The sequence below is a fragment of the Akebia trifoliata genome, chromosome 10, assembly GCF_017979445.1.
Source record: "Akebia trifoliata isolate Shusen 1 chromosome 10, ASM1797944v1, whole genome shotgun sequence".
NCBI lineage: Eukaryota > Viridiplantae > Streptophyta > Magnoliopsida > Ranunculales > Lardizabalaceae > Akebia > Akebia trifoliata.
The window spans coordinates 5,919,797-5,991,885 of NC_141384.1; the positions used below are offsets into that span (position 1 = coordinate 5,919,797).

General features: G+C 36.3%; 3 protein-coding genes across 10 annotated transcripts; 2 read left to right on the plus strand and 1 right to left on the minus strand.

The window, feature by feature from the left end:
- The first annotated feature begins 765 nt into the window (after positions 1–765).
- Positions 766–24,232, plus strand: LOC147392959 (transcription factor tau subunit sfc1-like). 2 transcript variants are annotated; one of them, XR_015182291.1, is made up of 16 exons: positions 766–1,480; positions 2,303–2,482; positions 5,046–5,412; positions 5,570–5,701; positions 6,279–6,369; positions 6,748–6,814; positions 7,513–7,555; positions 10,650–10,821; positions 10,937–11,035; positions 14,819–14,887; positions 16,975–17,113; positions 21,300–21,498; positions 21,642–21,811; positions 21,935–21,974; positions 23,154–23,389; positions 24,009–24,232. XR_015182291.1 is itself a non-coding variant. In XM_086456548.1 (16 exons), exons 2-15 carry the CDS (start codon positions 2,348–2,350, stop codon positions 23,327–23,329), a joined length of 1,899 nt encoding a protein of 632 aa, XP_086312674.1. In that variant the 5' UTR covers positions 767–1,480; positions 2,303–2,347; the 3' UTR covers positions 23,330–23,365; positions 24,009–24,232. The 2 variants fall into 2 exon arrangements, 1 of the variants encoding a protein (XP_086312674.1); XM_086456548.1 differs by having other exon boundaries at positions 767–1,480; positions 23,154–23,365.
- Positions 24,233–25,581: 1,349 nt separating this feature from the next.
- On the minus strand, positions 25,582–38,072 carry LOC147392960 (uncharacterized). Of its 7 annotated transcripts, none has more exons than XM_086456501.1 (10): positions 37,619–38,072; positions 30,515–30,746; positions 30,375–30,439; positions 30,262–30,291; positions 30,044–30,108; positions 29,297–29,383; positions 29,087–29,217; positions 28,098–28,203; positions 26,771–27,024; positions 25,582–26,073 (listed from the first exon to the last, which is right to left on the minus strand). In XM_086456501.1, the coding sequence occupies exons 1-10, from the start codon at positions 37,891–37,893 to the stop codon at positions 25,915–25,917; spliced, it is 1,404 nt and encodes a 467-aa protein (XP_086312627.1). In that variant the 5' UTR covers positions 37,894–38,072; the 3' UTR covers positions 25,582–25,914. The 7 variants fall into 7 exon arrangements, with proteins under 7 accessions (XP_086312627.1, XP_086312626.1, XP_086312629.1 ...); XM_086456500.1 differs by having other exon boundaries at positions 26,771–27,027; positions 37,619–38,066; XM_086456503.1 differs by having other exon boundaries at positions 25,582–26,104; positions 26,771–27,027; positions 37,619–38,066.
- Positions 38,073–41,126: 3,054 nt separating this feature from the next.
- On the plus strand, positions 41,127–43,090 carry LOC147392961 (ribosomal RNA processing-like protein). The gene has a single exon (XM_086456361.1). The coding sequence runs from the start codon at positions 41,252–41,254 to the stop codon at positions 42,920–42,922; it is 1,671 nt and encodes a 556-aa protein (XP_086312487.1). The 5' UTR covers positions 41,127–41,251; the 3' UTR covers positions 42,923–43,090.
- Positions 43,091–72,089: the final 28,999 nt, after the last annotated feature.

Sequence of the window (72,089 nt, forward strand, 5' to 3'; positions counted from 1 at the left end):
CCTAAACAAAAGAATCTAAGAAAAAAAAAATGAGAGTTTAGGTTGGCACCCCAACTTTTACTTATTCTCAATCATTCACGTATTTTCTTTATTTATTACTAAGGTTTGTCTCTAATTACAATTTCAACAAAATAAAATATTATAGCAATCATTCAAACAATTTTCATAGTTTTTTACAATTAAAAAAAAAAAAAAAGATTCATATAAAATCTTAAACCTAAAACAAAAGAATCTAAGAAAAAAATAAATTGAGATAATAAAAACACGAGTCTTATTAACGTGTGATATTAGTAAAAGTTGTCGAGACAGTAGAGTCTCTTTAAAAATAAAATTATTATTAGTCTTAAAGGTGCTTTGATAATGTCCATTAAACAAATAGTTGAGATGGGTGAATAGTCCCAAAGATTTTCAAAAAATTGTAGATCTAAACTAATTCTTAAAAAACAAGAACTCATCTTTGGAAAATTTTAATCTCTCCACTTATCTCAATCACCCTTTAATGGAGATTTTGGACTTGATAATTAATCAAAATTTTTTTTGATACCCAATTTGATCCGATAAATATCCAAATCGTCGTGTTAGATCCTTCTCAATCCAACGGTTGTGATGTCAAGTAAAAAAATTCATCAATCAAACATTTACTAATTGCACACCAATTCATATATAAATACTAAAGAATTGCTACAATTGGTGTAGCGCTAACAAAAGTTGGTCTGTTAAAAGTAACTCTCTTTTTTACTTTGTTTCTACCACATGGTTCAAATTCTCTAAAACAAAAATCCCCCAAAACTTGTCCTCCACCGTATTTGATCTCCATCACCGCCACCACCAACATCGACCAAACTGTCTCTGACCATGTGGCTGTGGCTGTGGTGTACAATGGAGTCCAGTCTCCTCTTCCAACTTCAAATTCTCTAAAACAAAAAGCCCCCAAAACCAGTCCTCCACCATGTTTGATCTCCATCACCGTCACCACCAACATCGATCAAAACGTCTCTAACCAGGTGGCCGTGGCTTTGGCGTACAATGGAGTCCAGTCTCCTCTTCCAACTTCAAATTCTCTAAAACGAAAAGCCCCCAAAACCAGTCCTCCACCATGTTTGATCTCCATCACCGCCACCACCAACATCGACCAAACCGTCTCTAAGAGAGAGAGAGAGAGAGAAAGAGAGATGGTTTTTTCTACTTATTTTTACGAAACCGTGTGATTTGCCGAGCCTCGTTGAAGTATTGGTAGTCGAGACAATCGGCTGCTTTTTCTGATTGAATCGGCAACTTAAAAGAATTTTATTCGACCCCATATCAAATTTCCGATTTTTAGAGGTGCCCCGAAAATTGGAGGGCCTTAGAGTTTCTTGGCGTGTAAATAAAATTTCCCAATTTCTTGGCGCCAAAAATTCTTACTTTTGATTTTCCAAACACAGTACTGAACTTTCCAGTTTCATTCCCCTCTTGGAAACCCTGTAATCTAACTGATCGGGTAAGGTTTTTTTAATTTCTTTTACCTTCTCTGTACCTTTTGTTTTTCTTCATACATGATTTTGTTCTTTTAGTTAGGGTTGTACTAATCTTCAAGCAAATTCACAGTAATATCCGTAAATTATTTGAACTTCATTGATTGATTTTCATAGAATTTCAATTAAGCTGATAAATGTTGAGATATATATATATTTTTTTTCCATTAAGCTTCGAATTTCTGTTTATTTTTCTTTCTTAAGTTGCAATAGAAAAAGAAAAAAAAAAAAAAAAAAACTCCCAAAGGGTATTGAGCTTGGAATTCTACTAAAAATCCGTTTTTGTTTTTGTTATTTATTTAATTTTTGTATTTGATCTCAGCTTTGAACTCTTTTCTTTAAAAAAAAAAAAAAGGAAAAAAACTTGTCTTATAATCTAAAAAAATTGTTGGTATGAAATTGTGCTCTCTCAAGGTTCGAACTAACATCTGTCAAATTCACCTTTTTAATGCTTTTATCGTAAGTATCAGACATGTTTTAGTTTTTTTAATCAATTTTTATTTTGCTTCCAAGAAATTCTATTTTCTCCATAATCAAATTCAAAATCTGGTCCAATTTTTTTGAATCAAAACCATGTCACACACCAATGCACATACACAAACCAAAACCATAGTCTGCACGGATATATCCCTTAGGTTTCTTGGTATTCTTCTTATGTTTGACTATAATTTTGACTTGTTTTTTTAGTGTTGAAACCTACTATATAAACTCCTGCCATACCTTATGTTTGTTGTATATGAAATTGCTCATAGTGGATGGGCCTTGACACTTACTTACCATTGTAACAGTTATTGTAGACGATATAATTTTCAAAAGAGTTAACAACAGAAACAATGGGAGTCATAAAAGATGGGTCTATCTCAGGGGTTTTACCAGAAAAGGAGGGTTTTGCGGTGCACTATCCAGGCTATCCTTCCTCCACTTCTCGCGCTGTTGAGACTCTTGGAGGAATTGAGGGAATCATCAAGGTATTCTTTATCAATAAGTTTGCCAATTAATTGATCAATCCAAGTTAATGTACTCCAAATCTCTCTCTATTGCACAATATGTATATGATACGGTTAAGGATTTGGTGATGATGGTTGAGTTTTAAAAAGGGTTAATTGTGAGGATGATCCCTATCCTCACAAAAAAATCATTCTTGACTTATTTACGATTGAATATCTTATAGGCATAATTCATGAAATATTGATGCGCTTATTTACAAATTGAGTGAACATGTTGTTGGTAGGCAATTTTTGTACCTTGGATACACCAGTTAATGGTTTTGAATATACTTTAATAACTTATCGAAAAAGAGGGAAAACATACAAATCATTAAAATATATAGCTCAAATAATAAATCCTCGAAGGACTGGGAAGGAAACTAAATGGAAACCAAGTCCTCTTCTCAAACATAATTGTTTTTAATTTGAATGTTCTTAGCAGGATGGATAACAAAGTTAGTGATTAAAAACATATAGATGAGGCTATTGAGATGAAGAGTGGTGTTAGGAGCTTACTCTTAATGTGCCTTCTTTAATGGGAAAAAAGGAAGTTCTGGACCCCACTTAAGCAAGAGAAAATCTTGTTGTGCATGAGCACATAATTTAATGAAGCAACAACATATGCTATTTTATTCCTTGAAAAGTATAATATATAGGCTGCTATCAATCCTACTTGCAGAAATAGAATCTAAACAGGAATAGGAAACTAACTGTCAAAATCTAATTAGGACTCTCTAAAACCAACTTCTACTAAACCAGGAATAGGAGAACTGTTAGGTCCAACCACTCGGTAACCACACGATTATGTTGCTTAACAACCTATAGATTAAGCAATTGCTTTGGTTTGGGCTGCAACAATTCTTCGTTTGAGAGAGGTGGTAATTCCCGAAATGGTTGAACAAACTTCCTAATCACACCCCCAATTAGTCTCCAAACCCATTCCCCACTATTCCCTTTACTGGAACACTGTTGCAACATGCCCTTGCTATAACCACACATCGCTATATTCATCCCTAGCCCTGTTAAACTCGCTGCCCATTAACTTTAACCCTCCATTATCCCAACCAAACATAATTGAACCACTTAAACATTCCCCATTAGATCAATTAGTATTTTTTTGGTTCATCCATACTTATGCTTAAGTTGATCCTTACATGCATTAACATAATTTGGATAGACCATTGAAACTCATCACTTGGATTAGAAATTGGGATCCTTAGTTAGCGGAAGTTAAAACTTTCATTGGCATCCCTTCATCTATACACTTGAGAGATAACTTGCTGTAGGACTGTGACTGTCTAGGAACCAAGCTAAATATTTAGTAGTTTCTTATTTGAACTGTGGATACATGAATGTTAGATTTATATTTTTATTGTTTTATTTGTTCAGTGTCTATCGTAGATTCATCATTTTAGGTTAGGCTTTACCATCCTGCATATCACGTTGGTTCATTGTAGGATCCCTCCTTGGTGGCTTCTTGTTCACTAGTCAAGGTCTTTGACATGCTCTGATATCAAATAATGCAAACTGTAGCTTGCTTTCAACAAAATAAATGTAAGAACAATTGTTAGACTATGCAGTAGGAAAGGGAAGAAACCTAACCTTTTCCTCAATGGAAACCTGAAAAAATGGTTTGGAATGTCAACTCTCTTTTTTTTCTTCATCAAAAAACAACAACAATAGTCGTCTTTTTTTTTTTTCTTTCTGGAATTTAAAAAACAGCCCCTCATCTAAACTCAGAGTCCTAACATGAAAGACTTAAAGTTTCTAGAAAATGGGATCTCGAAGAGGTATATATGGCCTGCTTTAGTTTCTTTTAGTTGGGGCCTGCATTGTTGTTTATAAGGACAACATTTAGTTTTACATCTGTTTTTTCCTTGCTTTTCCCTTCGGTTATTCTCCTGGTAGGTCTCCTTAATCTCAATTGTCTCCTTTCTTTTGTGGTTCTATGCTGCTAAACTTATTAAAAAATCAATTAAAATCTCATGAACGTGAAAGAAACTAATTTTTTTTCCTTAGCAGCAACAAGGGTAATCCCCCGCTCCCTCTGTTCTCCTTTTGCATACGAGAATTTATTTCTGTTTTACATGGGTAGGACTTAAGTCACGTATTCCAAATTAGGTGCTTTGACTTTATTACTTTAGTTCCTTGTCCCAGCTTCTCCTTTGTTTAGTGTAACCTCATATGTGATAGTTACACACTATTATGGTTCATGAGTTTATATTGGTGTGCATATCATTCTCACTAAGTGTTATTCTGTCTTAATTAGTTTGGTCACTTGCATATTTAATGTCCTCATTGTAGAAATGTTGTTCACTAAAGCCACTGCTGTCCACTGGTTATCAGCCTCCTTTTCTCTCCCAATCTTCATGTCTAATTAACAAGTGAATTATTAACTGAACGAATCTGACGTTATAAGTCGTTTCTACTTGTAATTTATACTTTTTTATAGGCTTAAATATAGTAGATTCTCAAGTAGTTCTCATTATCAATGAAAAGAAAACATTTTTAGCTTCTCTTATGTATTCCTCGGTGTTATGTGCAGGCACGGAGCTCACAGTCAAACTCTTTGGAACTTCATTTCCGTCCTGAAGATCCCTACTCACATCCTGCATTTGGGGAGCTTCGTCCCTGTAGTAGTCTTCTGCTTAGAATATCCAAAAAGAAAAGTAGTGATGATCAAGATGCTCTGGTTTCAGAAAGTATGTCAACGTTTTCATCAACAAAGACCAACTTAGAGCCAGTAAGTTGCTCTCCTGAATCTGCGCAACATGGGCAACAAAGTAGCGGCCCTGTGACTGCCATATCAGCTGTTAAAAAAAGCAATGAGGTGCAGATACAAGAGGAAGCAGTGTCGACACACCTATCAGCTGAAATTGTAGCTCGAGTGTCTGAGGCCTATAACTTTAATGGTAAGTGTGGACATGTTTTTATACCCATGTATAAAAAAAAAAGGGTGGACATGTTTGTAAACTATCTGAAAACTATTTTTCTCTTTAGTATCATTAGCTTTTCTAACAATTCTCCTTGTTACAAGGTAAGATTTGAGTTGGTATTCTCTTTCTGCAGGAATGGTAGATTACCAACATGTTCTTTCTGTTCATGCGGATGTTGCTAGAAGGAAGAGATGTCGGGAAGATGTGCAACCAGACATAGTCAACAAGTCAGGGTTCAGGAATGAGTCGGCAAGCGGAGAATTTGGTAAAATTGGAAAAAGATAAGGAACAGATTGAGCTAGGGTCAGGGCTATATAAGTATTCCTGCTAAGTAATATACTCATATTATATCACTAAATATCATATTAAATTATAATAATTAATCATCAAACCCATATTGATATCATCCATGCATCCACAAAAAGTAACCTCAACTCAACACATTCAAGGTTCATTTTGTTTAAAATATAAAAAGATTACAATCGTGAGTTCAAGTTAGGATTCATCAACGACGGGTCAAAACCGTCAAATTCAATGTCATTCTCATTATCTGATGCTTCACCAGTAAAATGGTCACCATCTTCTTCATCAAGGTTCTCTCCTAGGGTCATCTTTCATTTTTTTTCCCGACTTAATCATGAAGTTCGTAAAGTCGAGATTAAATTGGCGAAGGAAAAAATCATGATTTAATCATGACTTTTTCAATGAGTTGCATAATTTGGTGACTATGCAACCACACCTTGGTGAAGCCTTTTTCTTCATGTTTTCATTTTTGCTAATTCTAATTGGAATTGGATCCTCTTGTTACTCAAAATTTATATATTTTTATTATTATTTTACAGAGAAGGGTGGTCTTATGGATGTATATCGGGAAGAATTGATGATTTTGGTACCCCCACTTTTCTCACCCAAGGACATGCCAGAGAAATTAGTGTAAGAGTGTTCTACCTTTTTTTCTTCATATTAAAATAATGGCTACTTGAATATCTGCTTTTCACAAGTTAGAAATATACTGAGGTTCTTATAACAATGCTTGTAGCTTTGATATTTTGGGTCTATCACTAATATTTATTTCGTTTATATGTTCTAGATAGAGAGAGATCAATCTATGAAGAATGCGTTATCTGGCCCTTTATGATTAATGAGCTTCTCTTGAATAACACAATAAAATTTCTGACTTTCGGCAATTCATTTGTTTATAAATATCATTAGTGAAGTTTTATATCAAGTTAGACCCATGGCTCATACGGTTTCTTCTTTGATATTCAAATTATTCTAAATGTTTTGGGTTTATCTGCATCGTAATTTCAGGTTGAAACCATTGACCACGTTGAGTTCAAAAAAGAAACAGGAGGCAATTGTGCAGCAACGTTGGGAGGTATGCTATGAGACCTTGCTGTATAATTTTAAGGGTCTTGTTAATTTAGGGCACACGTTTAGGTTGCATTAAATAAACCTTGGAAATAAGCATTTGAGGGTATTTTTTGTAAGGAAATTCAATTTCCAAGGTGTATTTAATGCACCTAAATGTGTGCCCTTAGGGCACATGTTAACAAAACCCTAATTTTAATGATACAACTCTATTGTTTTTTCGGGGACAATGTATATGTGCAAGTGTAAATAAAGATGTCCATAGGTGAAGCTATCAGTTGTTCAAAGTCGTCCTTTTCAAATGCATTTTCTGATAAGGCGTGGTAGAGGGTGATAACTGAAAATATTTTCATTCTATGGTATATAAGACCCACTACATAAACATGGCAACATGGCTTATATGTGGCCAATTGGTGGGCTTATGCGGTCTGGTCTTCTGGTTTTAGGGTGTAGGGCAATAAATCTCCCTTATATGTCTCATCATCTGAAGATTTAGGGCAGCTGTAGTACCCCTCAATAGCTATGTGAAATTGGCGGTAGCAACCTCATAATGCTTGTAGCACCAATCATTATTCTAATTTAGTACCAAGTGCTTCCTTATTTTGTATATTTTTAAACGAATTATTATATTAGTAAACTTTGTCTGCATATATTAAAAGGTCACAGTGCGGGAACTAACACATTTCTTGTTCTTTTATTTTGCAGATGGATATTGCTCCGTGCCTTGCAATTGATTGTAACATTGAAGATATCCAACTTGTTTCATGATATTTTATGATAAACTACTTTTCGTTCTGCTCCTGCACTTATTTTTGATCTTAAAGAAAAAAGAAATGATTATGAAAGTGAACAACACCTGGGTCTCTACCTTGGAACATGTGTGCTGTGTTGCATTAACTGCTGATTTTGGCATGCTAATTCAGTGCACATATGAATCACTTAGTAATGCATTTATTGCTTAACATAAGGATAAAAAAATTAATTAATTTTTTTTTTTTGTGGATAGAGACCCCTTTAAACACTATGGATCTGTTTATGAAGATCATGGACAAAACACACAAGACCATAGACTACAAGAAATATTCATGCTTCCTGTAATACAAGCCCTACCACTACCATGCTTGACACACTGTTGTTGTATCAACAGTATAGACTGATGATCTCAGTAGGGCCTCTTTGATGTGACCTGATGAGGTGTGAGAACCCCTCTACTTCGATACCTAGTTGCAATCATTCTTGGAAAAATAATATAGTAGCAAGAAGGTAGAAGCAATGGGGCTGTAAACTGAGAACTCATACCCTTTCAACCTTAAATTCCAATTATGTAGGTCACATAAGATGCCCTGTACTCTAGTGTAACCAAGGTCTAAAATGTCCATCTTCAGGTATGTCTCTGTAAGTTGAAAATTGTGACAGTACTATTAATGCAGGACAGGAGGGAAGAAGATGTAATACTCGGGTAGGGAATCTGGTTTGGGTTAAGGATTTGGGCTAGGGTAGGGTTACCGTCAAGGTTTAGGGTATACCCAAAAGGGTTTAGGTTACGGGGTTTAATTAAGATGTTTTGCAATTAGAGTTAGGGGTTTAGGTTTATAGGGAAAGAAAATGATTAAGGGCTGAGGCTTGTAGATTAAGGATTATGTTAAGAGTTCAAGACAATCAAGAAGTCAAAGAATCAGGAATTAAATATTTCTTGAAAATCAAAAAAACATAATGAAGATTTTTTTTATAGCAAAGAAGATGAAACCATTGAATCACACCAAGGCGTTTCTTGGAATCACACCAAGAAACTCCATAGAAAGAATTCACCTAAAACAATATTTTAAAAATTATCTTTATTTATAAAAAAATTCTATGAACAAATCCTAATAAAATCTATATATAAAGAAAATCTATCTAAGAGTTTTTATAAATTTCTAACTCCTAAAATAGAAACCAACTAAAAAGTTAGTTGGTTTAGGGTTTAGGTGCTTTGATATGACAAATTATGCTTTACTGTCTAAATGGCTGTGGAGGTTTGGTGAGGAGGAAGGTAGCTTGTGGAGGGAAGTAGTGGCAAATAAATTTGGGTTGGGAAATAAAAGAACCTAAAGAGGCATATGAGTGTGGGGTTTGGAAAAGCATCTTACATCATTTACCTTCTTTCCGTAAGAAGGTAAAGTTTAAGGTGGGGAAGGGTAATAGGGTTTGCTTTTGGGAAGATAGATGGCGTGGAGACACTCTGTTGAAGGAAGCATTTTTGGATCTTTTTGCAATGTCGGACAAGAAGGGGATGACCATTGACTCATTCTTGGTAGGTGATGGCTTGGAAAGAGCATGGGATTTTGGTTTTAGGAGAGACTTTAATGACTGGGAATTCAATAGTGTGGTACATCTTCTAGAGGTAGTTGATTCGGGTGTTACTTTTTTGGGGGAAGAGGATTGTAGGTTATGGGATGGTATGAGAGAAGGGGTGGTTTTACCGTGTGCTCATTGTATATGGCTGCATTACCAACACCAACCTCCCTATTCCCCGCTTTCATGATTTGGGGCACAAAGGTTCTTTCCAAAATTTTGATCTTTGCGTGGCAAGCATCCTTGGGCAGGTTAACCACTATGGCTGCATTATCGACACCAACCTCTCTATTCCCCGTTTACCATTTCGATCAACTTATTAAAAGAAGTTTTCAAATGCCTAATTGTTGTGCCTTGTGCACGAGAAACCAAGAGTCGGTAGACCACCTATGAAGCATTGTGAGATAGCAAATTGTTTGTGGGCTCATTACATTAGCCTCTTTGGCTTGGAAGGTTGTTTTCCACGAACAATTAGGGAGCTATTCATGTTGTGGCTATTTTGGGGCTTTTCTTTTTGGCGTTCAAAGCTTGTCCTATTGCCCTTTGCCGTTTGTTGGGGTCTATGGAAGGAAAGGAATCATCGAATTTTCGAAGGAAAAGAATTATCTTTCGAAGATCTCAATGTTAATGTGTTGGGGTTACTCTTTTTTGGGGGAAAGGCTTTTAAAGAATTTAAGGGAATCTTTTTTGAAGATTTTTTATTCGATGGGAGCTTGTTTGTAACTTGGGAGATTAGTTATCTCTGTGTGGTTTTCTTTTGTTTCTTCTTTTCTTGATTAGTTTAGGTTTTTTTTTTTTTTTTTTGGGACTTCTCGCCCCCTTTTCTAATGAAAGTTTAACTTATCAAAAACAAAAAAACTTACTAAACTAAACTAGGACTTTTTATTCCATTGTACCAACTTTCCTAACTTAAAACATTCCCAAAATAGGAATTTTCCAAAAATAGTAGAAAAAAATCTAATTCAAAAAAAGACTCCTATTAATTTAAAATACCTAACAATGAACTTCTAAAACAAATAGGTCTCAAAACAAAAGTATAAAATAGGCCCATAACTAAAATAAAATAAAACACTAAAACTAAAATATGGTCCAAATAGGGTAGGCCCATAATCTCTGATGTCTCCATCAATTTCATAAGATGCCCTCAGCTCTAGTGTAACCAAGGTCTAAGATTTCCATCTTGAGATATGCTTGGTGAGTTGAAGAACTGAGATAGCATAATACAAGCTGAGACAACAAAAAGGCAAAGTGGGAAAGACTGAGATAAAGCCAAAACTTTTTGACCTAGGGTCTCTTCTTGACCAGGTAAAAAAATAGACATCCTAGAGAATTCAATGACCCTAATGTTTAGAAGTGAACTTGAAGAAATAATTAGTAATATCTAATCATTCTTTTCATACTAATGGCACACGATATATCATGTATAAGGCAATAAAAGACATAGAACCCATGCTTTGTTTCCTCTTTCTCCCCATTTTTGACCTCCTTGTGGCACTTAAGATTCCTACAGATTCCTAGTAAAGTCAATTGGGAGGATTATGTGCCCCGAGGCTCAGATAGCTGGAATTGGCAGATGGTTGTAGCTAAATTGTTTGATGAGCGTCCTATATGGACCAAGCATTCATTGATTGAACGCTTGCATGATGAAAGTCTACATTTTGGTGTCCATCTTCTTAAGAGGTCTTGTCCCAGGACATGGTTTTTTGTTATATTGATGAACCTAATCTGACATCATTTTGTTTATGATATTTGCAAGGATCCGGCATTCATGTGATGTCTTTCATGTTTCTCACAGGCTTCTATTTAGAACTGCTTACTACTTTTCAACTGGACCATTCCGCCTATTCTGGATAAGAAAGGGATATGATCCACGTAAAGATCCTGAATCCCGCATGTAAGAGTTCAATAAGGAAATTGGTAAAATTTATATTGTATTTAATAAGTTTTCTTCCACATTTTTTATTCCTTGTGGTACAATTCCACTGCCTTCTAGCTGTTTCTCTTGTATCACAATCATGGATTGTATACATTTCTATTTACAAGCAAACTTTCTAACCCATTTTTTGTAGACTTTTATTGGTAGATTAGTAAGGAAGGTATGAACAGAACATAAGGCAGCCCACTTCATGAAAATCAATATTAATTGTAAACTAGAAACACATACACAAAGCTTAGGATCTGGTGGGTTTCTTGAATGGACAAAAATCATTTGTGGCTCTCTCTAGATTGCTCAAAATAAAGGCTAGCTATATGCTTATCACATACAAGTCAAGCCATAGTGCGCTAGTAGATATAAGTAGACTTAATCAAGTCAAGTCATTATGCTCACTTGCTCTAATGCCTAAAGATGGAGAAGTTTAATGGAGATTGACTCTTGATAGAGTTGGAGCTGCTAGTAGAATCAATGTTGTCAGGTGGATAATATTGGGAATGATTATTAAGGTTGGCCCATTGAAGCTGCACAATTGCATTGATATTTTTTAGGGGTCGTGGAACTAATAGATTCTAAGTTCAAGTGGAGAATATGTCAAGTAATGAGTGTGGTTATCATTCTTGACCATGAGGTTTTATTTGGCAAACCCTAAAAAACAGGGATTTGTGGATTGAATCATTGAGTTGTTCTAAATTATTTAAATATTGTAATATTTTTGTATGATTGCACAAGCTTATTTTGTTATGGTCATATACCAAATATCTTTTTTTTTTTAATAAGCATCATATACCATATATCTAGTGATGAGACAATATGTAAATGTTATTTTTTCATGGATCATGATATTGGGTATTCAAGTCTGGCACTGGCATGGGATGTCAATATTGATCAATCCCGGCAACAAGATTCATGACTTAGAATTATATTTTAAATAATTGAGAACAAAGTATTTAATTTTATTTAGCATTATGGATAATAATGGGTTACAAGATGAGATAACTTATGATACTTAGTGTTTTAAAAGGCTTACGCCTCAAGGCGAGGCTTAGCCACCATGTCTCAAGCCTTTTTAGGTGGAGGCTTAAGCCTCGATATTGACTTGAAAAACTTGAATTTGAACCTCCAATTTTGTAATTTTTTATTTTGCTTTTCTTACTTTGTTTTATTTATCTTCCCTTCCTTGTGTTTTTTATTTACTAGAACTTATTTAAGTTGGAGTGTTTTAAGGTTGAGAAACAAAAGATTTAGAGATAAATCTCAAAAAAATTCTCTTAAACCCTATTTTCTCCTTACACAAGGATTTCTTCATTGTGCTTTCAATATTCATTTGAGTTTGATTCTCTCACTTATGAGTTTCTCACGAAGGTTTACGTCAAATAGAATCATCAAACCAAAACTTTACTTGATATTTAAGATATTGGGTTATTATATACATTTTCTTTAAGTTTTTGCAACAACGAAAAAATATCTCTTTTTTCTCTTGTTTTGTGTTTTGTTCTTCCTATTATTACCGGTGGATGCTAGTAATGGCTAGAAGAAGTGATAAACAAGTAGGTTGAGGTGGAGGTCATAAAAGAGACCACACTTGAAAGCATGGGTTGAAGTTGATGGATGAGGTTCTGGAAAAGTCGTATATTTATGTAGAATATGTGTATTGTTCTAATGTAGTAAAGATTGATGAAGAGACTGAAAGACCATCTTGCGTGAACCAGAACAAACGTTGCTCCATGCTCACATACATCCGAAGATATTACAAATAAGATGAAAGCTTTTATCTATTGAAGAGACAAGAAAAATAAGAAAATTAGCCAAAACCATTTTAAAAGTTTGGAAAATAAATGAGCATATTATGGTGATCCCATAAAAATGTTGCTTCATTATAGTTTTTATTTTATTTTATTATTTCTTATGATTTTTTATATATTTTTAGGATTTTATTTTTATAAAATTGTCGAGGCTTATGCCTCACTACGCTGCATCAAACGAGCCTTAGGACATGGACACACATTAGTTGGTGTTTGACATGGGTACAAAGTTGTTTGAAAAAAACGCCTTTGAGATGCCGATGCGTTTGTACTTATGTATTATAATATTATTATTTATATTTTACTTATCACTATTTTAAATAAAAAAAGGAAATAAATGTACAAAAAGCAAAAGAAAACATTCTATATAATGTAGCTTTACAAGAGTAGATTTCTAATATCAAATCATGTCATGTTTGAAAATTATTTTATGGAGGATGGATTACACCAATTTTCTTTTGTGAATCATTTTCATAGAAAATCAGTACATTAAAGAGTGACACTACCTTGCATGTTATGGTTTGTGTTGGGGTGTGTATGTGTTAATAAGTATCAAACATGACAAAAATCTTGTGTGTCATATCCTTGTTACATAGCCCATAAATCCCTTAGAAACTTGATGTTTACCACCAACGACGTACACAAAAGGGATATAATTATTCTATCAACCTTCTTACCTTTTAATATGTTTTCCCTTTCTTTGTTTAATTACTCTTAATATTGAGAAAATTGGGCGGTCTTTTCCCTTTCCAGATTGAGTGGATGGGGGCCTTAGCTAACGTACGTTCAAGGGTCTGCCAGTCAACTATGTTCTCACCTAATGAGGTGTTCAGCATCACGAGTTCATTAGTTGATTATCAATAAAAAAGAATTGCAAAATACTAAGCAATGCTATTACTTATGCTACATGTGCCTCTCATGTGAATTCCCCTAGTATATGTTGAGTGTATATTTTCCTCCACTTGGGTGTGTCATACCCCAGTTAAGCCCTATGACCCTCTTATATTTTCCTCCACTCTCAAGTGTGTCATACCCCAATTAAGCATCGTGACCCTCTTATATTCATAGTTCTCCCCCTCTCCAACAGATCAGTCTTTTGGAATAGTTGGTTGGTTAACATGGTATCGGAGCACTAGGTTTGGATAGGTGACGGGTTCGATTCTTTACACTCTTATGGGTGAGGGGGAGTGTTGAGTGTATATTTTCCTTCATTCTCAGGTGTGTCATAATCCCGGCAACCCCCTCTTATATTCATAGTTCTCCCCTCTCCAACAGATCGATCTTTTGGAGTAGTTGGTTGGTTAACAATATATTTAATATTACATTTGCTACGAAGTAAATTTCAATTGGAAATGGTAGAGCTTGTGCAAAAATGGCAGAATTCATTATCTATTATAAATGCTCATTCAAATAGAAACGATAATTGCTAAACCAATGAGGAAGACAATAATCTTAAATAAGGACTAGAGACCGTGGAGCATCAAAATCTAACAAGTACTTCATCCTTTGGGTAGTGTCCATTCAATATGAATGTGATGGCGGTTTTGTCCTATTTAAAGTTAGTGAAATGTGCTTGGCCCACACATTAGATTTGTGATGTCTGAACAATCTTGATTCTAATTCCTGTAGGACTACTGATTTCATGGACTGAACAATGTTCCCATACACTTCAATTGTTTAGGTCAACTCTTCAAATTGGAAGCTTGCATGCCTAGAATTGGATCTCTTGCGGATTTTATTCAAATTAGCATTTTTGGATGATGTGTATATATGTTTTTTCTAAGCTTCTTAATCGTTGTATTGTCCTTTTCACGATGTTTTTTGTTTCTTTTTTTATTCAATATCTTTTTGTGCTCTAAATATCTATACCATTTTAGAATGCTTTAGAACTCCTTTACTTCAATGGCTGCGTATCATATTAGATGTTGACCTCCAACAGATACCAAAGTGTTGATTTTCGGGTACCACCTTCATTACGAAACATTGAGGATGTGAACACAACCGATAAGTGAGTTTCCACTACAGTTACATTTTTGGTCTATTATTTTCTTTACATCTTTTATCTTGTCATCATCACATTGATATTTGATCACTGGGTGTGAAGGTTTTAACTTTCGATTCTGGTTAGCTTGGAAATGGAAATGTTTTGATCAATGTGCAAGTGCTGTAGAATTTCAAAAATAATGGAATTATATAGTTTATAGAAAACCTCTAAAATATGCTTTAAATTTAGGAAATGATGAAACATGCACAAATCATAATATTACAACCAACAATCGTTTGTCTTACTTATATAAAATGAAAACCACCCCTTTTAACTGAGAAAGCAAGATGAATAGCATTTAGTATGTGTTGACACAATTATTTGAGGCTTGGAATCTCATAGGAAGACACATATTTAAGTCAAAAGCAGCTGACTTATAATCTCATGCACTTACAACTACTTGAATCCTGTGTTTTTCGTGCTTGTAAATAACATATCGAAGTATTATTATTATTATTATTATAAATTATATCCAATTTTAAATATAAAAGGAGTGGAAAATATGTTTCGTGGAAATAGAAATATTTGAGATATGTTTCCTTTCAGTCACTGTAGAAATGGGAATATTTTTGTACATTTCTTGGAAACATCCCATTGGTTGTTCCATTCAACAGGTGATATCTCCAGAGGAGATATTTCACTTGTATACACCAAATAATTGCCCTCAAAGTTAAAATCTTGTATTGTTCTATTGTTTCATTTTTTGAAAAAAAAAAATGGAATTTGATTCCAATGGAGATATTTCACATTTTTAGTGGTTTACACCATAAATTACCCTTAAAGGTAAAATCTCATACTATTCTTTTGTTTCATTTTTTTAAAATCGAAATGGAACCAAAACATTTCAAAACATTCACACTTTAAATCATTAAATTTTTATTTTAAAATAAATGAATATTGAATATTGAAAATTATTTTTAAGTGTTTAAAATGATAGCTTGAATTAAAATCAACGTGCATTAGAAATTCTGTAAAACATTCTGAAACAAACATTGAAATCTAAAAAAATTGCATTTGATGTATATACACTGTTGTAAATGTCTTTATTATTTGATTCAGTGAATTTTAGTAGTTTCAAATTTTGTTTAATGATTAGTTTAAGATCGAAACACTGATATGTTTCTGTATGTTTAGAGAGACATTCTAAAACATTACGACACATTTGAATTTCAATTAAAAAGTTTTTTCTTTCTAAATGTGCAAATATGTTTTGGTTTGTTTCGTGAAACATTGTAAAATATCGAAGTATTGCTATACATTCAAAACTTTGCAATGTTTGGTTCCAATATGTCAAAAACCAGAAGGTTCTTCCGAAACATTCTCAAAAGGTAATGAAACTTTGAACCATGGTAACCCTTGTACTAAACCAAACCTTGGAGATTCTTACGTTTGTTCTTTCAGTCCCCTGTGAAAATGGAAATATTTCTATATTCTGTGCAAATATATTGAGATTTAATACTACTATAATCCATCTAGACATTTCAACACCATTATGCATTATCCTTAATATTGGGTTGGACAACATAAACCCTATGTTTCCATTCAACACTATCTTGAGCCATATTACTATTCAAGTTATGTGTTTTTATTCTTTTCTTCCTACCTTCATGGACATCATTTATGTCCTTCTACCCCTTTTAGAATCTTTGACTTGCTCCAAAGCAGTCTTCAATGGTGTTAGAATTAGTCTTTCCTTGTTTGTGATGAAAGGAAAGTTTATTGAAATGGTTTGGTCATGTAATCCAAGCACCTGTGTGCACGCGCGCACATGCACACGCACCCCACACCACCATGGTTTAAAGTTTCGTATTGTCTCAGAATGTTTCGGGTGGGACTAGAACGAAACATCAACCTTGACATGTTGAATGTTTCAATCGAGAAAATCTTGGATTTTCTCTTGATCAAAATGTTAACTTGAAACAAGATCTTAGTCCTTGGTTTATACTGTTAGTAGATTGTGGTTTTAGATTTGATGGATCACATTACTTGTTTTGACTAATGTCTTAAGATTCTAACCATCTAATTTTTTTAATCATTAACTTCTTGCACAGGTTTAAGCATAAATGGAAAGATCTTTGTACTTTTCAAGTTTTTCCTTGGAAGTGTCAAACTTCCTTTCAACTTTCCGAACTTGTTGACGATTACATTCAGCAAGAGATTAGGAAACCTCCAAAACAAATGACTTGCTCCGTAAGTTCTTAATTATTCTTTTAAAAACCTAACGACCAATTTGTCGTAATTTCTAGAAATTTTGTAGGTTAATGGATGTTGCACATCATGATTGATTGATTATTAAGAATATCATATTTTGGAGCTTCTTTTTCTTTCCCTTTTGGTATGTATCTTACCTTAGAATATAGATAGGATCTTTTCCAAGATTATACACTTTCACACGTCTCATATATACTTTCGATTTTTTCAATTTCAATAGTATTTAGACTTTTTTTTTTTTTCTATCCAACTTTTAATCTTATTTGTTATCTTTTGTATCAGGGTAGTGTTGTTTGCCATTAAATTTTGTTAACAAGGTTGGTGCATAATTTAATGTTTCACATCTTAATTTGTGACATGGTGTAAGTAAAATCTTGGCCATTTTTAGATTTGAATTTAGAATCTTGATTCGAAGCATCTCATAAATATTTATATGTAAATATAAGATAGAGGATGTCAAAGAACAAGGTGGTGAAACCTAAAAAGAGAAAAGACACTTTTTGCAAACAAAGTGATAAAAGAAGAAATTTGGGACTTAAGAGGCAGATACCACAATGATGTCAGATGAAGTAACTAAAGGCATTAAGGGAGTAACAGAAGAGTTCTTTGGGGAGTCTATGCGTAAAAATCATTCATAAGGAAACTTGGTGGTGGAATATTGATATCCAAGAGATCATTAGACGAAAAAAAATTCATTACAAGTTGTGGCAAAGAATTAGATTTGTAATACAACTTTGGAAAAAAAGAAGCAAAAAAGAATAGTGTGTGAAGCTAAGCCTAGGGATATGATGATTTATACGCCAGGTTGGATACTAAAGAATGTAAGAAAGATGACTACAAGTTGGCACCAATTAGGTAAAGGAAAACTAGATATTTAAATAATGTTATGTGATTGGTTTATTTTCAAAAATTATTCAATGAGGCTAACAAAGAGACTTGGAGCTAGCAAGAGATGTAAGGAAGATTTAGGAGCACATGTACTTCCATAAAATTAAGGTTGTATGTCACAGCCTCGTCGGTGCGCCATTGGTTGGACGTGTAAAGGGCTACGAAAACCAAGGAGCCGCCATGTGGCAAGGTGGAATGGAAGGGAGTGTGCTTAGTTCCACATTGGACGGGAAAACGTTCAAATCTTGGTCTAAAACGACAAATTAGACTCTGCATAGTACAACGTGTTATAAAGTCGTGCAGGCTTCGGCCCAAAGTGGAAAATATTGTATTATTGTGGGTCTGGGGCATTACAAATGATATTAGAGCCGAGGACAACTCTTATTTGGTGGGAAGATTGTCACAGCCTTGCCGGTGCGCTACTAACTGAACATGTAAAGGGCTACAAAGACCAAGGGTCCGAGTGGAGCCGTCATGTGGCAATGTGGAATGGAAGGAAGTGCGATTAGTCCCACATCAGATAGGAGAATGTTCAGATCCTGATCTATAAGGACAAACCAAGCCTTATATAGTACAATGCGTTTTAAAGCAGTGCAGGCTTCGACCTAAAGCGGATAATATTGTATTATTGTGCGCCTGGGGCGTTACATTGTAGGAGTGAATTTTTTTTTTAACAATGATGAAAATAGATGGTTATTAAGACTTGATGGTATTATAGTATAGAAATGCATAGGAAATTTTATATTTTCCTAGCTAATTAAGCTATTAAATAATATTTTGAAGACTAGAAAAGATGTCGGATGAATGGAAGAAAAACATCATAGATATTCAGAGTTGTACCAACTATCGAGATATTAAGCTTATTGAGTCACATTATAAAACTATTGGAGGAAGTGATTGAACAAATGTTAAGACAAAAACAAATATATTAATGGGCCAATTTGATTTTGTGTCGGTTAGTTGAAAAAGCTTCGAAACAATCTTTCTTCTCATACAATTGATAGAGAAGTATAGAAAAAAGAGGAAGAATTTTCAAATGATTCTTGTAGACTTAGAGAAAACATACAATAAAGTACCTAGAGACTAATTTTGTGGGTATGGGGAAAGAAGGGATTCTAGATTGATACGTTGACATAATTGAGGACATGAATGCAAAGGTTGTGACTAGTCTCAAGACAAATTAAAAGTAGATGAATGAGTTCCCATTTACAATTGGTCTAATCAAAGATCAAATTTTATTCCTTGGTTTTTCACCTTAGTTATAGATGAAATAATTGTTTATGTTGAAGAGCATGTTCTTTATTGTTACTTGCAGATAATGGTGTTGTTTTAGTTGATGAGACTAGAGAGAAAGTCAATACAAGAGCTAGAATTATAGAAAGATGGACTCCAATTGCTTTGGAATAAGTAGAGCCAGATCTAAACATGTGGTCTGTAAATTTAGCATTGATACCCAGGACGAGGAATGTCCTATCAAATTGATGGCCTAGAAATACCCAACAATGATTACTTTCTTTGGTCAAATTGGTATCAAATTATGATAGTCAAATTGGTATCAAATTACGATAGTCAAATTGGTATCAAATAGTCCTCATTACATACAGTGCAAATTAGTGCATTAGCAATTTAGCCCTAACTAACATTAGGTTTTTTTAGAGACATCCATTTGAGAAGTCCTTGGTGTTCCTTACATTTCCAATGCCACAGGTATATGATTGATGTTGTAGTTTCTTTTCTACTTGTTATTTTCTATTTGTATCCAATTTCTAATTTCAACTTTGTGGACGTTAATTAATTGATTTTTTATAATTTTATGAAATATTTCCCCTACTCTCTTTGCTATGCCTGCCAAAAAATGATGCATCTCTCTGCTTTTCTATTGCGTATGGGTCAAGATGTGTCTTGGTTTGGGACTTCGGTTTTAGAAGAAACTTTAACGACCAGGAGATTCCAATGCTTTCATCCCTTTTTAGCATTTTACCTTCTATTAGTTCACTTAATTAGCTGGGCCTTTTAGTGTGAAATCTTTCTACAATCTTCTTGGTACTGTTGAGGAGATTTGTGTTTCTGTTGCCTCGGTTTGGCTTTCAGCTATCTTGTCAAAAGTTGTGTTTTTGGTTAGCAGCCTTGGACAAGCTTCTCACGATTGATCACCTTACATCGAGGGGTGTGATCATTGTGAAGTTTTGCTCCTTCTGCAAATCTAATTGTGAGTTTGTCAATCATCTATTTCTCCATTGTGGGGTTGGTCATCAGGTTTGGTCTTTCTTTCTTTGTTTGTTCAATTTCTATTGGTGTGCTCCTTGTTTGATCCATCGCTTGCTCGATAGCTGGAGATCCACAAAAAGGAGAGGATTCATTGAAATTTTATCCCCCGGCTATTTGTTGGGGTTTGTGGAAAGAAAGGAATGGGTGAACTTCCAAGGGAAGGAGCATTCTACACAGGAGATCATATTTAGCATCGTGGGTTTTTTATTTTATTGGTGCAAGTAGTTTCGTGAGTTTAGGGGTTATCGTTTTGAGGATTTCTTGTTTTGATGGGAGCTTGTTAGGAGAGGGTGATGGTCTTGGTGTGGGTTGATGCTTGATGTTTGTTATTGTATTGGTTTCTTCTTTCTCTTGTTTTTGGTTTTTGTTTTCCTTTGTTGTTCTCTTTGAAGACTTCTTGTCCTCCAATAAAATTTTGGTTATAAAAAAAAAAAAAAAATTTGTGCTTATAACTCTCTCTTGCAAAATTTCCATCGAAGTTATAATTCATTTCATGAATTTTTTTGTTAGCAATGTATCTCTACAAAAATTTTACTTTGCAGTACATCAATCATATTATTTCCTTGGAGTTATTAATATATTTTGGAAAATTAGGAAATTTGAATTTATCACCATGTACCACTTTAAACCATATTTTTTCTTCAAAAATTAATTCTTACTCGCATTTAGGATAAAAATAGAATAATTGTTAAATATTCTAATTAATTGAAGGTATTTGTATTTTATTTATTAAAATTCTACAAGTCAATAAAGATGCATGGACTTGATTAATACTTTGTACTATGTACTCCACATAAATGTCCAAACAAAATGAGATTATAGATTGCAAAGGCTGCTCAAAGTCTAGACATATAACAACATGAGAAGGTTTGTCGGGAAGGTCAAAATGTTTCTTGACAGAGAAATTTAATTTCATGGTGAATATAAAAGCTTTTCATGTCAGAAGATATATGGTTGAAATCATTAGGATCGCTTATTATTGTTTACATAATGTTGTTTGGTCATGTAGTGTTCGACAGGATGGTTTTCTTCAGATGTGTTGGATATCTTGAGACTACGTGTTGCAGTGAGATTCCTATCAATATATCCAAAAGAAGGTGCAAAAGACTTATTGAAATCTGCATCGGATCGGTTTGAGAAGTTGAGGAGAGCACATGCTCTTAAAAGGGATTTGAGACCTGAAGAAGAAAATCAATATGTTAACAAAGGTCAAACAGCAACAAGAACACCTTTATCTTATGCAAAGAAAATTTTGATTGTTGCTATTATTTTTGCTGGTCTTTCCCATATGTATTTTCTAGTCTATTTACCACCAATCACATCTATCTTACATATTTCTTTTCATTTGTAGACTCAAGTAGTTGTGCTACAAGAGTATCACCAATTAAACATAATGGTACAGAAATGGTGTCTGATGATGGTAAATACGAATCGGATGAGGATGACAACGATGGTTATGATGAAATTGGGGAAGTTGAAAATGAGGAAGAGGATTTGGATGAATATGATTCACCACATTTGGTAATTAAACCTCTGCTATATTTGTAAATTTAAGTTTTTTTAAAACTTGTGTAAGTTGCTTTTGGCAGTTTATTATTTCTGATGCTTTTTGTTGGACTTTATTTTCTGTTCTCTTGTTTGTAGGATGGCGATGGTGGGAATTTCTCCTTGCAACCTTGTTCCTGTATCCTTGCAACATACTAAACCCTTTTTTTCCCCTTTTATCTTAGCTAAACTCTATTGTCAAAAAAATTAGGTAATCAATGATTCAATTATCTTTTTCAATTTTACTTATCAAAAAAAAAAAACTTATCTTTTCAATTTTCATTAATTTATTTTTTGGAAAAATCTAATTGAACATAACAGTGTAGTGATCACTGTGATAATCCTTTTTGCATGTTGGACAACTTTCATGGGATCGAGGCATGCAATCGTAGCCTACATTCTTAAAGGATATGGGATACCCTAAGTTATCCAAAACAAATAAAAAAATCATTCTGTGATAATAGTATTGAATTTGAGACATCCATGAAATATATCAAAATATTTCCATTTCAACTGGGCTAGACACAGACTTAGATGACCCAATTGTTATCATTCAATATTAGATGTAGGCGTTGTTGGACTCCTAATGCGAGTTCATGCTTCGGGCTGAGCGTCTCTTTACAAGAAAATGAAGTAGCCAAATATACTTCATCAAGGAGGAGACCCATCGTATGTGTCAAGGGGGTGCGTACGAGAATAAAGTGTTATTCTTTGGTTGTGATTATGTTCCCTATACGGGGAACTGATTTAATGACTGGAGGGTTATGGATCCCCTCCTTTGAGTGTGAATGGCTGCAACACCTTAGGCTCAGCTCAGCCCCATTAATTTAGGGACCTCTCTAGTCTTCTCATCTTCATTAATAATCCATGGGCCGTTTTGATATTTGTGTTTAAGTCGGGATTCGTTGAGGAAAGTTTCTCCTATTAATCAAGTATCACTATATATTTTGATAAGGTGCTTATAAAACTGGGATTATCTACAAGTGTTCCATATTTCTTCCCTTTCTTCTTCTTTAAATGGAATACTTTATGTGACTTGTGAGCCTTTAGTTATCTTGCTTTTGTTCGGTTTGTTTTTTCTTTTCTTTGTTGCTGTTGTTGTTCTGTGAGTGGTGGCCTCCTTGTCTACTCCTTTTGTTCCTACAATTAATTGTATAATGAGTTCTCGTCATCTTAACCAGGCAAGATTACTAGTTAAAATACTTTAACCTTGTAGTTTCTCTAAATGCAGCCCGATTCTAATTGAATTTATTTTCCCTCGTTGAATATCAATTACCTTCATCTCAGAAGAAGCATATTTCCTATATATTTTGCATAGATCCCATTGGAAAAAACATCTCTACGAACTACTTGCAGGAGCTCTTCGGTAGTTTTCCATCCACTGAAGCGGGTAACAGTAACATGCAATATGCCGACAGCAGTGATGATGAATATCAGATATTTGAGCAAGATAGCGGCGACAATGATAACTACTCTGATGATGACGATAGATAGCATCATTTTATTTTGTCGTTGAAGCACGGTGGAGAGGTGGGTCCCAATTCCCTTATTTTGGTATGTGCCTACTTGAATCATTTATCGACATATATTTATAGGCAATTAATGGCTGAGACTTTAGATTTTCGCCATTTCAATCTGTATGTATATGCAATCTTACAGGGCTAGGAATAAGAAAGTGTAATGATTTTCTGGCACCCCCACTGACACACTCCCATCACAGAACCGTAGATCATTTGCCTCGGGATATGTATAACCATAAATCTTTTTCTTGTGCATCCGGAGGCAAATGATCTACGGTTATGTGATGGGGGCATAGGGGTGTGTGTGTCAAAGGGGGGCGTCATATTATCACAACTCAAGGAAAAGTCACAGCAGCTGTTCAAGTACTGATTGATGGAAAAAAAAAACTTTGAAGTGGGCAGCCCGATTCAAAATTTTGGTAGAACCCTCTTCTTTGGACTACACGTGGTGTATCTGAGGTATCCCAAATATCGATGAAAAAGTAGGGGGGTGAATTAAATACCAGAAGCCACGTGTCATGTTGCGAACAGAGTTCTACCGAAATTTTGAAGTGGGCACCCCGCTTCAAAGTTGGACTCTTGATTGATGCATTAAATAATAAATTTATATATATGCATCAAAACTAACTTCAAGCAATCTGACACTCTTGCAGAAGTTGCTGGGAGAATATCTTCAGCGTTCTTTGAAGGAAAAATGATGTACAGTTATTCTCTAATGTTAGCACAGAAATTTGGTATTTCCTCATTTGTTAAATTAAAAGTTTCATGAACAGGGGTGCAGAGTTATTTGTCTAAGGCTGTAGAGTTATGTCTTGCACTCCCACAAAACTATAATTCAAGAAAATTTTCAATTATGTATTTATTATTTTGGACCAAATCATTATGCTGTTCTTAACCCTTATTTTATGCATGTGTTGACCAGTTGTCCAGTAAGATCAGTAAATAATAAAAACCAAGTTTGGATTAGGCAATTCTTTTTACAGTTAGGTTAATTTGGATAGATGGAGAGAGGTAACTTTGAATTTGGGAGGGTTTCGAAAAAAAAAAAAAAACTTTAAATGACTCCCTTGTTGATTTAATCCGTTGGTCCCTTATTTGATGTTTTTTTTTTTTTTTTCTGAATTTATTAGAAGAAGAAAAAAACTGTCCAATCTTGTGTCACTGATTCGATTCCTTGTTTGGGGGGCTTTATCTTAGAAAAGCCATGTTAACCTGACTTTGAATTTGGGGATCATACAAATGATGATTCGTTGTTTCTTCCAAACAATCATAATCCGCAACCTCCCTAAAAATTCTATAAATTACAAAGTTCTCAGATATCATCAGCAACTTACATGCTATATGCATTTTTGAAAGAGATCGTTTCCCATATCATTAGTCAAGGAAGGGAAGGGGTGGTCAGCTTCCCACCCTCCCATCCTGCAAGTAATCTCCCTCTTTTCCTACCAAGTCAACTTATTGTTATATCCTAAGCGCATATAGACATCTAATGGAACGTTGGCATCAAAGATGAAACTAAAATTATTGGATTAATCTAACCTTGAAAGTCATGTAATCTTCATGTAATACTACTGTTTTATTTGGAAAAGTTATATGTACAGTTGTTGATGTTGAATTAAGTTGTTAAAATTGAAAGAAAGTAATTGTTGCTGAAGCAACTTGCTGAATTGAGTATACTGTTTGGTAACATGTTGTTTAATTGTACTATCAAAATATTAAACTATTTGATAACGTGCTGTCTAGAATTTGTTGAATGAAATTAAAAATAATATTTTTAGAAAAGATTATTTATCTGATATAAAGGCCATCGATAAAGTTATAATTTTACCATTGATAAAGTTATAATTTTATTAAAGAACTATTAATGGCACCCAAACTTTTACATATTAAACCCCAATTTAAAATATAGAAAACAAGTGAATGGTTGGAAATAAGCAAAAGTTGTAGTGCCAATACTTGCTATTATTGAAGAAGAAGAAGATTAAAACACTCCATTTAAACATTATAAAAGTTTGGTTTAAGCTATTACCTCAGCATTATAAACTACGAATAAGCGAGAGACAATGGATAAAAATCCTTTAAAACATCAAGAGGATATCAAAAAGATTTGTTGCCATGTGGTTTTTGCGGAGCCAGGTTGAAGTGTTGGTAGTCGAGAGATTCGACTGATTTTTTTTAACCAATCGGCAAGTAAAAAGAGTTATTAATGATACCAAACACTGAAGATCCAAAAAAGGAACGTGTTCCGCATGAATTTAGCCTTCACACAGCTTTTCCAAACGTAGTATACATAAGCACAAAGTGGGAATTCCCTACTTCGAGTTTGAATTATGAATTTGATAAAATCTGCCCCACGTTTAGTGTCGCCAGGGACGCCTCATTTACAAATTTTCTCCACTAAAATCCAGTGACTCATCTTCCCGTCAATCCCAAAGACTTGATTCCTTGAGCTGGTCCATCTGATGCTTTCACTACACCCTCATAAGAAACAAACTGAATGACTTTAACATGATCATGGTCTTCACAAGAAACCAAAGCAATACCGTCTCGAGGTCCATTTTAAAGTTCGACATAGGTTGTATAAATTAAGAAATTGGAGCGACCATTTGTTATGTTAAAGCTTCTCCCGTCTGCCAACAATAGGGACTTGTAAATCTTTCCGTTGGCCCTTATTATAGAGTGCAAGCTTGAGCTTGGCTGCATTTGTCGATGGCCCAACTACTATTTCAACAAAGTGCATGATAAATGGCTTAACACAACAAAGAATTTAAAAAATAAATATAAATAAACTATGGTCCAGAAAATAAATATAAATAAACTATGGTCCAGAAGAAAATGATGTAGATGATACTGTTTGAGAGCTGCTATTGGCACCCAATTTTTACTTATTACACCCCAATTGAAAAAAAGAAAAAAAAATCAGTGAAAGATCGAGAATAAGTAAAATTGGGGTGCCAATAGAAACTCTCTTTTTTTTGTGTGCTAGATTTCTATTTTTTGGGGTTTAAGATTTTTTATGAGCCTACTCATAAGTGTAAACAATTACTGAAATTATTTGAACAAGTGTTATAATGTTGAGCTAAAACCTTTGGAATATTTGAATAGTGTGCTTTAATCTTTAATTGGGTTGTGATAACTAATTTAAAACTTTGAGGTGTAATAAGTAAAAGTCAGGGTGCCAATAGCAAGTTTCATCGTATCCTCCCACCTTGATTTGAGAAGTTTAATCTTTAATGTAGTACTAGAGAACATGCCTTAATCTCAGTTTCGTTGCACATTGTGAATATTATTACTCTTCAACAATAAAGAATATTCCATGTTGTAGACATAATTCACATGAACCATGAAAAATAAATCATAATGTTTCACAAGGGAATACATGGAAAGAGTGTTCATTGTCAAGAGTTGCACGGACCTTGTTGTGGTCTCTCCCGCTGTTGTTGTAATGAAACTCATTTATCCATGTATCCAAAGAGGGATCGGACATAGTCTGATGGCTTGGAATTGTTCTCTTCCATATGAGATTAGCGTATTCTGGGTGATCAATAAAAGGATTTCTGTTGTGTTGGTAAAGCTGACATATTCTGTTGTTTCTCAACTGCTCTGCTCTTGATGGTGGATCAAGTTCATTCCATTTCAACAATGTTGAAAGTAGTCCCATCTCCCTGTCTTCTACAGAAATTATGTTTTTAAGTTCACCATCAATTCGTATATATATATATTTTTTTTGAGAAATAAACAAAGTTTCATTAAAGAAAAGATGGAGGTAGTGGTGACCTACCAAAAGCACAAACAAGGGAACCAAAAGCAACAACCACCAGAAACAAAGCAAACCATCTTAAACAAACCGAATCCCATCTGAAGAATAGATCCTCAAAGAAAATCCTCACAACAAATCCACAATAACCAAAATAATTTCTTGAATAGAATGCTCCTTCCCTTCAAAAATCTGGCAATTCCTCAGCTTTTTTATAGGCTTTGAAAAAGTTTATATCTTTACTATTATAATGAGAGAAAGCAGAGTAGAAGTGGTTTGACACCAAAATTTGTATTTTAAAAATGCCCCACCTTAACATTTAAATTTAATATAACCAAGGTCATTTTAGTCAATAACCTAGAAAATTGCAATGCCACATCCCTAAAATCACGTTGGTTAGTTTTAAAATTACAAAAAATAACATTTTTACAATAGAATCTTCAAAACCATCCTTTCATTAAAATTTTACTTATAAACAAACCCTTCAGAGTCATGTGCATTTGCACATGCCACCTTCTAGTAATCAGTAATGGAAGAAACAATTGTAGAACACTGAAACAAGTTCGTACATTGCTCAAAGACCGAGGTCAATGTAAAATAATTTATAATTGCGTTCTTCCACTTTAGAGACTAGAGAAATATTTATATGACATAAAATTTCCCAAAAGACAGACAGGAGAGGAGCACACAATCTAAAATACCTTCTCTTATATAATTGTCTAATTCATGTTTAGTTTTCTACCATTTATAATTGAGTTCTTCCACTTTAGAGACTAGAGAAATATTTATATGACATAAAATTTCCCAAAAGACAGACAGGAGAGCACAAAATCTAAAATACCTTCTCTTATATAATTGTCTAATTCATGTCTCTCTTATATAATTGTCTAATTCATGTTTAGTTTTCTACCATCTTTCTTGTCAAAATAGGATCTTTGATACAAAGGAATGAAAACTCATTCTACTAAAACTTCTAAGAACTCACCAGTGCTTGGTGAATCAGAAAGGTGAAGGTTGGGGCTCCCATCCGGCTGATTAAAGCCATAGCATACAGCCATGTACATTAATGCCCTTGCGACATCCCCCCTAACCTGTAAAGTCACATAACATGAAACTTTAAGTATAAAATAAAAATGCATAAAAAGAAATAAGGGCCCAAAGAGGGAATAAGAACGCACAAAACAGAATGCACTGAAAAAATCTGATAAAGAAAATCACATTTTTGCAAGGTCGGCACCATGTTTTGGGTCCATTTTGTAGATGGCACAAATTATGAAGTACACGTTGGGCACTGTCCAAACCAATGGAAACCCAACATACAGTTGTAATATATTGAGGAAAAAGACCCAACTGTGTATTGTGGTCCATCCAAACAGCCCCTACATGTTTTTGGAATGCTAGCTAGGAAGAAAAAAAAAAAACAAAACAAAACAAGAAAGGGACCATAAAAGCGAATCTCAACTTAGTCTGGCATTATTAAGTCAAACCCAAAGACGCCAAAGTATAGACCCCAAATTTCAGTTGATATTAGGCTAAAATACATAATACCTTCAGATAATTGGATGCTCTTATTAATAGACCTCATAACTGTTAACCAACCAACTACTCCGAAAGACTGATCTGTCGGAGAGGGGGAGAACTATGAATATAAGAGGGTCATGGAGGCTTAACTGGGGTATGACACCCGAGAGTGGAGGAAAATATACACTCAACACTCCCCCTCACCCATAAGGGTGGAAAGAACCAAACCCGTGACTCTGACACCATGTTAAGGATCAATTGCTCCAAAAGACTGATCTGTTGGAGAGGGGGAGAACTATGAATATAAGAAGGTCGCAGGCCTTAACTGGGGTATGACACCCGAGAGTGGAGAAAAATATACACTCAACAATAACAAGGTGTAGCATCGATCAACTTCTGGTAATAGAAAATTTTGTTCACTTTAAGATGATGTATAATATTAAAAGAATTGACCTGCAGAGGTGGTGCCCATTTCTGCTTGTCTGTTTCTGTGTCAAAAGCTGCTTCCTTATTTGCAGGCTTGAGACAGTCAGTTGAATTAGCAAGGCATTCTCCAAAGTACTTATTTCCCCTAGATGAATTTACTGCAAGAATTATCATCTATGTTCATTAAAAAAGAATTAAAAAAAAAAAAGAATAAAAAATTAAGTAGACACATCTTACCATTTTTATCAGCGGGGTGAATATTGTGTAAATCAGTAAGGGATGGACCAGCTTTTAGTCCATAAGAACGAGGCCATAGATGTTCTCCTGCAAATACATCAAATTGGTTATCTATACTCCTGTCTTGCAACAAATTGGCAACAAGTTTAACTCTTTTTATTTATATAAATGAATATTTGAAAAAGATGGAACAATAGTACATAATATCTACTAACTGCATGCAACCTCATGAACGATATTTCCAGTAGCATGCATAATACATAATGTAAACAACAAACAACCTTTCTCAATGGTCAAGCAGAATTCCCTAAAGACAATAAGAACCATAATAAACAAAGAGAATTGCTATTGGCACCGCAACTTCTACTTATTACACCTCAATTTCCTAAATTATTTATCACACCCCAATTAAAGATTAATACACACTCTTCGAACATTACTAAGGTTTGGCTCAAATTATAATCTCAACACTAAAACACTCGTTTAAACAATTTCCATGGTTGTTTAGAATTATGAGTAGGCTCATATACAATCCTAAAACTAGAAAAAGGAAATCTAGTAAGAAAAAAATGAGAGAGCTTCAATTGGCACCCCAACTTTTACTTATTATCTATCATTCACTTATTTTCTTTATTTTTTAATTGGGGAGTAATAAGTAAAAGTTGGGGTGCCAATAGTATCTCTTTAAACAAATAATAGAACAATTACTTCAATTACAACCATATCTTATTTGGATAACTAACTCACTGTTCCATCCTTCTGGTTTTCCTGCTAAGATCTTTGGGACAACTCTCAGGGAGTAAATTTCAACTCTGCACATAAGGAACAAAAGTGAAACCACAGGTGTGAAGCAACGTTTTACAACCCAGATCTGACCAGCCAGTTGAACCATCCTCAAGAAATGGTGGATTTTGTAATTTATTTTAATTGTGCAGAAAGAAAAAAGATTGATTAAAAAAACTCGCCTGCTTGACCAACTGGTTGAACCAGTAAACCTGTCCACTTCAATCATTCATTGACGAGTCACTAGTTAAGATTGTGAAGGGACTAAATCAAATAACTAGAACCGAAGACTTACACATCTGATGAAGCTTCTGGGTGTTCAACATCAGCTGCATCGAGAATCTTGAGTGCTTCCCACACCTGTTTTGCCAGATTTTTAATCACCTTTCAAACTAATACAACACGGAAGTAAAATGTGGGATTGAATTGAGGCACCTTTTTGTAAGACAAGGAGTGATGTGTGGAGATGATTGAGTTCAATTCTTTCATTAATGCTTCACCTTCCTTATGTTCGACAGAGGCATAGTAACTCGAAACATCATCACAAGCATATCTAGGTGAAAAGGCTGGATCACCATGGGCCTCTCCACCAAGAGTGAGGATGGACAAGTAAAAGGAAATAAACCCAGAAGCCCATCTCCTTGAAGAGCTAAAGTATCTTAACAACCTGCAAATCCATGAGTGCCCATTTTTCATGCAAAATATACATTTAAAATGTGTTTCAAAAGAAAGAAAAAAATTGGAGTGAAACAACTTTTAGATCAGAAATTATATGACACTTTTATAATGATCATTGGTTCCAAACTTGTTAAAACACCATCGTTCTGAATTTGAAACCATTAGTCTTTCAAACTAAAATGTGAAAATAATCTTTGGATAAAAACTATTATAATAGCCACTATATTGAAAACAATAGGCTGTTAATCATGGTAAGTTATGTAACAAATAAAAAAATGGGAGCGGGGGTTGCCATTATAAATAATGGCCGTATTATAACGATGTAATTTAACTGCTTTTTACCAAAAGTAAAATAGATAGAGTCAATGATTTTATATGAGAAACTAAGGAACTAAATCGCTAGTTACTGCTATTTTTCAGTTGTCTGTTGAGGATTAAGCTTGACTACTATCATCTCCTAATTATTGGCCACAAATCTCTCTTTCCTAGCAATATATTGTCAGAGTATCACATATTAGAGAAGATCCTTGTGTGAAGCACCAGATCAACCCCTTGTAAAACATCATATCAACCCTTGTGTGAATCACTAGATTCAACTCCTTGTGAAGCATCATATCAACCCCTTAAAGCACCAGACAATCATCCCACTATTCTTGCTGGAACCACTCCCTTGAAATCCTCACAAGATTCTTTTGTAACATTCTATATAATAGATTGAGAGAACACTCCAAAAATAAGTTTGGGGATTGAATACATCAATTAATATTCTCCGCTTGTTTTATTTTATGGTATCAGAGTTGCTTGTCCAGCGACCAAGATCAACCTCTTACTCAAATTTCTTGCTTCTCCCTCTCTTTGTGTGTTCATATGAAGGCCTTAGATTTATTTATTTTTTTGTCAAAGGAGAACCAAGCCTCATTTCGACTTCTCAATCTTATGGAATCAACAACAAACACAGGCCCCATTTCGGCTTATCAATATGTTGGGATCGTGGTACCCAACTTATCTCATGTTATTTCAATCAAACTTGATCGAAGTAATTACGTTTTATGGCTTGCTCAATTTTGGCCAATTCTACGGAACACAAATCTAATGGGTTTTGTTGAAGGAACAAAACCATGTCCAGCACAATTTAATATTGATTCGGAGGGTAAATCAACTATTAATTCAAGTTATCTTGAATGGCAACAACAAGACCAAACCATTCTCAGTTGGATTAACGCATCTTTAACTCCAATGGTGCTCTCCATAGTGGGTCGATTAACCACATCACAAGCAGTTTGGCCTTCACTTGAGAAATGTTATGCTTCGCAGTTCCGCACTTGCATTCTTCAATTGAAAAATCAGTTACAAAATACTAGAAAAGACGATATGTTCAGCTCTAATACCATCAAATAAAACAAGAGAAGAATATTAATTGATGTATTCAATCCCCAAACTTATCTTTGGAGTGTTCTCTCAATCTATTATATAGAATGTTACAAAAGAATCTTGTGAGGATTTCAAGGGATTACAATAATATTAAAGAAGTAATTCAAGTAAGAATAAAGGGAGGATTTCAAGGGAGTGATTCCAACAAGAATAGTAAGATGATTGCCTGGTGATTTAAGGGGTTGATATGGTGCTTAACAATGAGTTGATTTAGTCCTTCACACAAGGGTTGATATGGTGCTTCACAAGAAGTTGATTTTTAGTGCTTCGTACAAGAAAAACACATTGTTTTGAACGAAACAAGAAGTTGATCTGAGAAAAATACATTGTTTTGAACAAAATTGTAACTTATTTTGATTATAAGGACGAAGATAAGGAAAACAAGCACACCCAAAGATACAAAGAATATTATACTTGGGAGAGCATTAAAAATGTCTCTCAGAGAGAAACATGATCCAAAACCTTGGTAGGGAGTCGATTTATCAAATACACAGCAGTATTAAAAGCTTCGACCCAATAGTCACGAGGTACGTTGGCATGAGCCAAAAGAGTAAGGCTGGTGTTAACGATATGTCAATGTTTACACTCAGCCACTCCATTTTGTTCAGATTATCTAGAAGATTTGGGCTTTGTTGTGTCTAAAGCTGATTATTCATTGTTTATCTATCATTGCAATGACGTAATAATCTTGTTATTAATTTATGTTGATGACATTCTTTTCACCGGTAACAATGAGAAACATTTACTATGGCTTATTGTTGATCTAGGGCGGTTGTTTTCTATGAAAGACCTTGGACAACTGCATTACTTTCTTGGTCTAAAGGCTGATTTCACTCCTAAATGCCTCTATTTAACTCAATCCAAGTATACCCTTGATTTCCTCCATCACACCAAAATGGATGGTGCAAAACCTTATGGATCTCTTGCTCTTAGCGGTAAGATAATGGCTTCAACAAATGGTGATCCTCTTCCAGATACTACTGAATATCAAATTGTGATGGGGGCTCTTCAATATTTGACTTTAACTCGTCTAAACATATCTTACTCAATTAATCAACTGTGTCAATACATGCATCATCCTACCACTACTCATTGGATTGCAGTCAAACGTGTCTTGCGATACATTAAAGGTACTTATGATCATGGCCTCTTCTTTCAACCTAGATCGTTAAACCTAGAAGCCTATTCCAATATTGATTACGTTGGTAGCTCTGATGATCGACAATCTACTAGTGGTTATTGTATTTTTCTTGGATCTAATATCATTTCGTGGAGTGCTAAAAAGCAGCTCACTGTATCATGGTCTAGCGAGGAGTCCAAATATCGTCAACTTGCCCGAACTGCAACTGAGATCTCCTGGTTTCAATCTTTATTCAAAGATCTATGACATTATTTGTCAACTCCCAGTATTTGGTGTGATAACATCAGTTCAATTATCTCTTGCCTCCAATCCTGTCCATCATACACACACAAAACATTTAGAGGTCGATTATCATTATGTTCGAGAGAACATTGTTCAAAAAGAACTTGATGTTCAATATATCGGCATTGAGAATCAGGTAGCTGACATTTTCACCAAAGGTCCCTCTATTATTCGATTTCAAAAATTAAAAGACTAGTTAATGGTTCGTCAACGGCCCATCAGCTTGCGAGGGTGTATTCGAGAAGATCCTTGTGTGAAGCACTAGATCAACCCTAGTATGAAGCACTAAATCAACTCCTTGTAAAGCACCATATCAACCCTTCAAAGTACCAGACAATCATCCCACTATTATTTTTGGAACCATTCTTTTGAAATCCTCCTTTTATTCTTGCTTGAATTACTTTTTTAATATTATTGTAATCCCTTGAAATGCTCACAAGATTATTTTGTAACATTCTATATAATAGATTGAGAGAACACTCCAAAGATAAGTTTAGAGATTGAATACTGATATTAATATTCTCCTCTTGCTTTATTTTATCACATAGGAAGTGTAGGAAACTTTTTGGATCTCCCACTCTCCTCAAGATCTGCATTGCTAGTGATGCTTTGATCCTCGAATTGCGTGTTGACTTTTAAATTTTCTTTGGTCTTCTTCTCTGACTGGACTTAGTCTTTCCAATCGTCTTCTTCGTTAGTCTCACTTGAAAAGACACCGGTGTGGTGTCGGCCAAGGGGTCTCTGATGATTAAGTTAGAACTTGAGAAAATGCAGGGCAAAGAGAAGAAATTTAGAGGTAGTGTAGTATTGTGTGTTCTCACTTATCTTAGAGTGGGAAAAGTATCTCTATTTATAGAATTGGCTCATTAACTCAAAGCATCTAACCTCTTCCCATAATTTTTATCATTAATGACCCATGATGTCATTATGAACTGAATGACACACTCTCATCTCATAATGGCTTTAAAGCACCACTATCTAGGCTTATAATGGTCTTAAAGCTCCACTCTCTTGGCTTTTGTAACTGACAAGAGAAGTGACTTTTACTCTGTTGCCAATCCAATTCGGTAACTGTTCAATTCCTCGAGTTGACGCAATAAAGTTATGTGTCTGCAACTCTGCAGGGTGCCATGTGTGTTTTACCTTAGTGGTAGAGCATATTGTAATGACCTATACTACTTGGGTAGCTTTATGGTGACTAGTTATTGTACTTTGCTATGTTCTTACTCGAGTAGCTTCACACAATTCACTTAATGTATCAATATCCTTATGATAATTCCCAAAAATAGGTGTAGTAGTAATAATAGTAGTAGTAACAACTACTGAGCAAGAGCAGGAGAAGAAGAAGAAGAAGAAATAGTAGCAATAGGTACTAAGCAGAGCAAGAGAAGAAGTAGTAGTAGTTGTAGTAGCATAAGCTGTTGAGCACAAGCAAGAGAAGAAGAAGAAGAAGAAGTAGCAGCAGTAGTAGCTGTTAACTAGGAGTAGGAGAAGAAGTAGCAGTAGCAGCAACAGCATAAGTTGTTGAGCAGGAGAAGAAGTAGCAGTAGTAGTAGCTGTTGTTGTTGATAGAACTTGGTAAAATCACTTTAGTATTTGAGAGAAGGATCAGATGATGTAGCAAGGGATCGTCTCCTTGAGGAGGCCGAACCTCTTTCGGATGAAATAACAAGGGATCGGCTCCTTGAGGAGGCCGAACCTCTTTCGGATGAAATAGTAAGGGGTCAGCTCCTTGAGGAATCCGGACCTCATTGGGGTTGGACGGTTTGAAGGAGTCAACTCCAATAGGGAGGCCGAACCTCCTTGAGGTTTGGAAGAGTAAAGGGGTCGGCTCCAATAAGGAGGCCGAACCTCCTTGAGGTTGAGAAGGGGTGAAAGGGTCGGCCAATATAAAGGTCGAACCACCTTGGGCCATCATTAAAGGATTAAATCCCTTTTGGCCGAACCGATTAGGGTATGAGTCAGAACCATAGTAATTGGTTAATCGGGTTGAACCGGATCCAAATGCCTTGATTTGGCAACTTTACTAATCCCAATAAGCATGATTTTTTTGGTTCCTATAGGAAGCAACCACAATATGTCAAAATCCAAATCTTAATATCTAATGATTTGATCAAAGTCTTGAAATATGATTGGGTGTATCACAGTATACCTTTTTACAATGCTTCCTATATGATACTCTAACATGCATATGTCTCGTCTACGACACCTTGAAGGGGTGCCGGCTCACAAATGCTTCTTCCTTCCTTGTTCAAGATTGGGAAAACAAGACAAGAGCAGCTAACATTGTCGATTCATTTGTGTTAGTCCAACAACCGCCTATCGGGAGCATGGGCATAGGGATAATATTTTAGAAAATCCACCCCTATGTCAAGTCATTATCAACATGAAAATCATGGTCACTTAAAGTTTGTACATTCTACATTACAAATCTTACTAAAAAGCTGTCTTAAATTAATGGTTGAAATAAATAGTCCAGATTCTTCAAATTCAAGTCAAATTTTAGTGAAATAAAGTATGTTTGAATGGATTAAAATTTTGTGAGGATGACCTTCAAGGAATGAACAATATCAAATAGAACCTGGAATTTTTTTAGAGAACTCACACATTGGACACTTAAAAATAAGAAGTGTAGTGATTTCCATCGCCCCCCTCTGACACACACCCCATCACAGAACCGTAGATCAGTTGCCTCGGGATACGCATAACCATAAAATTTTCTTGTGTTTCTCGAGGCAAATGATCTACGATTCTGTCATGAGCGCGTAGGGAGGCATCATATTATCACGTCGTTATAAACTAACTTAGTTGGACATTAACAAGGCAGTGCTCAAAGAATCATAGATTCCTTTTCTCGAGATACGGAATCAATGGTTCAAACTTTGAACCACTGGTTTTTGTGAACCATTATAAAAGATAAAATAAAAACATTGAAATATTTTATTGAATGTTTAGGAAAAATAATGATTGTTTTTGGTGGCCCCCCCCCCCCCCCCCCCCGCGGTTACAAGAGCGGATCCTCTGTAGTGCGTTTTCCCTGTAGTGATATTAAACGACCCCCCCCCCCCCCCCCCCGGTTACAGGAGCGGATCCTCTGTAGTGCGTTTTCCTTGTAGTGATATTAAACGATTGAGGGACAGTCACGTCACATAGTCACAAAATCTGTTTCGTTAAAAAAATTGGAGAACGTGAACCGTCCATCTTCAAAGCCTTCATTGGACTCAAAGAATTCTATTTTTTTCAACAAAAAAAAATTTTCAAATCTGATCTACACCATAATCCATGCAAAGCTGAGTTGTCTGATTTTATTTACAAGATTTCAATTTCTACTAGTTAAAAAAACAGGGTACGGAAAACTCACTGAAGACTATAGAGGATCGACTCCCCCCGGTACATGTGGAAAGGGGTGACATGTGTACCCCATGGGACTAGTGCGGTAACCTAAGAGGTACAGGAACCCAAGGTATAATAATAAATAATAAAAATTAAAAAATTAAAAAATTAAGGCGGTTTTACCAAAACAGTAGACTATTCATTTTAATTCCGAAAATATTAAATCACCGTTTTACTATTTATAGAGCGCAATTTTTTTTTAGTGTAATTAAATCACTGTTTTTTATCCATTTAATGAAATTAAAGAGAAGAAATATTTAATCATTTATAAAATAGGAATGTTTGTTCCACTTTAATCAAAATGGTAATTTACCATTCTGGAATTAAAATGAATAGTCTGCATTACTGTTTTGAGGAATTTCCCCCAAAATTAAAATATTTACCATGAAAATATTATTTAATTATCAAATCTTAACAATACAAAATAGTATATTTTTATGAAAATAGAAGAACTTAATTTACGGAAGTGCCCATTAATTATACTTTTAAATTACTAAATAATTTAAATAGATTCGGTTCTTATATATAACAATTAACAATGGGTGAGGCATTTCATCGAACAGGTGTATTGCATTTGAAAATTGAAAGGTAGAGAGCTTAGAGAAAAGTCTCACCGCACACATATATCATCCAGAATCGGATTCTTATAATCTTTGCTATTGTGATAAGAGATCGATTCGTAGACGGTTCCGGTTCGCTGTCTCACACGCCTAGCAGAATCGCTGTATAGCCACCGCCGACTCGTTGGTAGAACGGACGAGTTTGAGTCAAGCATTTTGTGACTCGGGATATAACAAATGGTGAGACTGGGTTTATTTGTACGTGTCGTCCCCTGATAGGTGAACCCCCACCTGTTATGGTGGACAGTAACCAGTGAGGTAGACTCCATCTCATTCTCCACCAATGTTCCACAGTTTTCAATTCGAGATCGAGTGGAGTGAAATATATATTTCCTAGGGATTTGGTTATGGTTTCCCGGGGTGGGCAACCGATTACCCAATGGATCATCGAAGGACCTGAAATTGATTAATTAGTTTTGGGTCGGATAAGGTAAGTATAGAAACAAAGTTTGGTTTCGATAAGGCTTCAATATGGTTCATTAGAATATATTTGAAAAAAAAAAACCATGCTAGAGTGACCTCAGAAGAGGACACCTTGACGTGGTGGCTTGTATGTCTGTAAATGCATTTTGCTCGTATCTAAAAAAAGATGGATTTATGGGCATGCATGGGCCACCATGTCAAGATGTTCCCCGGGTGTCCCAACTGAGGTCACTCTAGCATTAAGAAAAAAAAATTTGATAAGTATAAGATATCATTAAAAGGAAAAAAAAAAAAAAAAATTATACAAGAGAGGTTGAAGAGTCCCCCATGCAATAAGTAGAGTCTTCCAAGCAAGAAGTAGAACAAACAAGAAAAAACACAATAGTTAGAAGATACAAAGTTACAAATAGCACAAACGGTTCATCATCTTATGGGATCTTGCCAAAACCCATCATCTTTGGCTTTAACCTCCCATAAAATATTGTCTTCTTGAGATTTGCATGTTGAAGAAAATAAATTTTTGAGGGTGAAGGGTTAAAAAAGCTATCATATTCCTTCATTAATAGATAAGTTGTCAATAAAATTGATTAGTCACTTATTTGGAGAGTTTTATGGATTCTTGAAAAAAAAATCTAAGAGTTTTGTGACTATACCAATAAGAATTGAGTTATTTTAGGTGCCTAACTAGTGGATATGTTTTATTTATAATATTGTTTTTTTAATAAAGTTACTAATCTAATATTAATCAATAGGTATCAAGAAGTAAATTTACTTAATATTCTCTTAAAATTCTTTAACTAGAGTTTTTAATTGTTATCATTATTATTTTTACTTTTCTACACATATATGTCCATTTATTTTCAGTTGCAGCTACAAGCAAATACTCTATATTATAATATTTCTAAGTTTTCTTCTCAAAAGTTTGATTTTCATGAAGAATTCATTGCTATTATCAACTATTAAGTGAGGAATAAGTATAACAAAAAATAAAATAAAAAATTAATTCAAAAATATTTATCTATCTTATTGGGAATCCTTCTCCTGCTTTTTTCTCATTAAAAAATAATTGGTCATGGGGGTAATTTCCTTGAGATCCTTTAGCCCCTCTCATCAAAGTAACCTCCAATTGATGCTCTCGTCAATTTTCCAATAAAAATATTTCGACACTCAAATCAGAGTCCAATTTGACATAAGTATTGACTTAGGTTTAGAAAAGTTGTGTACCTTTGTCTTTGGTTCAATCCCTATCGATAGATTCTTCCTAGAATCCCTCTAGATTGGGGCTTTTCCATCGAAGTCTATCCATAACTGGAAATTTCTTATTTAGGACCCCCTTCCTAATTGAGCAAGATTTGGAGTTATCCTCACACTATGTGTGGATTGTTAAAATACGCTTCTATGTTGTCAGAGATGTCCTCCTTGATTCTCAAAGGTTGTTACGTATCTGATGTAAGACATCTACAATTCTAGTTAGAATTTTAAATAGGTTTCTAATTTTGATATAATTTGTTTATATTTTTTTGATTCTACTAAGATTTATATGTTTCTAATCCTATTAAGATTTATACTTTATTATTACTTTAGAAGTATTATTCCTTATTTAGTTTTTATTTTTATTGTTTAGGTTATAATCTTAATTGAATTATAATATGTTTAAAAAGTTAGTAATGTGTTATAGATAGACTAGGAAAGTTATTATTTAGTATTTTAGAATGTTTCTATAATAAAGAGTCTCATAAACGAAATTCAACAATTGAATTCAAACATATTCAATTGTCTTTTCTCTTTTTATTATTTTTTAACTCTTTGCTTTATTTTTTTTCAAGTTATTACATGTTTATCTTAATATATTGATTCACACGCTTCTGCCATGTCAGAGTCCATTGAAGCGAGCATACGCACCTACAAGTTTTGAGAATTCACTCAAGTCCATATCTATATGAGGTGAGATTGTACTGTAAATTTCATTCGAGTTACATGATGACCATTTGCCTGGACTATGAGATGTCGGGATAATATCATGAATTCATATCACATATGAGATTTTACATCTTAGTAATTAGAGTAATACAATCTAACTCATTGGGTACCCTATGGATATAGGATACTTGTAGGGTCAGTCCAAAGATTTGATACTCAAAATCATAACCGATTAGAACTAGAACCAATTTTCTATTTAGGTTCTGATTCTAAGTATATGTGGAATTGACCCATTAACACCCTTACCTCTTAAATAAATATACTTTCCTCTTAAATTTTAGTTAAATGGTTTTTAAAAAAATTGTTTTATAGAACGATAAAACTTATCTCACTTCATAAAATATTTTAAGAATCATGATAATTTGACGCTCTTACCTCTTAAATAAATATACTTTCCTCTTAAATTTTAGTTAAATGGTTAAAAAAAAAATTTGTTTTATAGAACGATAAAACTTATCTCACTTCATAAAATATTTTAAGAATCATGATAATTTGACGCTCTTACCTCTTAAATAAATATACTTTCCTCTTAAATTTTAGTTAAATGGTTAAAAAAAATTGCTTTCTAAAATGATAAAACTGATCTCACTTCATAAAATATTTTAAGAATCATGAGAATCTGACGTTCTATTTTCCATATGCTCTTTATACGTTCCCTTCATAGAATTATAGATTCATTACTTCGGGATGTGCATGCACATACATTTTATAGTTTTGTACGATTTTATGAAAGGTGCATACAAAAAACGTACAAAAAATGAGCGTCAAATTATCACGACTCATATTTTTATTCTAAAAATGATTTTGAAATTAAAATGAATAGTCGACCATTTTGACAATATTCAAAATTTTCTCAATAGGTTTGGTAATTCCCCCACTTTTTAAATGATTAATTATATTATATCAAAGAAAACAAGGTGTTGTGACTCAATCATTCACCAAACTCTTTATAATAACAAATAACAATAAAAAAATTATAATTATTTAAACGTTTATTAATAATTAATAAATAATTAAAAACTGATATAAACGATTTGACTCGGCCGATCTGGGGCGAGAGTAACCGGGTTTTAAAACCACGCAATGAATCACAACCAGTAAACCCTAAATTTTATTTTTTCGAAGAACTCTTGCAGTCTCTTTTATTTCTAAAATTCGAAAATTACTGTGTCTGAGGATCTCAGATCGATCGAGAAGCTCGAAAACTAGGGTTTCTCTCTGTCAATGGCTGGTGCCCTAGGCGGGTCGTCTCTCGCAAAGCACCTCGCCTCCTGCAACAAAACCACAAGAGACAAAGCTCTTCGTCTCCTCAAAACATGGTTGCCGTCACAGCATCTAGTGTCCGACGAAGAAATGAAGAAGATCTGGAAAGGTCTCTTCTACTGCGTTTGGCATGCAGACAAGCAACCTGTCCAGATTGAGCTCATTAATCGCCTCTCTTCGTTACTTGTAAGCCTCGATCTCCCTCTCTCGATCCAATATTTCGAGGTTTTCTTGACCACAATGCGTCGTGAATGGAGTGGAATCGATTTCTTGAGGTTAGATAAGTTTTATCTCTTGATTCGTAGATTTCTTCATCATTTATTCCTTCTTTTGAAGAAGAATTCGTGGGATCTGGAGTTAACTACACGTCTGATGTGTGTTTTGGAAGAGAAAACGTTGTTGATTGTTGATAAGTATCCTGCGCAGGGTGTTAATTATCATATCTGTGAGGTTTTCTTGGAAGAACTCAAACAATTTCTTCCACTTAGGTTAGAAATTTTCGATGTTCTGTTAAAGCCTTTTTTTGCTGTGATGGAGAGGTCTTTGGATAAGGTTTTGTTGAACAAGATCAAATCTAGTATGTTTCTTTACTTGCTTAAACACGGAAAGAAGCTTTTGGAAATCAAGAAATCCGGAAATTCTGATGTTTCAGGTGCTGATGATGAAGTAGAGATTTTTGGATCATTGACCTTCGCATTAGCTTTTTCAACTAAATTCTTTAATTTAGGATCATCTTCCGATTGTGTTCAAGGAAATCGTAAAATCCTGTTTGGTTTACATGAAGATTTTCTTAAGTTGGAGAAGGATTTAGCTAATGCTGGTGTTGAGGTTTCAATTCCGAAAGTTAACGAGGATTCTGTGGACGAAGTTCCTGATTTGATTCCTATTCCCGAGTTGAAAGTCAGCGCAGCTGAAGTTTCTTCTGCAGTTTCGAATGGATCGATCGAAAAGCCTTCAAAGAAAAGCAAGAAAACAAAAAAAGCATCTGTTGGAACTAAGAAAATTAAGAAGAATAAGAAGGCGTCATCTGATTCCATAATTATGGAACTTAAAGATAAGATTGATGACAACGACGAAAATGTTTCTAATGGAAAGAATTTGCCTATTGTTAGCGAATCGGTTATTTTCGACGAATTTGTAATGTCAAATCTACAAATGCAGTTTGAAAAGGTTGCCGCTGAAGTTGGCATGGATGTTGATGGTTCAAACTCTTGTGTTTCACCTGTAACACCGATAAATGGTACCGTGTCGAAGAAGAGAAAGAGAGTGAAGAGTATTGATGGACAACAGGCTTCTCATAATTCGGGTCTGATTGGACAAAATGTTGTCGGAGGCAGTGCAATTGGGAAGAGTGGAGAGAAGAGCACTAAGAAAGTTAGGTTTTCTATGAAGAATAATTTGGTGTGGAAGCCTCACAGTCCTTTACCACCTCAAGATTTGAGGTTACCACCATCGGCTACACCTAGAGGTAGTGCCCTTAAGAAGGGTATACCCCCCGGTCCAATTAGGGAGACTCCTGTGGCAAAAAAGGTGAAGCGAAAAGCTAGTTCTGTGAAGAAAGCGCGGAAAGGTGCAAAGAGTGTGTCTCCGGCTGTTAAACGTCTGCGGAAGTTGCGAGCCATTTCTGTTTAATTAAAGTATGGTTATCGGGATTACTTTTTAATGCTTTGTGTTGCTTTATTGTTATCTTTTACTCCTCAAACAGTTCAGTTGTTCATTAGCTTTTGCTATTTTCTTTGTAATTGTGGGGAAAATTTTCTGTTTGATTGATGTTACATCAAGAATGGTTCTTTCATGAAATCGGCAACACATGACACACTGAGTTAGCTATTTTGATTTTTGATTAACATTCTTTCAGGCTTCCCAGTTTTTTTTTTTTTTGTTGTTGTCTTTTTGGGTATTTTAGAAACACACCCTGTTAAATTGATGATATTGAGTTTACCCCCCTTGACCATAAGTCAAGGTTGCTTTTTTTTTTTCTTGATGATCTAACTGTAAAATTTTGATCTAGTAATTGAAGAATTTGAAGAGTATTTCGGAGAAAAAAAATCAAAATGTCACCGTTAAATCATCTAGAAAACACCATGTTGACTTCCACTCAAGGGATAAACCTAATCTTGCACTTTGCAAGGGGGTAGATCCAATATCACCAAGATTTTGGGACCATATTTCATTCATTTCTTTTTGGATGCTCTGATTTTCTGCCATTAAAAATATATATTTTGCAGATTTTGTTCTTCATTTTTATGTATATTATATGAATCACTATGCTCATATACGAACATTGCAGTGATAGTTTTATGTTTCAATTATGATGGTATAGTTTCAAGATACATTTCAATAGCTTACGGCCTTACACCTATGGATTAGATATTTTTATTATGTTGGATTGCAAGTATTTTGATCATTGTGGATGTTTCTCGTTTGGATCATTGAATGAAAGGATTTCTTTTTAGATAACAATTAAATGCCAATACTACAAAGAACATGAGCTACTACTTCATTGCGAAAGGACAATAGAGTCAAACCAGCCTAATGACACTCACATATGAGATAGTCACCTCTCTTCCTCAGGAACATGGAAGTTTCTGTAACATGTTGAATACATCCTACACCAAATTACTTGGCTGTATATACCTTACATAACCATTAGATGAAGAGAGCAGATGTCGTAGTGCTACAAAGTGGTCGCGAATCTCTGAAAAATAGTGTAAAATCAAGCAATAAGGCAAAGGTTCATCCCCCCCCCCAAAAAAAAAAAAAAAAAAACACCCAAATCCCCACCAACTCTCCATGCAGATAAGCAACAGATGGTAATTGTCAATGGCTGACCTAATTAAGAATGACCTTAACATGTGTCACTGGACTATGCAGTTATGAGATAATTAGATACTGACAAGGCATCTTTGTTGGGCGTATTATTAGGAACCCCTAGGAGCATTTGAGTAGTGACGAGCCTTCGATAGCTTTAGTTGTTTAAATATGTTACTTCTCTACCGAATAAAATAAAATAAAATAAAATATTGCCATGTTTCTCAGATGCGCCTTGGATATCTTAGAGCTACTTGGGGAGTGATAATTTTTTGGGATCTCTAATGAAATTTAGTTTCATGGGAACAACCATATCTTTCATTTGGTTGGATCACTTGAAGAATTTTCTCAAAATTCACTGATGTGTAATGGATTGTTTTGCAAGACGCTGGTGTCAGTTGCAAATATGTTTAATAAAAATAAAAATTAGGGGTTTTGAACTATGTATTAGGTCTCATTATATGTTAGAGAGAGTACAAGGTGGGATTTTTTGAACCAAGATCGAATTTGTGGAATGTGAATTTAGTATTGAGACACCAATGATGAGGAATGTCCTACAAATTGACGGTCTAAAAATACCCTGAAGTGACTACTTCCATTATCTCAGGTCTTGTACAACATTAGGATGGAGAGATTGAGGAAGACGTGCATGTAAAATCATAGCTGGATGTTTAGAGTGGAGGTGTGCTTTTGGAGTTCTATTTGACAAATGCATATCAATCAAATTGAAAGACATTTTATGAAACGATGATAAGATCAACTATGCTTTATGGAGTTGTGGGAGGTCAAAAAGCATCATGTTTATAAATTGAGCGTTGTAGAGATGATGATATTGAAATTGATGCGTGGAAAGACTAGGAAAGATAAATTTAAGAATTAATACATTCAAAAAATGTATGAGTAGCTCCAATAGGTGATAAACTAAAAGAAAGTCGACTGAGATGGTTTAGGCATGTTCAACCAACACCAATTGCAACCCTAGTTAGAAGAAACATTCAAGTTGAAGGTTCTAAAAGAGAGGAGGAACGCTGGTAGGCAATGATAGAGGGTTCATTCTCCATGAAGTCAGTCTTGGTTGGTACCCTATATCATTGCCTATTGGGCGTTTGATTCCTTCAGGAGAATGGATACCTTCATTCAGATGGCTGTATTGGAGAAAATACTAATGTTAGATTGTTTCATTCACAGTGATGATTCTCTCTAATAAGGTTTCTATTTGCCGAAAGAAAGGATAGAATGTGACACCACATTCATTCATTGCTCAAAATATCTTTGTACTACCCCCTGTGATATGTGGGTTCTAACTTTTGAGATGCGATAGATCGACCTCTAGAATGGTTGGATTTGGCAATAGTAAGGCATTGAGGAAAGTTGTCTAATATGAAATTTAAGGGAAGAATCAGTCATCTAAGGCTATTTTTTGGGTTATTAAGAAGTTTGTGTTGGAATGGTTAAAGCTTATCTTCAATGCAAGTTCTTAAGGTTGCTGGGGCTGTGGGATTTGGAGGTGTCTTTGGTAGTGATATCCTAGGGTCTTTGTATGGTTGCAGGGAATTTGTTTTCAAGGGAATATGAATTCCTTGGGAAGATAATTATATTAAAATGCATTTCATGTGAAAATGAATACCACCATTTGTTTGCAACTTGGAAATGTCAAAAAAGAGTTTATTTTTAGCATCGGTGGGGGGATAGCTCCAGAGAATAACATTCCGAGTTGGGAAAATCATTTTCTTAGGTAGGTGTTGGGGTGGGAAAACATTTTTGCCTAGGGTTGGAAAATCACTTTGGGTGGGAAAATGAATTTCAGGGAAAATCATACAATTGAAAATTGCATTTTCGAATCCATTTTACACATGCAATCATACAGACCCTAAAGTTTTTACCCATGCGCAGTGGTGTTATGGGCTCTATTGAGCAAAAGTGTTCACTTGCATATGACATTCCCGTATCCATGATTCAAAGTTTCTTGGTGTTTCAGAATGTTTTAATGAACATTTTGGTTTCAGCTGAGACTTGATTTCAGGAGTGTCTTGGGTATGCAATTGCATCTCCAATGTATTATGAGCTCTGACTTGTATTCTAGTGTTTGTTCTCAATCAAACTTTTGGCTGTTTGGCATTACGCTGCGATCATATGCTGCAGTATAATTTGGCATGAAAATCGGATGTGTTATTGACCCTAAATGTGTGCCATCTTACAACAATCCATGAATGAATATAGGTGTGCTAGCCAAATCTTTGGGATAAGGTTTTGATGACGATGGATAACTAAACAACAAGCTGGGTTAGTATCTAAAAGCTCTAAAAAGGCCAGAGGAGAGCCAAGAATGGTTATTTGATTGATATAGTAACAAAAGATGTACGATTTTAGATAGAGTCAAACAGTGAATTAGGATTCATGTTGCAGATTGCAATATTAGGAGGAGTATTCGTTAATTTGGACCTTAACGAGGTCTAGTATAAGACAGCTACGTATAGGGCTGTCAATGGGTGAGTTCTGGCTTGATTGAGCCCTATACCTACAGGTCTAAGCATGGTATTAAATTTCAACATATTTCCACGAAATATACCGAAATATTTTCATTTCCACAAGTTCCGACACAAAATTTAACCGACAGTTTCTTTTTGTATATATTTCAGTAGAAATCACTATTTATTTCACGAAATATTTCGATGAATAGTGAACTTCGACCGAAATTATCAAACCTTAGGTTTAAAAATGCAATATTTCGATGAATAGTAAATTTCAACCGAAATATTCTTTTTTTGAAAAAATCTATAATTGTTTTATAAAGAACTTATAAATTACACGTAGTATTTACTAATTACTAATAAAAAATTGCATATAACATTCATTTATTAATATAAATGAATTATTTTTAATTAGTTATCTATATCATCTTATTTTAATATATTCTAAGCATATTAATACATTTATATAAGCATGCATACAGTCAACCATGTTTTGATTAGTTGGATACATTAGCAATTTATTCATATACTTATTAAAAAAATAAAAGAAATATAATAATGCATGAATGCAATACTTAATAATTTCTTCGATTAATTGGATACATCGCACACCCTGACATGAAAGTGTTTGGGAACCATAGATACTAGTGAAAAAACTTCTATGATTCCTATCCACTTTCACGTCAAGGTGTGCGCTATGAGGTCCAATCTTGAGGACACTCCAGCACGACTCTTCTCAAAATCCTTATGTTTGTTACTTGTATTCTCTTTGGTGGTATTATATTAGCAGAATGGATTGTTATACTAGGAGTGTCTTTGCAGGTCAAGATTTGGCTAACTTTTTTATAATTTTCATACTTTTCTGTTAGGTACATTCCACCTTTGTTGGTTTGGCTTCTATGAGGGAATTTTTCAATTTTTTCTAAGAGGAATTGAGTCAGAGATTGTAACCCTGGTTTTCATGGAAATAGCAAAAAGATCTCATCGTCGTTCATGAACATGCATTCTTGCTGAAACACGTAAATGTGTTCTTTCTTTAATGTGAGGACTTGAAAATGAGGATTGGACGACACTGCCACTCTTCGCCTTTCTGGTTTGCTTCCAATACGTCACGTTCAACAGTTTATGCACATCGATGAAGCAGTGACGAGAATTCAATGAAAGCAATCCTTTGATTCTCCATCATTGATTCCACAGCATAATACCCATCAACCAGGTTATAGTTCAAACGGAGAGCTATAAGAAAGTACGCAATTCATGTCGACAATATTGAATGTAAGATCAATTAGATGAACTTGACTCCTCTTTTGTCTTTCATGGTTGAAGTGGGGTTACCTTATTTTTCTCCAACATATAACATATCACCTTCTTCAATGGTCGTCAATAATTCACCAAACCCCAATGGATTGGCCTAGTGGCAAGATGAGCCTTAATAAGCTCCTCAAGATGGGTAGGTTAACCACACGAAACAATGAATTCCTTGGGGCCAGTTTCCAGGGTTTGGTTGACCGTTGACTCAATCAGTTGCACGTAGGACTTTTCGAGGAGGTGGTGCATGTGAGATATTCACGATAAGAAAAAAAAAAAAGATGAAAATAGTAAAAACAGATATGAACTCACTTTCAATAACATAAGACTTGACTTTAGACAAAGTGCGAACAATGGAAAATTCATTTAACTTGGTAAATTTTTTTCTTTCTCACTGCACCCTCAAATCCTTTCAATCATTAAGATTGATGATTCAAATAATTGAGATCAACATTTGATCCAATTGTTGAGATTGACAATTACAATTGTCGAGGTCAATGATTATGAATTCGTCAATCTCGATTTGAATGTTTGATCTCAATGATTTGAATCATCGGTATGGAGAAGTAAACTATTTTAATGGGTTGTTAAGCCACCACCGGAAGGTAAAGGTGCATTTAGAAAGAAGTCCCTACTACAGGGTCCATTAAGTTATTTCCCTCAAAAGTAACAAAGTTCATATTCGGTAAGGGTTTAATTCAGTTATTTTTAATAAATTGCCGAAAGTTTTGTAAAATTTTGGAAATTAAATCAAATTTGTTTTGGGATTTCTTAAAATTTTGAAGATAGAGGATAAAAATGTTGACATATTCCATGATTAATAAAAAAATCATTGATTTGTTGATTTAATTAGATAACCCCTAATATAGATAATTTTACAAATTTTGTAAAAAATTCGGAGAATTTTGTGAATATGCGAAAAACAAAGAAGTTCTTTAGAGGTTGGGAGGTGAAGTTTAGACTTCACACGGACTCAAAGAAAGAAGGGAAAAATTACTTAATAGATCTATTTGAGTTTTTTTTTTTTTTTTCTGCTTGATAGTCCCTAATTTTTGGGTGGTAGCTTGATAGTCCATTTAGTAAATATTTTCTTTCTTGATGATCCTTCAACCTCATCTCTCGTTATAATATTTTTGAAATATCCAAACTACCATTTCTCCCATTTTTTTTTAGATACCTAGGTTTTCCAATAGCAATTGCAATTATTTCCATCAAATTTTCATCGTGAATGGCAATGGGAGCTTTAGATTTCGAGACAAGTTATGGATACCTTCAAATAATCAGTTAATGACAGATATACTAAGTGAGGCACATCGATTGAGATACTCGATCCATCCAGGAGCTAGGAAGCTGTACAAGAATCTTTAGAGACATTTTTGGTGGTCAGGTATGAGGAGGGACGTTAAAGATTTTGTGAGCAAGTGTTTGACTTGTCAGCAAGTCAAAGCGGAATACCAACTGTAGACACGGGATTTCGCCATTACGATGACCACATCTACAATGGTTTGGAGTCGCCACCATTCATTTTTGTAAGTGGGTGTAAATGGTCACCCGATGTGCATTTTTTTTAGAAAATGTGACATTTTTGGTATTTGGTGACTCTCGATGGATAAAGATGAATCAACCCTTGAGATTCGGGTAAGCGGCTCGGTTGGAGAAAAGGGAAGGTGTTAGGCACCCTTTTCTCCCCACTAGATAGTGGTAACCTCAACTCAACTCGGTCATTTTGATTAAAAAAAATACAAAAAACGATGTGCCATGTGTTGTGCATTTGTACCCTAGATAGGGATTCATTTTCGGCTTGATCATAGGGTCATTCTATTGATGGAAATGACCCTTACAGACCTTTAGCTTTGGGGTCCATTCATCCTAAATAATAAAATGAAGGGGAGATGGTGATAGAAGAGGGAGGAGGAGAGGGTGTAGAAGAGAGAGGGGGGGGATTGCCTTGAACCCACCTTGTATCTTCTTTCTTCTTTTCTTCTTCTTGAGTCCTTAGTATTTTATGAAAATACAATTCTTGTATGGTTGAAGGAGTAGAGAAGAGATGATTAGAGAGATGAGTGGAGCATAATATTTTTTTTTTGTATATGAGACTTGAGGAGGATTGGTGATGGTTGTTAGTAGTGAGAGTTGGAGATAATTTGGTAGTGAAAGTTGGGGGCCATTTTTGGGAAGAGGAGGAGGGTATTTATAGATGTTGAGGAGTTATTTTAGGAATATAATGGGGTGAAGTGAAGAAAAATGGTAGAATGATTATGAGTTTGAGAGAGAAATGGGTGTAATTTAGAGGAGATTGGAGGGTATTTAAGGAAGGGGGGTTAAATGGGTGATTTTTGATCCAAATGGTTTAGATCATACCCAACCCATTTGGGTGAAGTGTTTGGTGAGGTGAGTTTAAGATGGTGGTTGAGATTAAATGGTATTTGGTTTAAAAGAATGGAGGATTTAAAGAGGTGGTTAATGATATTTTGGTAGGGTGAGGGAGATGATGCCATGTGTCAAAGTGGTTGGAAATGAAGGGTTGAGATAAGTTGATGGAAAGGTTGAGTGTTTGACGGGAGAGGTTGAGTGTTCGACTTGAGAGGATGGTGTAGGTTTAGGTTGTAGATGTGGGTTTTGTAGGGAATGATGAGAGTAGATTAGGGGAGGTATAGGTTAGGGGTGTGGGTAGATGTGTTTGATTTGAGAGAAAAAGTGATGGGTTGATGTGGGGGTAGATGGGATTTAAAGCAAATTAATGGGGTAGGTAGTTGGGTGAGGGAGTGAGATGGGGTGATGACATGTGTCATCTTTTGATGATAAAAGAGTGATTGGTTGATGTGGGTTGTGGTTTATGGGTTAGGGTTGTGGGTTGGATAATGAATTGGATATGGTTAATGATTTGTGGGCTTTGTAGTGTTGGGCTTGGATTTTAGAAATGATTTTGGATTTTAGGGATTGGTTGAGGCGGAACGGTGGTAGTAGAGAAGGGTTTGGCATCCCAAGTCTCACATTTTTTTAATTATTTAATTTTTTTTGAGATTTTTGAATTTATTGAATTAATCAAAATGTCACGTGTTGGCAAATCGGGCTTTTTAGGCCCGTTAGTGAAATTTATCGAAAATTTGGCATTTTTGATTTTGGAAGCGGAGCGATGAATATTGGGAAAGCGTAAGGTAGGCCGAGTCCTTTTAGTGGGCCTCCTAAACCATTGAGAGGTCTTAGGGGCCTTGGTTTGGTCAAAATGTCACTTTTCAATGACTTGGGCCCTTAAGGCCCGTTGGCCCATTTATTTGGAAAATCGATATTTTTGGGCCCTTTCGAGAAGTGGCCCGTTCAAATTGAGGTGTCTACACCAACAACCATCAAGTCTTCTCCAGCCATTGTCAATTGTGGATAGAAGTGGGAACACGTGACCATGAACTTCATTGTTGGGTTACCAAGGACTAGTGACGGTCTTGATACGATATAGGTGATACAACGGCCGTTTCTCGGGAATGTTTGTATGTACTCATCTTCACTTAGAATCTCATAAGCATCGTTAAGGCCACGCATCCATAAGGGTTTTTCCTAGTTAGGTCATTCTTATAAACTCTTCCATTGCTGCAACTGTAAGTTCGATGATCAATGGTTTATCTACCTCAGTAGGCTCGGAGAGTGATCTTAGGAGGGGTTTGCTTGCGGTCCCTTCTTCGATGCCTTCGCGTCTTGTCTAGTGAGTCGTGATGATGAGTCAGGCTGAAAAATTGATGATGAGTCGGGCTGCCCGGATCCGTGCTTTGTAGGAACGCCTTGACTCATTTTTTCATGATGTTTGATTGATTTCTTTTTATTACAAAATGTTGAAAGATTAATGCAAAGAAAATAGGTTTTGTACTTACTTGGCCTCAGGTGTATCTAATGCTTTGAAAACTTGAAGTTTGAATAAGTCCTAGAATTTTCATCATCGGTCAAAATAGTAGTTTTTTCTTTTTTGAAATTTTATGAAACATCTTTATCAAATGAGTACGATAAATTCAAAGTTTGTAAAATCTTTGGTTGCGACGATCTTGGTATTTTTGTCAATCACAGAGGATATAAACGTCAATTACTCTTTTGATTCCTTTAGAGTCATTCCCAGTGCCATGGTATTGGAAGACTATTTTGGGTCTCGGGATTTTGGAAAGATTTTGCCGTTCACAGTTTATACTGTTGCGGGCCAGGAGTTGTGTTTTTTTTTTTTTTTTTAACCTTTATTGCCCCTGATGCCAATTACGGTTTTCATCAGACCCGGTTTCCACATTTTTACGCATCGACGTCCTTTTTGGGATTTTCATCGTGCTGGTGGCTTTGATCTTGCCATAGTCTGATTTTTTACTCATAGTGCCCTTTCAGGTTTTCACTATGCCCTTTCAGACCATGCTTGTATTTTTCTAGATTTTTCATTACAATTCTGCTCGGAGTCTCTATGTCTTTGTGGCTTGGTGACTTAAGTTGAGCTGCAAGATCGACGACTTTACTCTTGTAGTGGCACTTTTTCTTGAGTTATAGATCTAGATTCCCCTCTCGAGCTTGCTGATGACTATTCGTGGTTTGACAACTCAAGTTGAGCCGCGAGATCGACTACTCTACACTTCGAGTACTCTTTTTTTTCGAACATCCGATCTGGATTCCCCTCTCGAGTCTTCCAACGACTAACAAGGCTTTGAGGTTCGAACCAAGTCGCAAGATCATTGGTGCTGCCACTGTCATTATGTTGCCCTAAAACTTTTCCTGATCAAAAAGGACTTTAAGTAGGACGAAACGTTGGCTTAGGCTTATGGTAGTGGAATGTTACAAATAGGTTAAGGTCTGGGTTTTAGTTTATAAACATGGGGTTCGTCTATTTTTGTTTCGGAAAAGTGATCTATGTCTCCTTCCAGTGTCTCTCGAATTTGTTTAGGCCGGAGATTTGGATAGAGCCAAGATCAAGTGTTCGAGTTTTTGACTTTCTTGATTTTTTTTGTATTTTTAGCCGTTCACAGTTTATCCTTATGCGGGCCAGGAGTACTTCTGATGCTTTTGATTTTCCTTTTTTTTTTTTCGTTTTGTAGTTGTTGACTTGCCCCAGTCTCAGGTTAAGAAATGAACGTGATGGCTCAAAAGGGTTGACTAGGGTGTGATGGTTTATTTGGGATAGCAAAAATGGCCTTTCGTCATCTCAGGGTCAGGTCTTAAACGTAATATTTCTTAACAGTGTCAGCATTGATCGGTTGCGGGAAGACTTGTCCGTCCATTTCTGTGAGAATCAGAGCTCCTCCCGTCATTACCTTCTGTACGATGAATGGTCCTTCATAGTTTGGTCTGAACTTTCCTCTGGCATCTTCTTGAATTGGCAGAATCTTCTTTAAGACCAGGTCTCCTGGCGAGAAATGCCTAGGCTTAACTTTCTTGTTATAGGCACGAGTTATTCGTCGTTGATAGATCTGTCCATGACAAATGGCTGCAAGGCGTTTCTCTTCAATCAGATTCAGCTGATCAAACCGAGCTTGAATCCATTCAGTCTCATCTAGCTCTGCTTCTTTTAAGATTCGGAGGGAGGGAATCTCAACCTCTACGGGTAAGACTGCTTCCATTCCGTAGACCAATGAATACGGAGTTGCCCCAGTCGAAGTTCTGAACGAAGTACGGTAGGCGTGTAGTGCAAAGGGCAACATGTCGTGCCAATCTTTGTATGTAACTGCCATCTTCTCGATTATTTTCTTGATGTTCTTGTTGGCTGTCTCGACTGCTCCATTCATCTTAGGTCTGTAGGGTACAGAGTTGTGATGAGTGATCTGGAAGTCTTCGCACATTTTGATCATATCTTTGTTCTTGAAGTTCTTAGCATTATCAGTTACCAATCCGCTTGGAAGTCCATACCGACAAATTATGTTCTTGACAAACTTCATGACGTTGCTCTTGGTAACATTGGCGTATGATGCAGCTTCTACCCATTTTGTGAAGTAATCGATAGCAACAAGGATGAAACGATGCCCATTTGCAGCTTTTGGCGAGATCTGCCCAATGACGTCCATGCCCCAGAGTGAGAAGGGCCAAGGAGTAGTCATATTATGTAGTTCTTAAGGTGGGGCATTGATCTTGTTGGCATATATGGCATTTGCGGACATGCTGATAGCAGTCACTTTCCATTGTCGACCAATAGTATCCCATCCTCATGATCTTCTTAGCAAGCATATGACCATTCATGTGAGGTCCGCAGACTCCCCCATGTACAGTCTCAATTAGTCGTTTCGCTTCTATTTCTGCCACACACCTAAGTAAGATCTCATGGTACGACTTCTTGTACAGAATACCGTTGCTCAAGAAAAATTGTCTTGCTAGCCTCTGAATGGTCTTTCTATCATTTGGCGTTGCGTCTGAGGGGAGTGTTCGATCTTCAAGATATGCCTTGATGTCAGAATACCATGTCTTTTCTTCAGATTCTTCTACTTCAACGGGTAAGCAATAGGTTGGCTCATCTTGAATTCCAATCTCAATAGGGTCGATGATTAAGTCTTCTGAGATGTTGATCATAGAGGCCAGTGTAGCTAGTGCATCTGCAAACTGATTCTTAGCTCTCGACATGTACGTGAATGAAATCCTATCGAAGCGTGAGCTTAGTTCTTCCAGATACTCGTGGTAAGGGACCAGTCTTTGCTCTCGGGTCTTCCATTCTCCAGTCGTCTGATAGACTACCAAACTTGAATCTCCGAAAACATCGATTTCATCTACCTCGAGATCCAGTGCTGCCTTCAACCCTGTTATGCATGCTTCGTATTCAGCCTCATTGTTGGAACATTGAAATTTTAGTCTGATTGCGATTGGCACGTGAGATCCACTTGGCTTGGTCAGAACTGCCCCTATTCCGTTTCCTTTCTGATTGGCTGCATCGTCGAAGTACATTTTCCAGCCTGGTTCATCATTATCGTCTTCAACCTCAGTGATCAGTATGGCTTCGTAAGGAAAGTTCGTCTTTAATGGCTTGTAATCAGGCAACGGGTGCTCGGCTAGGTGGTCGGCGATTGCTTGCCCTTTGATGGTTTTTTGAGTGACATAGGTGATGTCAAACTCAGATAACAATAGTTGCCATTTTGCAGTGCGACCTGTTAATGCTGGTTTCTCGAAAAGATACTTCAGGGGGTCCATTCTAGCAATAAGCATAGTTGAGTAACTAAGCAGATAGTGGCGTAGTCGTTGAGATGCCCAGACTAATGCGCAGCAAGTCTTCTCAAGTGTTGAATATTTTGCTTCATACTCGATAAATTTCTTGCTGAGATAGTAAATGGCTTGTTCTTTCCGTCCTGATTCATCGTGTTGCCCTAGCACACACCCCATTGACGTTTCTTATACCGAGATGTACATCAGTAGAGGTCGCCCTAAAGTAGGAGGGACTAGGACTGGTGGATTGAGCAGATATTGCTTAATCTTGTCGAACGCTTCTTGACAGTCCTTGTTCCACTTCTTAGGCGTGTCTTTCCTTAATAGCTTGAAGACTGGCTCACAGATAGGCGTAAGCTGAGCAATGAAACGGCTAATATACTGTATCCTCCCCAAGAATGCCCGAACATCTCTCTCTGAAACGGGTGCTTTCATCTCGAGGATATACTTGGTTTTTGTCGGATCTATCTCGATGCCTTTTCTGCTAACGATGAAACCCAGTAGTTTGCCCGATGTTGCCCCGAATACACATTTTGCAGGATTTAGCCTTAAACTGTATTTCCTCAGCCTGTCGAACAACTTCTTTAGATTTACCAGATGATCTTCTTCAATGCTGGATTTAGCAATCATGTCGTCTACGTAGACTTCCATTTCCTTGTGGATCATATCGTGGAATAGTGCGGTCATTGCCCGTTGGTAAGTCGCCCCTGCGTTCTTCAGCCGAATGGCATGACTTTGTAGTGAAAAGTACCCCATGGCGTGATAAATGCAGTCTTTCCCTGGTCTTCTTCCGCCATTTTTATTTGGTTATAGCCTGAAAAGCCGTCCATGAACGAGAATATGCCATGCCCTGTTGTACTATCGACTAGAGTGTCGATGTGTGGAAGTGGGAAATCATCCTTAGGACTGGCCTTGTTTAGGTCCCGATAGTCAACACACATGCGTACCTTCCCATCTTTCTTGGGTACTGGGACGACATTAGCCAACCACTCAGGGTACGTAGAGACTGCAAGAAATCCGGCTTCGAACTGTTTCATGACTTCGTCCTTGACCTTGAGGGTCCATTCTGGCTTTAATCTTCTCAATTTTTGCTTGATTGACTTGCTTCCGGAGGCAATTGGTAGCTTGTGCACAACAAGATCTATGTCCAATCCCGGCATATCCCTGTACGACCATGCAAAGACATCTTGATAATCTTGTAAGCGTTTTGATTTCTTTTCTTTTGTGTGACGTTAATAAGGCTCCGATCTTGACAATTCGTGGGTCCTCTTCGGTACCAAGATTGATTGAATCTGTATCCTCAATGTTTGGCTGAACACATTTCTCGTGACGTTCTACCAAGTCTTTGATTTCTTTAGGCAGGTACTCCATTTCGTCCTCAGACTCTTCTTCGATCCCCATGAGGTCAAAGTCGAGTTCAAGATCGAAATCATACTCGTCCCTTTCAAATTCTGTTTTATCTGGGTACTCATTTGATTGAGACATATCCCTTGAAAACTCTTTTTTGACTTTTGAAAAAATATCTATTTTTTGTAATTTTGAAAGCTTTTTGATTTTTTTAACTTTGAGAAATTTTTGATTTTTTTGTTTTTGAGGAATATTATTTTTTTGTTGCTTTTTGAATACCTGAAATAAGAAGAACAATCATGCGAATTCATTAATAAAGATAGGGAGTCCTCAAAACAGTCTTTACCTGAGGACGAGGGCTCGTTATGATCCTCGGGCAAACTAGATTCGTTTAACGGCATTTTTTTTAGGCCTCAACAGCCTCAAGGGTCAATGGGAATTCCTCCCAATTGTTCAAAACTTTCCCTTCTCTGAGGGGGCGGATGAGATGTGAAAGTGATGTGTTGGGTGATTTGGTCGGTGGTTCGGAGATAACCATGATCTCCGATTGATTTTTGTCAGATTGGGGTATGGTCCCTCCCAAGCTTGGTGGGATGACGACTGATGCCCAGTCGATGCCAGTGGGGAATGGTGATTTTTTCTCGTAGCTTGTGGTGATTTCCACTTGGGTGGATTCTAGAGTGGTCTCTGGTGGACTTTCATCGGAATCCCCATTGAATAGAAAATCAATGCCTTCTATGAAGGATGATTGGGACTCAACGACTGGGTGCACTGGTTTAGGATTTACCATTTTTGGCTTCTTTGCTGATGGCAGTTCTGATAGGTCGTCAGGTCTGATATGGGATTTTGGGAAGCTAACATTGATGTGAGGGACTCGGCCCAGATTCCAGATGTTCGGATCACGGTTTTGCTTTCTTGCTAGCCGGAACTCCTTTTTCTTGTCATTCATTTCTGCAATATCCCTCTTTGTGGGCCTAAACCCCAGACCAAAATAAGGAGTATGTTTTTTGACTTCGATCGGCTTAGTTCTCCCTCTTCCTCCTGGTCCCAACCCTTGCTTGGGTCGATAACCTGCCCTTTTCATAACCCGACCAACCATCAGATTTGGTCTGGATAGTTTTGCTTTTACCTTCTCCTACCCCTTTTCAATATGATTGACAGCGGCGAATTGATAAGAGTAATATAGTGCTTTGTCCTTTGTCATCTCAACGTCGATAAATGGCACATCTGGAGCTCTTCCAGCCGGGATAAGATTTTCTGCCAACACTGATATCATTCTCTGCCCCATGATGAACTTGACTCTTTGGTGTAGAGAGGACGGTACTGCCCCGGCAATATGGATCCATGGCCTGCCAGTAGTAGTAGTAAGTGAAGGTTGTTGTATTCCATGACTTCAAACGTTACTTCGAATCGAATGTACATGGGCCTGTTGTGACAGGTAGATCCACTTCTCCTAGAGAATCCCTTCTCGAACTATCAAAGCCTCGGACAACCTTGTTGTTTGGCTTGACATGTGACCAATCAGCGTTGAGTTTCCGGAAGGTCTCAAGCGGACAAACATTAAGCGCCGAGCCGTTATCAATCAGCACCCTAGCAACCATCATACCCTTGCATATGACCATGATGTTTAGTGGCTCGACGTGCCCCCGTCCTCCAGGTACAAATTCATCTTCTGTGAAAAAATAAGGGATTGGGGGCCATTATCTGGCTAATCGTTTGTTCTAGTTGCGCGGGTGAAGTAGGTTGCTGTAGACACCCCTTTTGCACTCGCCTGATTAATCAACTCGTCAACCCGATCGCAATGATTCCCAATGATGGAGTGTATTCCATTGCTTTATTTTGTTACCAGATGTGTTTCAGAAATCCGGATGAGGTATCTCAAACTAACAAAAACCTTAGAAACCACGTTGTTAGGAAAATACAACTCCAGAAACATAGAAATCATCATTTTTCAGACAAAAAGAAGCTTCACGATAAAAATCACTAAAAAAACTATCAAATTACCAAAATACCCCTAACATCAAAACAACCCTAGAGCCTACGTTACGCTTAGGAAAACTCATTCAAACACATAAAATAATAAATCGAAACCAAATAAATCGTTTAGCCAATTTTCACAGAATTCGACAAAATTACGAAAATACCCCTCATAAAGTTCATAACCATTTCACACAAAAAGCTTCATAAATAACAAAAACTAATATTTCCATTGAATTCCTTACGAAAAATCGATTCTAAAACATCCTAAAACATTAAAAACCGACTTAAAACGTGAAAAGTCCTCCGGGGGCAAAACGGTAATTTCACAATTTTCATAATTAAAAAAATTCGAAATTAATAAATAAAATATTAAATAATTAAAGTGAAACATTAATGTAATTAATTTAAAATTTTGAACCTAAAAAATCGATTGAGGGTTCGTGGGATATTTCTTAAGGACCCCTCCATTGGGGGGTCCAAAGAATTAAAGAAATAATGGAAGGGGGTTCTCCAAAAATTTAAAGTCAATCAAGCAAGACTGTAGTCAAAGTATTAAAGTCAATCAAGTGAGACTAAAGTCAAAAATTAAAGTCAATTAGCAAGACTAAGTCAAGATATTAAAAGTCAATCAATTAAGACTAAAGTCAAAATATAAAAAGTCAATCAAATAAGACCAAAAGTCAAATAGAGAGCTAATTAAATAATAACTCTATCTAATAGAGTTCTAACTAAAAAATATTCTACCTAAAACAATTCTAATTAAAACACAATTCTACCTAAAATAATTTTAACTAAAACACAACTCTAATTAAAAGATCTCTAATTAAACACTAACTCTATCCAAATCAACCCTAAAAAACATCTATAAATAGAGGTGCTCACACCCTATTTTCGTATCAAATAATAAACCCTAAGATAAGTAGGTCTAGAAGCTCCCCTAGCCCCCCATAAACCCTAGTTTTGGAGCCCCAACTCCTTACCTAACATCCCTCCTTCAATTTTAGTCTAGAAACACCCAAAAGCCTTCTAAAAACACCCCAAAATCCGCAACAAACTTGAAGAGTTCAGATTCAAAAACAAGGAGATACCTTGCCTCGGAGATCCGAAGTCAAATCCGGAAACAGAACGAAGCAAGGGAGTACGGTACAAGGAGCTCTTTTTGTCAGATCTGAGGGAACCAAGTCCTTGCCATCGGAAAGGTAAACCTTTTATTTTTATTTATTTATTTTATTTAGGTTTTAACAATGTAATTTAGTTGGGAATTTAGTAGAGACCGGCTTTGGTCGGGCGGGGTTGGTGCCTAACACCTTCCAACCCCGTAACTTGATCCCCGAATTCAGTTTTTTTGGTTTTAGATTAGCTTTTATCCGTTTAGAGTCATTGATCGGTTCCTAGACCGAAATAACTAGGTGGCGACTCCCAAACCTCAAGGGTCAAAAGCGGATCCGCGCACCCCGCGGATCGAGGGCGCTTTCAGTTGCAGGTACATGCGATTTTCCCAAAACTCTCAGTAATGCCTCTTGGTATTCTTCTGACTTTTGCATCAGACCCAAGATACTGATTTGAGCCAGTTGTTTGTTCAATCTGTCCACTATATTATGCTCACTCTTGAGAATGAGTTTAATAAAGTCTGCAGCTTCCTTATCCGTCACTTTCGCCTTCTCTTCTTTCTGTTCACTCTCGCTCATTTTGTCTTTTCCTTTTACTTTTCTTTTCTCTTCATCCGTCAAGCCTTTTGTTGCTTCTTCAGTCTCTTCCCTGATGCTTATCCCCTTTTTTGATATTTTTTTGTATCGTCCTGCCCTTGTCATATGCCCAATGTCGGCCACCATTGCTTTCTTCATGGTTTCAACCCCGGAGGTCGTGGTGATGGTTGTCTCGTAACTCCAAGGAACTGCTTGGATAGAGTTATAGGGGAATGGTTTGGGTGAGTGTATAGTCATGGGAGGCAGCTCGGGTTTTACATTGAGAATGAGGGGTGGTGGTGATGATTTGGATGAAATGGTAGCAGGAGCAGTCGATGGAGTGTATGGGATGATGAGTGGTGGACGTGAAGATGCGGTGTATGGTATGTGAAGAGGTGGTCGAGTCATATATTGAGAACCTTGTGAGGCATATGGTATAATAAGAGGCGGTCGAGTAGCAGTATTGGGAATTTGATGAGTGGGATGGATGGTGAGGTCAGACAATCTGAGAGGTGGTAGTGAATTTTGGGGTGAGCTTGTTGTATGACGATTGATTGTGCTGATTGTTGGTGCTTCTAATCCCTGAGTTAAGTAGACCCTGATTTTGGATCCGATAGGCGCTATTAAATCTGAGGGATTGAAGTCGAGTTCTCCACAGACAACATTTACCCTGTGCCCACTCCCCTCTCCATTGTGAGTAGGTAGGGGATTTTGGTTGATGTTCTGTTGTTGGGATGGGTTGGCAGACCCATCTAGGATGAAAGCCTTTTTATCGATCAGGTTCTGTACTTGATGCTTGAGCTGCCAGCATTGATCTGTGGAGTGCCCTGGTGCACCCATGTGGAATTCACAGAGCAGGTTAGGGTTGTACCCTGGCCCTTTCACAGCCTCAGGATTTGGTGGACGTTTTACCAGATATTCTCCTCTGAGTAAGAGTGGCAGTAATTCTGATAGTGTCATGGGCAATCTGGTAAATACTCTGTTTACCCTGTTAGGTCGTGCCTGCTGGTTTTGCCCATACTGTGGTGCTGGTTGTGCTTGCAGAGGAACTGTCTGAAAGGGGTTCTGCGGTGTTGGAGCCCAAGCAGCTCGAGGTACTGGCGCCCAAGGGACTTGTGGTGCCTGCGGCCTCTAAACTGGTGCCTGAATGAAAAGAGGTTGGCTGGGTTGTACATTGTTGACTTGAGTTTCCTCTTTCTTTTTGACAAAAGGCACGAACTTCTTTTGTGCCGATGTCCCTGCCGCTGCACTTACGGCTGTGAAGTCAAATATTAAACCAGTCCGGATCCCGTCCTCGACCCGGTCTGCCACTTGAACTAAATTTGAGAAGGTGCCTGTGGTGTGTCCAACTAAATGAGTATAGAAGGCATGCCCTAGTGTTGAGATGAACGTAGTGTTCATCTCTTGTTCAGTCATTGCAGGCCTCACTTGTGAAGTAGACTCCCGCCATCTCTGGGCGTACTCTTTTACTGTTTCCCTTTGCTTTCTAGTCATCTTGACCATATCATTTCGATCCAGACCTACATCTGTGTTGAATCGATAATTATGCCAGAACATTTCAGCCAAGTCTTGCCAACTTTTGATAAGCGTATGGTCCAATCCGGAAAACCATTTGAGTGCAGGCCCTGTCAAGCTTCTTTGAAACAACTGCACCAGTAGCCTGTCATCCTCGCCGTATTGGCACATGGATCCGCAGTATAGTTTTAGATGTGACAGAGGACACCCCACCCCATTGTACTTCTCAAATTCCGGACATTTGAATTTGGCCAGCAACTGTGCATTAGGATAAAAGCAAAGGTCCCTGAATCTTATCCCTCCTAAAGTATTTGCACCCTTCATTCGTCTCATTTCTTCTTGGAGAGACTCTATCTGCTGGGCTATTTTGTTATCAGTGGCATTTTTGGCCTCAGGCACCCTGAAGTCACACTCATCATCTGGGATTACCACCGGGGGTGGTTGATTCTGTGGGATGTAAAGTGGAGGGCCCTGATACATTGGCACCGTAGGAGGTGTGGTGGTCTGTTGATCTGGTCGTGTCTGTTCAAGGGGTTCCGGATTTGATCCAGATGCTTGGTGCTGAGCGGCTTGCGCTTGTAAGAAGTTAATATTACTAAAAACAGCCATCAACATTTGTTCTTGTCTTTTCGTTGTTTCTATTAGCTTCGCTATCATTACATTAGTTTCGGCAAGTTCACTTGTCGCAGGTTGTGGGTCCTCTGAGTTGCTCATAGTTGATGTAAATCGAAGGAAATACGAAGGCTTCTCAGGGTGTTTGTACTTCTTTCGTTTGACCACCTTTGGGTACAGAAGACCAAGCATTACTATCTTGTTTACAAAAAGAAAAATGCCTGACATTTTATTAGGTCGGGTAAAAGTTATTTATTTTAAAGCGAACGAGTTTTAAAGAAAGAGTTCTTTGGTTTGGAGCCGACATTAGCGCGAAGTTGGCATTAACACGGGACTAGCAAAATATTTTGAAAAAGAATTACATCAACACAGAGTTGGCATTGACACGGAGTCGGGAAAACATTTTGAAAAATGTAGTTTCATCAGCACGGAGCTGGCATCGACACGGAGTCAGGAAAACATTTTTGAAAAAGAAATTTCATCAGCACGGAGCTGGCATCGACACGGAGTCGGTAAAATTTAAAAATGATTTCATCAGCACGGAGCTGGCATCGACACGGAGTCGGTAAAGCATTTTGAAAAAGTGAAATTTCATCAGCACGGAGCTGGCATCGACACGGAGTCGGTAAAATTTAAAAACGATTTCATCAGTACGGAGCTGGCATCGACACGGAGTCGGTAAAGCAATTTGAAAAAGTGAAATTTCATCAGCACGGAGCTGGCATCGACACGGAGTCGGTGAAGTTTTGATAAAAAGAAAAAAAAATTTCATCAGCACGGAGCTGGCATCGACACGGAGTCGGTAAAGCATTTTGAAAAAATGAAATTTCATCAGCACAGAGCTGGCATCGACACGGAGTCGGTAAAGTATTTTGAAAAAATGAAATTTCATCAGCACGGAGCTGGCATCGACACGGAGTCGGTAAAATTTAAAAATGATTTCATCAGCACGGAGCTGGCATTGACACGGAGTAGGTAAAGTATTTTGAAAAAATGAAATTTCATCAGCACGGAGCTGGCATCGACACGGAGTCGGTAAAGCATTTTGAAAAAATGAAATTTCATCAGCACGGAGCTGGCATCGACACGGAGTCGGTAAAGCATTTTAAAAAAGAAATTTCATCAGCACGGAGCTGGCATCGACACGGAGTCGGTAAAATTTAAAAATGATTTCATTAGCACGGAACTGGCATCGACACGGAGTCGGTAAAATTAAAAAACGATTTCATCCGCACGGAGCTGGCATCGACACGGAGTCGGTAAAGTATTTTGAAAAAATGAAATTTCATCAGCACGGAGCTGGCATCGACACGGAGTCGGTAAAGTATTTTGAAAGAGTGAAATTTCATCAGTAAGGAGCTGGCATCGACTCGGAGTCGGTATGGCATTTTGAAAAAAAAGATTACATTTTGAATTTTGTATACCGACCCATTAAACAACTCATTTATGCCATGATTATCCACAAAGAAACTGAAAGAAATTTCATTGAAATATTGAAAATTATTTGACAAATAGGATTTTCATTGAATTACAACTTTCAAATAACTCTGTTTTACATTCTTTTACATGGACGCTTAGATTTGTTTTGATCGTTATCAGGATTGCTGGGACAATTAGGCTTGCTTCTTTTAGTTCTAACGACTTGCTCTTTGAACTCTACTGGTCCATCTGGATATCCTAAGGTGCGCTTGTTCCAAGCCTTCTCAATGAGATGCACTAACTTTTCAGTCAATGGTTCGGGAGAAAAGAATTATTTGTGTTGAGGTAGCGAAAACTCTATAGGTACTCCGTACTGTTCTGGGATCAAGGCAGGTTGGTAAAAAGATGTCTCCTCCAGTCCAATCAAACGGAAATAATAGGATCATTTGGTACCTAAAACAGGGTAGTACGTCATCCACCAAGGGCATCTCAAACCAATATGACGGACAAGGCGAGAATCCAACCATTTGTTCCAAGCCTTAACTGAGTTGTGACGAACTAACATGTTTCTCCTGGAAAAGTGCTCTGGCATATACTCGAGAGTTGAAGGAATGTCCACAATTTTGAGACGGTCGCAGAGCCACATATAAAGTAGGTGAGGACTTCCTTTGAAATCCCTTCCTTCGCCATTATTTATGGCATCCAAACCTGAGAAGGTTTCAGCTAGAATAAGAGGTACGGGATTGGCTTTTCTAGAGAGCTGGGAAGCTATGTCTATGAAAGACTCAGGAACAGTTTGACCCTCACTTTTGGAGGTCAGTATGTATTGGGCTAAGATTCCTAAACACAATCGATAGTCTCTAGTGGCTCTCCAAACTTCTGGCTTTACATTGATGGGATGACTGCGGGAGTGGTATGGACTCAATAAGGGTATTAAATCCAATCTCCCGTTACGGACTAAGGCCTTGGCTTCTTCCTTTGAAATGTTTAGGCCTGTGGCGAGGTCACCAGAATATCCTGTCTTCAATGAAGGCCTGACTAGAGGACCTAAAGTAGATATCCTAATGATGCCACAATAGTCTTCATAAGTGGGACACAAGTGCATATGCCCAATGTGGAAGATGTGAATATAAGGATTCCAATGCTTAGCCATAGCGTGCAAAAGGTTCCAATCTATCTCAAACTCGTGGAAGTACAGAGCGCATCTCAACATGAATTTTGCAAAGTTGAATTTCTCTACGGTGTGCATCCCTGTGATGGTTGTTTTGACCAATTGGTCGATTGGGTTATTGCCTGCAGCTAGCATCCTGAGTTGACACAAGAGAATAGTTCAGTACATTTCCAAGGTCTATGTAAAATTACTTTTCTTTTGAAACACTTTTGTTCTTCTTGGAAAACACTTTCTTGGAAACACTTTTCTTTTTTAAAACATTTTTTTCCTAGAAAACACTCTTTTTGGAAAATCTACTTTCTGAAAAATATTTTTCTTTTGTAAACCACTTTTCTTTTTTGAAAATTTGATTTTCATTTTGATTTAAATGGCCCGGCCTATCATGATCATTGGATCGAGATGGACTGGGTCATTATTGAATTTTTGCAAGAAATGGATTTTTTATTGGGTCGGTGTACCCATTTTAATTTCTGGAACAAAATTTTGATCCTTCAAGACAATCATACACTTTGATCTCATTATTCACATCATTCACATACATCAATCATCAGGTTTCATTCAACAACCCGGGAACACCCGCGATGAGTTCGAGTCGTGACTTACAGGGAAGGCTTCTAGACTCTAAGCTTACTACTGTAATGCATTTTTATCTGGCCACTCTTGCCTAAGCACACCTATATACCTCTCAAGCGTACTCAATCAGACGGTACGTGGTGACTTGGTTTGATATACCGTATAGGTGATAATCTAAAACTTCAATTCACTTCTCTGAAGCCAAAAGCAGTCAGTTTGATCCCCAGTTGAGAGGTGGCGCACGATGCTGAGCAAGGGCCCACTTAAGTACCTCTCGTCTAGAATAGACGTAGTCTATCCCCCTCGTACAGTAGGGTACAGCGGGGCAGGATCTTGCTTAGGCACTGGTTTTGACCAAGAAGTGCAATTGATGTACTTGGATTATCTTTTATATACCTACAGGTACGAGTCAGGAGTTATAGCTTTCATAAATGGTTTTCGCATCCCGCGAGGGGACCGACCACGTACTAGTACTACGTTGGCAATCGGGACATGTGACCGTGCGGCTTACAATAGGACAAAGGCTCAGGTCGCTCCAACATGGGTGTATCAATATACCTTTCAGAATCACCTGATCAAACGGTATTGATGCCCCAGTTTTATATACCTTACGGTACGTGATTGGAGTTGTGGTTTTCATGAATGACGTCGCATCTCCGAGGAGACCGGGCCACGCACTAGTGCCACGTTGGCTATTAGGGACATGCAAGCGTGCAATACAGTAATGTAAACGTGCTAGTGGTGTGTGCAAATAGGATAGGGTGCGCCCGGGGCATTTTCCAGATGGGTGGGCCCGTTGGCCAGATCATAGCTTTTTAGATAATTTGTCCATAGGGGTTGCACATTCATATTTAAGCATCAACCAATCAATTTTTTTTTTCAATTTTACGAATGAAGTAATCATAAAAGGACTTATCTTTTTTATTTTTTATAGTCCAACCAATGATCACTTTGAATTTTTATTTTGATCAATAAAAAAGTGGCGAGCGGTACGCCCTGAGTTTGGAAAAGATGATCCATTTTGATCTTTTGAAGCTTTAAAACTTAAAATAAAAATAAATTTCAAGAGGAAAGTTTCCAAGACTGATGTAATAAACAAGTTGAGTAAAAAAAACTTTTTTTTTTTTTTTAATAAATTTTTTTTATTATTTTTTTTTTGTGCTCATTTTGAGCCACATTGCCTCTGGTTTTCGGCTTGGGCCAAATTTTTTCCTTTTTTATGTTCTTTTTTCCTACTCATTTTGTATCGCGACGAAACGTCAAACGGAAATAATAGCGTAAACGATAGTAAATGAGCTAAAAAATCGATTCTGACTTGTCAAAATATTGCTGAATTTGTCACATTTGGTAGAAAATTTTGTTCTACCCCAAATCGATATGCACTAATAGTTAATCGGGGATCGGACAAGCAAGTTATGATCATTTTAAGTTCAACTGTCCATTCGGCCAAAAAAGAAGAAAAACGACTTTTTTTTTATTTTTTTATTTTTTTATTTTTTTATTTTTATACCCATTTTGAGGCACATTGCCTCTGGTTTTTGGCTTGGGCCAAAAAAGAAATTTTTTTTTTCATTTGTTTGATGATATGCATGCTTAAAATGACATAATCGGAGAAATAAAGTGAAAGTCAGATTTTTTTTGTTTTTTTTTTCAAGTGAGTAAATAAATAAAGGAAACCTACCTAAAAAATAAATACAACAAACACAACAAGTATTGTTAGCTTGCAAATAATAAAAAATTTGAAACCTTTCCTTTTTTTTTTAAAATAACCGAGTTGACACGAGGGTAGAGCCTTTACTCCCCAGTGGAGTCGCCAAGCTGTAGACACGGGATTTCACCATTACGATGACCACATCTACAATGGTTTGGAGTCGCCACCATTCATTTTTGTAAGTGGTTGTGAATAGTCACCCGATGTGTATTTTTTTTAGAAAATGTGACATTTTTGGTATTTGGTGACTCTCGATGGATAAAGATGAATCAACCCTTGAGATTCGGGTAAGCGGCTCGGTTGGAGAAAAGGGAAGGTGTTAGGCACCCTTTTCTCCCCACTAGATAGTGGTAACATCAACTCAACTCGGTCATTTTGATTAAAAAAAATACAAAAAACGATGTGCCACGTGTTGTGCATTTGTACCCTAGATAGGGATTCATTTTCGGCTTGATCATAGGGTCATTCCATTGATGGAAATGACCCTTATAGACCTTTAGCCTTGGGGTCCATTCATCCTAAAAAATAAAATGAAGGGGAGAGGGTGATAGAAGAGGGAGGAGGAGAGGGTGTAGAAGAGAGAGGGGGGGGATTGCCTTGAACCCATCTTGTATCTTCTTTCTTCTTTTCTTCTTCTTGAGTCCTTAGTATTTTATGAAAATACAATTCTTGTATGGTTGAAGGAGTAGAGAAGAGATGATGAGAGAGATGAGTGGAGCATAATATTTTTTTTTTGTATATGAGACTTGAGGAGGATTGGTGATGGTTGTTAGTAGTGAGAGTTGAAGATAATTTGGTAGTGAAAGTTGGGGGCCATTTTTGGGAAGAGGAGGAGGGTATTTATAGATGTTGAGGAGTTATTTTAGGAATATAATGGGGTGAAGTGAAGAAAAAGGGTAGAATGATTATGAGTTTGAGAGAGAAATGAGTGTAATTTAGAGGAGATTGGAGGGTATTTAAGGAAGGGGGGTTAAATGGGTGAGTTTTGACCCAAATGGTTTGGATCATACCCAACCCATTTGGGTGGAGTGTTTGGTGAGGTGAGTTTAAGATGGTGGTTGAGATTAAATGGTATTTGGTTTAAGAGAATGGAGGATTTAAAGAGGTGGTTGATGATATTTTGGGAGGGTGAGGGAGATGATGCCATGTGTCAAAGTGGTTGGAAATGAAGGGTTGAGATAAGTTGATGGGAGAGGTTGAGTGTTTGACTTGAGAGGATGGTGTAGGTTTAGGTTGTAAATGTGGGTTTTGTAGGAAATGATGAGAGTAGATTAGGGGAGGTATAGGTTAGGGGTGTGGGTAGATGTGTTTGATTTGAGAGAAAAGGTGATGGGTTGATGTGGGGGTAGATGGGATTTAAAGCAAATTAATGGGGTAGGTAGTTGGGTGAGGGAGGTGAGATGGGGTGATGACATGTGTCATCTTTTGATGATAAAAGAGTGATTGGTTGATGTGGGTTGTGGTTTATGGGTTAGGGTTGTGGGTTGGATAATGAATTGGATATGGTTAATGATTTGTGGGCTTTGTAGTGTTGGGCTTGGATTTTAGAAATGATTTTGGGTTTTAGGGATTGGTTGAGGCGGAACGGTGGTAGTAGAGAAGGGGTAGGCATCCCAAGTCTCACATTTTTTTAATTATTTAATTTTTTTTGAGATTTTTGAATTTATTGAATTAATCAAAATGCCACGTGTTGGCGAATCGGGCTTTTTAGGCCCGTTAGTGAAATCTATCGAAAATTTAGCATTTTTGATTTTGGAAGCGGAGCGATGAATATTGGGAAAGCGTAAGGTAGGCCGAGTCCTTTTAGTGGGCCTCCTAAACCATTAAGAGGTCTTAGGGGTCTTGGTTTGGTCAAAATGTCACTTTTCAATGACTTGGGCCCTTAAGGCCCGTTGGCCCATTTATTTGGAAAATCGATATTTTTGGGCCCTTTCGAGAAGTGGCGCGTTCAAATTGAGGTGTCTACACCAACAACCATCAAGTCTTCTCCAGCCATTGTCAATTGTGGATAGAAGTGGGAACACGTGACCATGGACTTCATTGTTGGGTTACCAAGGACTAGTGACGGTCTTGATACGATATAGGTGATAGTAGACAAATTGACGAAGATAAACTCACGTTTTATTGATCAAGGTTATGTACACGGTTGATAGATTAAGCAAGACCTACATCACAGAGATAATCAAGCTTCATGGAGTATCGACATTCTTAGTATCGGACAGAGACCCCAAATTAACTCCACACTTCTGGAAGAGCCTGCACATAGTTCTAGGTACTCGGTTGAGCTTCAATACAATATTTTACCTTTAGACAGATGGACAATCAAGGAGAGTAATTCAAATAATAAAAGACATGCTTGAAGCATGTGTTCTGGACTTTGAAGGTAGTTAAAAGACTCACCTATCCCTAGTTGAGTTTTCTTATAATAATAGTTATCAAGTTAGCACAAGCATTACTCTATTTGAAGCATTGTATGGCATATCGTGTAGATCACTAATATGTTGGATAGAAGGGGGAGATACAATTTTGATGGAACCGAAATTGATTGGGGTGACGACAAAGAATATCAGAATAATCAAGGAGATATTAAAGATAGCCCAAAGAAGACGAGGGAGAAACCTTTGGAATTTGAAGTAGGAGACATGGTATTTCTCAAGATAAATTTGGAATGAATGGAAAGTTAAAGCCTCGATATGTATGACCGTTTGAGATTTTTGAAAGGATTGGACTGATAGCTTATAGGTTGATACTACCTTCACAACCTCAATCTGCACTGCACGATCACACCAATATTTGTTTAGATACAATAGATCAAGTTAGTATCAAATTGGGTACATTGGATCAAATCAATATCCAATCAAATGTGTTGATTTGTGATTGGAATCCGATCAAGACTGATCAGATCTGTTAGATCAACTGGTGTCTGATCAGAAGCAATCAGGACCGTTAGATCACGCAGATTCAACCAATAGATTTTGATGTTAAAACATGACATATACCTTCGATGGGGTACAATCTGAATCATTAGATTTAAGATCAAACACAATTCAACGATTCCTGAAGAAAGAAACATTGAGGCATATTTGTTAATCAACAAACGTAAAAATGATTATAAAAAATCAATTAGAAATTAGATTTCTATATAAAAAAATCTTGTATTCTTTTATTCTCGAACTTAAAAATTTATCGTCTCCAATTCTAAATAATTTATAAGTATTCTAGGTTAAATCGGATCGTACATAATCTGATTTAACAATTTTAGTATGTACTTCTTTGTATCTTAAAGACAATTATTCTTAAACCGTTTGTGTACTATGATTCCAGTAACTAGGGAAGAAAATTATCTAAAAGAAATCCAATCATCTTGATTTAAGACTTGAAGTCTTAAAGTTTCTTTTATCAAATTATTACTTTTTTGTGCACACTTTCCAACAAAAAAGTTGGTACAATCTCTAAGAAGTTAATCAAGTGTACAATTGTGGATGAAAATATTTTCAAGAAAAACTGAATTACTTGGAAAGTGTTTATTGTGCTTTCTTGAGAGAATGTTCATTATGCTTGGTTGGTTGCATGTTATAAAGTGTTTCAATTCTGTTGCTTTACAGTAGCTGAAAAGCCTTTTAGAAAATAGTGTTGAAATGCCTTCTTTTCTGACTCTCTGTAATATTGTCTCTTCAAAGTTCAGATAGGCATTAATTATACAAGAATGTATGGTTCCACCCAATATTATGGGGTAATGCTTGCTAGAGTTTTCTTCTTGATTTTGAGGAACAAATGATTGTAGTGGACACTCATATACACACACAAACACAAAAAGCATCCAACAACTAATAAACGTGTGCCATTGCTTCATAAGGATTTAGTTCATCAAAGCACCTATCCTTTGAACCTTTCATCAATTTCTATCAAATAAGAGAATTATTATTACCATGCCAACTTTTACTAACGCCACACCAACTATATGCAATACTTTAATGATATACATCAAGATTGGTGTGGCATTAGTAAAAATTGGCAACGCATCACCCTATAGAAGATGAAATCCGATGTCGAATTCTAACACGGCCCAAGGAAATCAAAGGTTCACTTCCTAATATGCAATGCTTCCTAAAAATCGACAGTCCATATGCATCAAAACGAAATAGATTCCAAATCCTTTTAAAATTAGAATTAAAGGCTCAAATTTAATCCTAATTACATTCAAACCCTATCAAAGGTCTAGATTATTTTTAGATTAGGTGGATAAACGCCAATTTCAAACACCTTAAAATTTCCATCTTATGTGTCATGTGCCTCCAATTAGGGATTCAGAATATCTCCCGACAATAGCTCTCATCTTAGGGTGGCCTCCCTCCTAAAACCTCGACAACCTCACAACTAGTAAGTGCCCTTGTATTATATACTATTATTAATTTTAGGTGCAACATGTCGCTCTAGATTAAATATAATTTTTTTTCATACATAATTAGTTAACAATTTTTGAGCTTGACCCTATATTTGTATGCTCAAGATCAAGCTCCAAAACCTTACTTTTTCTAGTCGTCAATTCAAGCTAATTTTATAATTCTAGACATGAAATTATTTCAATCTCATTTTATTCATGAACAATATTGAGATAACTCGATGAGTCAATCTCATGTAAGACTAGAGTTTTTTTTTTTTTTTCTCAAAACAAGAAGAAAAGTGAACATCACAATCATGCCATCTCATCTTCTTTTACAAAAGATAGTAAGATGACCCAACCATAATCTATAACAAACAAAATTGTCGAGTGTAAGTTCAAAAACTTTCATATAATTTATTATTATCCACCAATGATATTAATATTAAGAGTCGTGATGATTGCACGTAGTCTTGAAACCCAGCTGACTTGGTAAAGGCACATAATCATAGATCATTTTCATCGGGATATACAAGAAAAACATCTATGCCCTTCCACATCCGCTGCATAATTATTCTAATATTATATTTTAATTAGACAAACTCAAGAAACATTAGAATCTTTTAAGTAAATACATTTATCTATTAATTTTAGGAATCTAATCTTATAAAAGCT

What these genes read in the sequence shown, in the direction of transcription:
- LOC147392961 (XM_086456361.1), top strand. Translation starts at nt 41,252, where the DNA reads ATGGCTGGTGCCCTAGGCGGGTCGTCTCTCGCAAAGCACCTCGCCTCC.
- LOC147392959 (XM_086456548.1), top strand. Translation starts at nt 2,348, where the DNA reads ATGGGAGTCATAAAAGATGGGTCTATCTCAGGGGTTTTACCAGAAAAG. An exon ending in AAAGATCCTGAATCCCGCAT is followed by an intron (nt 11,036 to 14,818) that starts GTAAGAGTTCAA and finishes GACCTCCAACAG; the next exon opens with ATACCAAAGTGTTGATTTTC. An exon ending in CTCCTTGCAACCTTGTTCCT is followed by an intron (nt 21,975 to 23,153) that starts GTATCCTTGCAA and finishes TATTTTGCATAG; the next exon opens with ATCCCATTGGAAAAAACATC.
- LOC147392960 (XM_086456500.1), bottom strand. Translation starts at nt 37,893, where the DNA reads ATGGAGTCTACCTCACTGGTTACTGTCCACCATAACAGGTGGGGGTTC. An exon ending in ACTCCTTGTCTTACAAAAAG is followed by an intron (nt 30,440 to 30,514) that starts GTGCCTCAATTC and finishes CTGGCAAAACAG; the next exon opens with GTGTGGGAAGCACTCAAGAT. An exon ending in AAAACCAGAAGGATGGAACA is followed by an intron (nt 29,384 to 30,043) that starts GTGAGTTAGTTA and finishes ATGTATTTGCAG; the next exon opens with GAGAACATCTATGGCCTCGT.